The sequence below is a fragment of the Cicer arietinum genome, chromosome 6, assembly GCF_000331145.2.
Source record: "Cicer arietinum cultivar CDC Frontier isolate Library 1 chromosome 6, Cicar.CDCFrontier_v2.0, whole genome shotgun sequence".
In the NCBI taxonomy this organism is placed as follows: domain Eukaryota; kingdom Viridiplantae; phylum Streptophyta; class Magnoliopsida; order Fabales; family Fabaceae; genus Cicer; species Cicer arietinum.
The window spans coordinates 9,652,075-9,722,695 of record NC_021165.2 but is presented as its reverse complement, the minus strand read 5'-3'; the positions used below and the strand labels follow the sequence as shown (position 1 = coordinate 9,722,695).

Sequence of the window (70,621 nt, the reverse complement as noted above, 5' to 3'; positions counted from 1 at the left end):
TTTCTATAATTATTATATTTTACTTTATATTTTCTAAGGGATATTTCACTATGTATTAACGACTATAGTTATTAAATTTCACTATTGTGTATGCTCTAAGTAGTATACTAATTAGCTACTTTTTATATGGAGTAAGTTTGATCTCAAGTTGAAATTGAGGTATCGTGAGAAACCTGAATTTATCGTGAGAGATAGAGAGGTCAAAAGCTTTTGCAGCTCACTCAACAATAACAATATGTCATTGGCGATATATGTAAATTAAGTAAATAACAAAGAAAAGTAGCAAATAAAAGAAACTCAGACAGACGTATCTACTATCAGTAACAAGTAGAAAAAGGAGAAATGATTCTTTCTTTGAATAAAAAAACTGCAACTACCATTCTTTACCTAAAGATTCCATTCCAAGAGCATATTCTATCGATAAATAATAATTACAAATATTAAAAAGGTGGTTCAACCTAAAAGTAATAGCAAATCAACATCATACTACGCTACCATTTGATAAGTAACTTAAAATATAATAACATGTAAGTAGATTAAATTACAGCAAATATTATATAAATAAAAATAATGCTAATTCAACTTAAAAAATGTAGATATTGTTAAATTGAATAATATATTATGAATTCGAAGTCGGAAACCTTACAGTTATATGTAAATTTCTGATGATAACTCGATTTTTATGAGGAGACTAAATATACTTATAAAGTTAAGGTATTAAATTTAACCTATAAATAAAATCTTTACATTAAATTTTATTTATACAAAATGCATGTCATTGTCTGATTCTATTGTTCTGCGTTTGTGTAATCTCTTTTGTGATTTTAGTATGTTTTGAAAAGATAAATTAAACGAAACAAAACTATTTATAATAAAATTGCTTTCAAAAGACAATCTCAAATAATAATGACTAATCAATTAGTTAACAGTTAACTAATTATGGAGGAATAATGGTAAGAAAATAAAAAAAAATACACTCAAGGTTTTTTTAGGTTTAGTCTAATTTGTTTTGCGAAGTTATTTTGGTGGGTAATTTAGGCGACGTTGAATGAGTTTTAAACATAAAAGTTTTATAAATTAATGAGTACATTTGTTTTAAATTTTTTCATGATAAATAAAAAACTACCATGAAATCTTAAGAATATATATGCGCGTGCACATGAATAGGAAAAGTGACCATTGTTGTCCTCTTGTCTGATGCTTTCCAAGTCCCTTCCTTTCCCGCTCACGGGTTCACGTTGTCACAAGTTACTATTAAAATTCCAATTTCAACCCTACTCAATTCTCTCATTAATAAATGAAACAAAAATAACACAACACCTAGTATTTTTTACATTCATTTAATTTTTTACTTTATTCTATTTCTTATTTTATATCATATTGTCAATCTATTATATCAACATAATGTATGTATCTACAGTATTAATATTTGTAAATTAATTTTAATTTTTTTTATAAAATGTGAATATTTAATTAAGAAACATTGTATGCAGCTCCTTTTGCCCCACTTTCACTGTCTTTTTCTATTCTATCTGTATTATAGTATATTTTTTGTTTTAATTCTGCACTACATGCCATTAGTAATGACCAACACCTAACCCATTCCTCAATTTTTTATTTTATTTTAATTCAATAATCATACAATGGGCATACATTTTTTTCTATAAATTCAACCACTGAATCCCTTCAAAACCTCTTTCCTTCTCTTCTCATCACCTCCTCCTAAAAATTGGTCAAATCTCATACCTCTTTTTTCATTTGCATATTCTTTCTTATCATAAATCTTTTCTTGTCTAAAGATCAAATTAGTGTTTATCTCTCTGCCCATAGTCTTTGACACCCTTGTCCAACTTCTAGAACAACAATTTTCTTCTTCATATAATCATCTCATACACACAATCTCCTCAACCATCCATTACAATAAACCCATATAAACTTCCTTAATTAGAAACCCTCTAAACTCATTATTAAACTTTGATTTATTGCTCTTATAACCTTCACAGAGAAATCTTGTTTTCTTTGTTAATATAGTTATTATGAATGATTGAAAAACAACACAAATGTCTCCAGTAATCTGTGAGATCTCTGGTTTTATGATAAACTCCACTCTCAGACGCAGGACACATTTAGTTCAATCTTTCTCTGTTGTTTTCCTCTATTGGTTCTATATTTTCTCATGAACTAACCCTATTTTTTCCAATTTTCTTTCCAATACAAATCTAGTTTCATTCTATCTATCTAATCAATTTAACTATCTAATTAAATACTAATTACCACTATCTAAATCGCCACATCAAAGTTTTTGAGTCTTAAGCGAACAGTCGCATCTGCAATTGAGGCTGCATCAATCAAATCAAAGATCGCAACTCGCGACCGCGATTTAAAACCTAACTACCTATGGCTTCTCCTGGTGGAGCATATTCATCTGGAACAAGCTCTCTTCAAAACTCTGGATCTGGATCAGAGGGAGATATTCAACAACAACAGGTGCATGTTATGGATCAAAAGAAAAGGAAGAGAATGCAATCGAATAGGGAATCGGCACGAAGATCAAGAATGAAGAAACAACAACACATGGAAGATCTTAACAACCAAATTGAATATCTAAAAAAAGAGAACAATCAAATAAGCAGAAACGTAGGGGTAACTACTCAGATGTACCTGAACGTGGAAGGTGAGAATGCGATTCTTAGGGTTCAGATGGCTGAACTTAGCAACAGGTTGCAATCGCTGAATGATATCATAAATTACATTGAATCAAGCAATTCATTGTTTCAGGAGACTGATCAATTGTTTAATGATTGTGGATTCTTCGATACATGGAACTCTTTTCCTGTTAATCAACCAATCATGGCTTCTGCTGACATGTTGATGTACTGATTGATTGATTGATGAATTTTGGCTTGAATTTTAGGGAATGGCTTTTGGTTGCTTCTTGGTGTTAGTTGACTGTGTAACAACCCCTGTTTGGCTTGTGTCTAGTATTTCTTTATTTTCTTTTATTTTAATATGTTATATTATGAGTGAAAAAATATGTTATATTATAAGTTTATATCAGATGTATTAAGGGGTTGTCTAAGAAAAATATCAGATGTATTAAGTTCTGTGTCTATGTATGTTTTGGAAGGGGATTATTTTTTTTTTGGATGATTATGGCTTTATGCAATTGGAAAGTCTCTCACCATTACATTATTACCAATGTTGTAGCTTTTTAATATATTATTGGTTTCAGAATTAAAATAGAAACTAAATATCAATTTTTTTTTTAAAAGAAAATTGACTATTAACTTTGGTTTATCATTTAATGTGTATTGATTTTCTTTAATGTGAAATTCACACATATTAAATGTATAACAAAATGAGTATTCAAGGTTTAAATTGGCGTCTATACCATATATTGATTTTTTTTGACCGGAAACTCACACAACTGCCATAGAATTTAAAATATTTAATTTAATTTAATAATTTTAACATTCTTAATTAAGTTGAACTAAACCATAAAAAGTGATGATATATTGATTTTAATATGACATGACATCTTTACACTTAAATATTCTTTTAACAAAACTTAGGACTCGTAAAGAATATTTGATGGTTCATAAGAAGTTTTGTGGGGTTACGGTTTGCTTTTGGTAATTTTTTCGAGATACGTACTAACACTGCACGTAGGGTTTGCTTTTGGTTTTATGTAATGTCACAGACTCACAGTAGATCCCACTAATGGTTGAAATACAGTCACTATGATGATGATATTTATATCACTTTTATTTCAGTTTCTATTTGGTACTGGTTTTTGTTTTAATTTGGTATCTATTTATATCACTATGTACTGGTTCAATAGTATTATTGGGGAGTGGGGACCCAATTTGGTACTAGTTACTGCATCACTATTGTATGGTTTGATATTGCTATATCAATTTGGTACTTTTGATATATATTACTGGTTCTGAAAATAATGTTCAATTCGGTACTATTGATTTTTTATTTTATCTTATGACATGTTACAAGTTGTTCTGTTTATACTTGGTAGTTGGTTACAAGTAAAAACTTGTTCTGAAGATATGTGGGGGTTAATATTTGGTATTTATTTTCAATTTGGACCTGATTTACCGCGTTCTAGAAAAAACGTTTTTGTTGTTACTGGATCAATCAGATTTGTTTTATTCCAATCAGCAAAATTGCATTATAGAATATCGATATTAATCCACGGTTTATTGCCATTTGGTCCTGATCTTGAATTTGAAAAGGTTTCAGGTTTATACGGTACATGTTTATATGGCAAATGGATTAGTATTGCACCCGTTTTTGCTATTAGTATCTGTCACGTCACATGGTACTGGTGATTGAAACTAGTTTTTGTCGTGGATCAACACGTGAATATTATTGATCCGTTTAATTGTGATTTTTCTGAATTCTCAAACAGTACCTGTGAACATTGATGAATATATACATACATGCCTAATTTGTGTTCACATATAAACATGGTCCCCATGTGAATGTGACGTTTTCCATATTAACAAAATAATTAAAACCAATCATAACAAAGCCAATACCCAAGCATTTATACAATACTTTTAAGGGGGGAACTAATTAAATATTTGGCGGTTACTTCGATCTTTTCAGAAAAAAGACCATTATTACATATATTAATATAAAGATAGAGTATGGACCTTCCAAAACAAATAAATAAATAAAACTGTTTCCAAAATAAATTAATAAATAAAAGGCAAGTTATGCATGACAGCTTGAGAATATAATATTCGCATTATTGGTTACACCTGCCTTCATTGTTGGACATAAATTTAATAAGTGGAAAAAGATATAATATATCCTAATTAAGATAGAGTTAACTAGTTAGCTAATTAATATCCTTTAAAATCTATACAAAATAGGTCTAGAATTACGTTTTAAATGTTTACTGCATAAATATTTAATATATTAGGGTGCAAGTTCGAATATATGAAGATTATTTAAATAATTAAGAAAAATTATAACTTATAAGAAAAATGAACCAAAAATATATGATTTTCTTAAAAGTTAAAATATAAATTTTGAACTAACTAATTGAACTTAATTATTATTTAAAATTAAATCAATTGGAAGTGGTTAAGTTAAATTCTTAGTTTAAACAATTATTGAATATATTTTAATTATATTTCGTCGAACTTTAAATCATAGTAACTGCTTTTCTTTAAAAACTATAAGTTAAGAGAAAAAGTATAGAATTTGATTATTATGAAATGACAATATTGTAAATACAAAAAATACTATATCATATCTTTGTGATCGTGATATGATCAATAATTGACTCTCTCGTGGTGGTGAATGTGATTAAAATGCACGCTACCGTATCTTTACATCTCAAACCCTTGTTTGATGAAGCTATGCAACTTATTTCCTTTCCTAAATGGTATTGTTCTATCAATCATATTTAAAAGAGAAGTGAATCGTATTATTCATTGCCTTGTTAATATGGTTCATAATGATAGGTTTAAATGCTTAGAAGAAAAAAATTCTTGAATGTGCCCCCTCATCTCAAGCATATGTTCATAATGATAGGTTTAAATTCTTGTGCTTAAATTGTTTTATACTATATTGTTTTTAGTTTTTCCAAAAAAAAAAAAAGAATTTTGTAAATAGTCTCAAGTTATATTTAAATTTGAATAAATTATCATTTTAGTACTTAAAAGTGTATGAAGTTTTTACTTTAGTCTTTGAATCAGTTAAAATTTTAAATTAATTATTAAATTATCAAAAAGTCAACTAGTTTAATTATGACGTCATAATAGTCACATGCTATTTTTATAGTAAATGTATCTTATATGAACTTTTTTGATAGTATATAATAAATTGTATTTTTTAAAGATTATTTTGATCATTGGATGACTAATTTAAAATTATACTTGAATTAATGACAAAAATAAAAATGTCTATATTTTTAGGGACGAAAATGATGGTTTATCCATTTAATTGTTTATTCACAAAGTGGTTTGATTAATTTTATTTTGAGAATTCCTTACGTCCATATCAGACAATCTATCATATTTCAATGACATAAGCACTTTCAAATATGACCAAAGAAGTTAAAAAGAAAAACCACGTTTAAAATCCGAATAACTAATTACTAAAGTCTTAGCAAGTCACTGTAAATGGTTTTACAAGTAACTTCAACTATTAATTAATGAAATAATGATTGATATTTTTTAATTGTATATACATACTTTTTGTTTACTACAAATACTATGTATACATACTTAATCATCATAAAAAAAGATACATACTAATAAATAAATAAATAAATAAAATGTACCGTCGGATCTAATTCAAGTGATTAATAGTGCATAAAGTATGTGAATGCTGTAAACCTCATCGGACCATATTTGATTCCTAATTAATGATAAATAAAAGTAAATAATAACTAATTATGTTATGATTTTTTTTAGTCAATAAATATGTTATGACGTTTCTTTTTATTAAGGATTCGTTGTCGATTTGCTCTAAGAGTATTCGTCTTTTGGTTTTTATAAATGCATTATCGTAGTCTCTCTTTCTATATAAAAAAAAAATATCTTTGACGTTGAATTATATTTAAGTAATGAAAATGTTTTTCATTCATCATTAGTTACATTATTATAATTAATTTGATGCTATATTAAAAAATTATAAAATTTTATTTATTTTAAAAACTCTCGTGTTGAGTTCTCTAAAAATGAATCAAATGTGATTGTTTATACTTTAACCTGAATAAACACACACACATATATATATATATATATATATATATCTTATATTCATATTTATATTGAAGATTATATTTTTCTCTTAAAAAAATTATATCTTTTTATGAAAGAAACTTAATTATTTTTCATGTCAAATAAATATTTAATAATTATTTTTCAACTTTATATTTTGGTTTCAATAACTATAAACAACTTTTGTAGAAATGAGTGGATAGCTCAGTTATTTGAACTAAAAGGTTAACAAATTAAAGAATTTGACCATTAATAAAATACATTTTTGTTACCGGCATGAAAAATAATTAACTTTATCAGCCGTTAAATAAAATTTTCCCAAGAGAATAGGCAAATATACCTTTTGGGGAAAGGAAGGGATATAAGCATAGCTCCTTTTGGAAGGGGTGAAGGGAGTATATCGATCTCATCCATAGATAAGATAAATAAAAGATGAGTTTTTAATGCACTATAAATCTACGATAGTTTTGAGCTGAGAAGAATTTAAAGTGGACTATGAAAGATGACCAATTAATTTATGTATTCATTTTGGACCAAAATTTCTCACTTGTAAGGAATTTTTGTCATACAAAATACTAACCCAATTACAGCAAACAATTAAACAAATATCGTAATGTGCAGTGATGACTCGCCTTGAAGCGAAATTTGTGGAGTTATATATATATATATCCCTATTTTATTATTTTTTTCCTTAATGCCCTACTCTCAAATTAAATTATCGGAATGTCTTACTTTTTAGTTTCATAACTTAAATCTTTAAATAAATTCATATTTTTATCTCCAACAACATCAAATAAAGAATGACAAATATAAGTTTATTTGAATATTTGAGTTACGAATTTGATTAAATTTGTTTTATATTACAAAATATAATTAGTTTTATGAGTTTTGTTTGAAATTTTTTATGAAATTTTTAAATGTTTGCAAAAAATAAGGATAATATTGTTCACATTTTAAAACAAAAAATATCAAATTGTCACTTAAAATGAAAATAAAGAACCAAATCGGAAAAAATAAAATAAAATAAAAGACTAAAACGTTAACTAAAATTAAGTTAAGGGACCATATATGATATTTAGCCTAATTTGTAATATAGATAATTCAATTAATATGTCAAGTCATAATTTTTTATAATAAAAGTTAGTAGAGAGACCAATTCGATTTTATTTTTTTCAATTTCAAAAATATATTTGACAATTCTTTTAAATTCATGACTCACTTATGTTTTCTTTTTAAAAATATAAAGTAAAATTGTTCTCTATAAACTTTTGGACATAGTTTAAATCTTAGCCCGTGATTGACTCACTCAAGACATTGGGTCATTGAATTACGAGTTGTATCAACGAATCACTAATTGAACCGCATTAGAAAATCAATCATAGATTCAAGTTTCACGAAACTTGGTATTAAAAAATCAAATACCAATGATGTTTAGATGCTCATAAATTGGATTGAGAACAACTAAAAATGGAGGAGAAATAATTTTTCTTTTAGAGTAAACCACTAATTTGAAGCATGACACCATAAATGCCGAATAAATTAAGACTTTAAATTTACATGTGGTCAAAATATTATTTATGACGTGGTACCTCATCAATGTTATTTTGGATAAAAAAATTAAGATTCCATTTAATAAAATTAAGCTATAAATTAGCTGAAAAATTGAATGATAGATAAAAAGCTAGCTGATAGCTTGACAACTTATAGCTAAAAAATTAATTAATTGAAATTAAAGTATTTGTTAAATTTAGTTTTTAATAATATAAAATGACCTAATTATTTAATTTAAAATAACAAAAAATGTGACATTTTTATCCAATCTTCTGTCTATTGTTTTACTCGATCTATTTTTGTTTACTCGATCCATTTTTCTATGTCACTTTATTTCTTATGTTTTCTTCTTTTCTATATTCTCATCTCTACAATTGAAACATCATTCTTTATATTAAGAATTATATTTTATGAAGCACGAATACTGACACATATATCAGACACAACATTGATACGTCGATTCTGATAATAAGTTAAAAAAATAAATTAATTAAATGTAATTAAGATGTTGATACCGTGTCAATATCAGACACCGACATGTGTCGTACACTTACTAGTAAAATAACATACCTAAAACATCCGTGATGCATCTACTAGTAAAAATAACATACATAAAACACTCCATGATGCACCTACTCCATATTGAAAAAAACCATACATATACATAAGATATCATAATTCAAAAGCACAATATTTATAAAAGTTATAAATAATACATGTCCACTAAAAAGTCAATAAACTAAATATAATAAAAACAAGCAAATAAAGTAAATAACTATTTCTCTTTGACATGCATATATAACAAACAATATTTTCTAGAACCATCATTCTCAACTAGACACCAGGCATAGATAAATTTTGCCTCCTCTATACTCGCACTCGACTAATCAGAGAACATTCGTATTGCCCCCACTTTAATAGCAGATGTGAAATTTAAGCTCGCACACAACGGAGTTCGGGTGCGAAGTGGATATCACCACCCCAAAAATCCGTCTCTGCCCGTGAATTTTAATTTTGGAAGAAATCCGCACCCGCATTCAATCGAAACGGGTTTTCCCCGTCTAAATCTAGCGAGTTTTTGTAGGTATTCACAAATGCGGATTTTATTGTCATCCTTGTCCTCAATGTTAATAAAAATATCTCGTTTTACTTCATTTTCCATCAAATTAACTGCAAATCACCGTAACAATTAGTACCTTTTTTAAATTAGATTCAACAACCATCTTATTAATAAAAAAATGAATGTTTCTGTAATTTGAATTACCAGTATCATGCTTATGGATATTATCATCAAAATTTATTAACTAATTGGATAATATTCAAGAATTGAATTAAATAACTTATTACTATTTTATCTGATAACTTATGTCAAAATAAATTAACCTTAATCTTTCTATCCAAACACTAGTCCTTATCACGATCCCACTTTGAACCAATTTCTTCGAACTCTGAAAATCTCTAAATGTACTCATCTATATTAATTCTATCGTATTGAATTTTTTAAAAGCTTTGAACAATTATAATATTTATTTAGTTGATGTTATCGATTTCCACCTTCTCCTCCATTCTTCCTCTGAGATATGATTGCTTCTCTTAATCTTTACTATATTTTATTTATTTATGACTTTTGTGGTAGAAAATTCAAAAAAGATAACAAAATCTGAAATAAAAATACAATTTTTTAAAAGTTTAGCAAATCTTATGTGTATAAATAATAATCATAAAAAGTAAATTTAACAACAATTTATTTACAATTTGACATAAAAAGTAACTTTCACTTTATGAATCAAATGAAAGATTTTTTTAGTTACTTTGATTAGGAACTAAATAAATGAATCCAACTTTATTTATGTATGTCTTTATTTATTTTGTGTTACAGTCTATTCATGCATGTTTTTATCAATTTTGTATTATGTAATTTTTTGTTGTGAATTTTTTTGACAAAGATTAAAAGAATCAATATTATGTATATAAAAGTAATAGTACCACTTTGAAAAAAAAACATAAATAATAACACCAAGATGAATATAGAGATTAATAATAAATTAATGGAACATTTATATGTTTACATATAAAAATAAATTAATAAAATTATAAATAAACAAAAAAACTATAAACTCAAACATTATTTTAAATAAGGTCTCAAAATAAATTATAAAGTTACGTAAACAATTTATTTACCAATCACATCAAATTTTATCTAATCTCATTTTATGTAAACTATTCAAATAATTTATTGGCATTAGTCTAAAAGTAAATGGACAAATGAGAGACTTTTCAATATGAGATTGAGAGAATGCAAATCCCAACCTACTCGCCATCTAGAGTACGTTAGGTCGGCAGCATGCCCGGGGATCAACTTGTTGACTCAACCCCACAAATACAACTAGTCAACTACCACTGTATGACCCACATTAGTGTTTCTTCCCCACCATAACAGCATTCAATTTGAACTACCATTGAATCTTGCTTACAACTTTGAAGTTGTAAGGAAGTGAAGGAGAGAAAGAGATATGGCAAAGAAGAAGATAAGTGATTTGGGAGTCGACGATTTTGTAAAGGCCGGCTTATCAGCGGCTGAAGCCAACCTATTGAACCAACGGCTGCTCTCACTCTCACTCTCCTCTTCCTCCGATCCTTGTGACACGTGGCGTCACCTCGTGTCCCGCAGAGTCCTTAAACCCTCACATCCCTATCCTCTCCACCAGCTTCTGTATTATACCATTTATTCTTCTCACCATTCTTCTTCTCCTCCTCTTTATTGGTTCCCTTCTCTGTAAGCTTCTCTCTCTATTTATACTTATACATTCCTCATTCTATTCTTCATTTTTTTATTTACTGTTTACTTTATTGGTTTCCACATTTATTTAGAGAGCAGGCTACACGCACCAACCTCGGTCGTCTCATGGAAATTCACGGTTCTAAGCTTTTGGGAGCATCCTCCTACAAAGATCCTATTACTAGTTTTCCTCTTTTTCATAATTTCTCTGTTCAACACCCCGAGGTAACTGCAACTTACTTCCATTTTCTTTTTATTTCCCATTTCTATAATTTCAACCTCTATTCTATTTCTATGCATTGCATTGTTGAGAGTACAACCCAACCAAAAGATAAATAATTGAGACAAATATTTAATTATTTTGAATTGATTCAATGAAAAAAGTTGATTACAATGAATATGTCATACACTTTATACAAAGATCTGTTGTATCAAGAATACAATCTGCAACAAGAATTAACCAACAAAACATAATGCTAACAACTGCCAGAATTGGAACAGAGAATGTGCTTCGTTTGAACTGAAAACGAAGAATGTCCTTGACTGCAGAACCAGAATTGGAACGGAGAATATTCTTCGTTTGAACTGAAAATGAAGAATGTTCTTCACCAATACTGAAACGAAGAATGTTCTTCGTTTTTGCTTTAATGCAGTTTTGAAACCAGTTTGAAAATCAATGTAAAACGAAAATTAAATAAAGATAAGACAAGAATAATATCAAGATGTCGTGTTCAGCCTCAATTACTTGAGACCTACGTCGGACAAGAAAGCAAGACAATTCACTATTAGTATTTGAATTTATAAGATTAATGCCCCTTCAATTGTAATCTCCTAGTATCTGTCACTGTTGAGAATACAACAATAATAGCTTTCTCTTACAATCTCTTTTTCATCTATCTCCCTTAGTCTCTTTTTCTCATTTATGTGAATCCTTTTGATAATTGCATAGACCTCTTTTCATGCGTTTCATACAGCTTATCAGCAAAATACATTTATAGTAATTTATAGTATTTAAAGGCAAATTACCTTAACTAACTATAACTACTTTGTCATAACCATATTGGCCAGATTCAGTTATAAAAAACACTAAAGCATAACCAACTCTAGTTAAATGATTTGAGGCATATCTTCGCAGAATCATAGCCAAACGAATAAATCTTAACTAGTTTTCAGTACTAACTAACTGGGGACTAGCTTCAACTATATCTAAAATGCATTGCATTTGCAGGTGTACTGGTCTCTTCTTCTCAATGAACTTTCTATTTCCTTTGTTGAACCTCCAAATTGCATTTTAGATACTTCTTCTCACCCTTCAAAAAACGCTGGAACTTGGCTTCCTGGTTCTGTCCTTAATATTGCTGATTGCTGTTTGCAACCCAGCTCCCACCCTAACAAACAGGATGACAGTATAGCCATTGTTTGGAGGAGTGAAGGATTTGACCACACTGAGGTTAATCAAATCACTCTCAAACAACTTCGACACCAAGTCATGTATGTCACCTCTCATCACTCTCAAACTCTCTTATGAAGTTTGTTTTTTTGTTTTTTTTTAATGTTTTTGTGTTATTATATTATTTTAAGGTTGGTGGCGAATGCAATAGATGCCAATTTCTCAAAGGGTGATGCAATTGCAATTGACATGCAAATGACAGTCAATGCTGTCGTTATATATTTAGCCATTGTTTTAGCAGGATGTGTTGTGGTATCAATAGCTGATAGCTTTGCACCGAAAGAAATTGCAACTCGCCTCCGTGTCTCTAACGCAAAGGGTATTTTCACACAGGTATGTCTAAATTTAGTACTGTGTATATGACTTTAGTTCCAAAGCCACTGTTGATGGAAGTGAAAAAATATTCATTAGTTGGACTTGTCTTTGTTGTTTCTCAGTTACCAGTTTATGTGTATAATAGTAGTATTCAGTATGTGTGAAGGAGGGATGAAGAAGGTATGAAGTCTCTGTGAGTATTTAGAGTATGGGAGAGTAAAAGCAAGTACGGATGCCGAAATCTCAGGGTTAACTCCCAGTTTTCTTTGATATTAGTGGGTTTCTATCAATTTCAATTTTTTTAACAAATTAAAATTGTATTTTACCCAGCTTTTTGTGTTTAGGATTTCATATCAGGAGGCGGCAGGAAAATCCCCTTGTACAGGTAAAAATAATACTAGCATTGTTCTTGTGGCTAAAATTTTGGCAGTGCTTTGACTTCTGAGTACCGAAAACATATTTTACCTGGGCCTGGGGCACTGTTATGATGCCTGAGTCTGATTTATCTGTTTAAAGAATATATAGTTGGCATGTTCAGTGCAAATAAAGTCTATTTCTTATATTATCCTTAACTTTTCAAAATTTGTACAATGGCAATTTGTTACAGTTAGGTTATGTAATGATCATCTGTTGATGCATTCTTTTATCTAAGTTTCAATTCTTGATACTGATCTAGAAAATACTTATTTGAGTACCTTTGTCAGACTGCTTTATCGTTCTTAACTTGAGCTCGGTATTACTCATGTTTGAATGGTTATTAGATGGATTTACAGCTGTTCTTTAAGCATGCAGACTGCTAGAAACCTCATTCTGTGTATTTATCTTTGCAGTCGAGTTGTTGAGGCAGCTGCATGTAAAGCTATCGTGCTCCCTGTGACAGGTGATGATATAGCAGTGCAAATAAGGGAACAGGACTTATCATGGAAAGATTTTCTCTCTTCTGGAAGTCAGAGCTCCAGGTAGAGTGCTTAATGCAATGCATACATTAGACGATGCCTTAATTTAAATAAGTGGTCGCTTTTACATACTAAATACTCACTGCAAATCACCGACTCATTGCAGATCAGATCATTACTCTCCAATCCATCAATCTATCGACTCTGTCACCAATATACTATTCTCATCTGGAACCACAGGTAAAGATTATCCCTGATAACATATCAGGTAGAGACCACCATGTTAGAATATTAGAAAATATCTTTTATATTATATTAAAGTATCTTGAGTTATTTTCTATGATCAATTTAGAATCATAGAGATATCTTAGAATATCTTTCATTATTATTATGATTTGTTCCTGATGTAGGATTAAGTCTATGTTTCTCTATAAATAGAGATTAATATTGAGTCTTTTGTAATTAAGTTAGCATAAAACTATTATCAATAATATTCAAATCCTTATTATTTTCTCTAAAATCCCACAACTTCAACACACCATTATAATGATTTTCTGGTTACGTTTTGGATTTCATCAGGAGATCCCAAAGCTATTCCTTGGACTCAACTTGCCCCAATACGAAGTGCTGCTGATGGATGGGCAGCTATTGATGTTCAAGCTGGAGATGTCTACTGTTGGCCTACAAATTTAGGATGGGTGATAGGACCTACTGTATTATATCATTGCTTTCTAAATGGTGCAACTCTTGCTTTGTACCATGGATCTCCTCAAGGCCATGGTTTTGGTAAATTTGTTCAGGCAAGTCCTCCCAGTTAATATGTCATTACTTTATATATTTTTTTCTTTCTAAATATAAACAATTAATTTATTTAGGATTTTCTTCTATATAATGGTAATTATCAATTATTGTTTTGATCAACTAAAATGTTGGAACACCAAACAAAAATATAAACACTGATTAGTAATGAGAATCGTTACTGAAGTTCTCCTCTCCATTGCTAAAGTTTTGGCGTATATAGAGGATATTTGGACCCCTCCTAATATCACAAATTCATATTTATATTCCAAAATCTATAGTAATGGAGGAAACAAAGAGACTGAGAAATGGAGAGGATTCACTTGCTGAGTATAAAGACCATCTCACCAAGAACATTTATTCCATTCCTATAGCCAACCATTCTCAATGGTATAAGATTAATGCTCGTCATAAAACCCACTATTCATTCACTGTCATCAAACTCTTACTCAAAAAATTGTTTCAAGAACTAATGTTTGGGGATGTTACACAAATGAAACACATTTATGATAATCGCATTTATGATAATCTGACTGCCTTGCATTGTACTACGATTGTTCAGGATGCAGGTGTTACCATTTTGGGAACTGTTCCAAGCTTAGTGAAAACTTGGAAGAGTACTCAATGTATGGAGGGCTTGGATTGGACAAAGATAAAGTAATATCCATTGAATGTGTAAAGAATAAAATAGCTACTAAGAAAAATGAACTAAACTGCACTTGTATGCAGATTGTTTTGTTCGTCTGGGGAAACATCAAATGTTGATGATGATCTGTGGCTTTCTTCAAAATCTTATTACAATCCAATCATTGAATTATGTGGAGGAACTGAGCTTGCATCCAGCTACATTGCGGGAAGCCCCCTGCAACCTCAAGCTTTTGGAGCATTCAGCACAGCATCAATGACAACTGGCCTTGTCATTCTTGACGAAAATGGAGTTCCTTATGTAAGATTTTTTTCTTGAAAATTTATATTCTTTGATTATAATTTTATTTACTTGTGCTGCCACTTATCACCACATTACATTGTGCCAATACATCGGTATAATTTTATTGTTTGCTTCATCCTGAAATTACCTTCAATAAACTTTCATCATTTCCCCCACAATAGCAGACTACATTTGGGTTTAGACAATTTATTTATAGATTTTCTGATTTATTTTATCTCTTTGACCAATATGACAGCCAGAAAATGTTCCTTGTGTTGGTGAAGTGGGTTTATTCCCTCTCTCTCTTGGAGCATCTGATAGATTGCTGAATGCTGACCATGAGGAGGTTTACTATAAGGGAATGCCCATGTATAAAGGAAAGGTATCTAGTTCAATTATGCTTAGAATGATTTTCACATTTAGATACAACTACTTTGAAATATCAGTTCTTTCATTCATGAAGGTCAACATATTCTCACCGTGTCATAAAGGCTTTTAAGACCTGCTTAACAGGCACATGTTTTTACGTGCAATTACCACATCAAACATCCGAACTAGTTAGAGTGAAAAAATAGGAAACTCTTCTATTCTGAACTTTGGATGTTGGCGCTATTAAATGCTGTTAAATCCTATGCAAACTATCAATGTTCAAAAGTACTGTAGTATTAGTAAGATATACATTAAGGATTTTCAAGCAGTCCCTTTGTTGTAAATTATTTAAGACTAAATTTGTAATTTTGACTACTCTCGTTCTGCAATTATTGCTATAACTTTTGTCTTGTCTATCTTGATATGTTTATTATCAGGTTCTTAGGAGACACGGAGATATAATCAAGAGAATGGCCGGTGGCTACATCATTGTACAAGGGAGGGCTGATGACACCATGAATCTTGGTGGAATAAAGGTATCACTCTTTCAGGGAAAGTGCAGAACATAAAAACTATTAATAATTTCAATGAATCTAAGAGTAGTCAACCAGGGAGGTTGCACTTGAATATGAGTACAGAAAAAATGTAAAAGAAGAGGAGACTTTCTGTGTATTTCATCCTTTTAATTCATGATATCTGATCAGCTTTCCATTTTTAAATGGTACAAAAGAAATTACTAGAAAAAGAAAGAGAGAAATTATAGACTATTAGCAATTCTATTAACTTGACTCAAGTGCTATAATATTATCACTGAAAACTACGGTAAAAATATTTTTCTGTTAATTTTTTATTAAAAAAAATCTATTCAGTCATAGTAATTAGCCACCCTGTAATGATCACATTACCTACAATATATGTTTTGACTGGATGTTATTCATACTAGAATTTTCTGTTGCTGATTTTTGCAGACAAGTTCAGTAGAAATTGAGCGTGTCTGTGACAGGGCTGACGAATGCATTTTGGAGACAGCTGCAGTTGGTGTTGCAACTGTGAATAGGGGCCCCGAACAATTGGTTATATTTGTAGTTCTAAAGGAAGGATACAATTCAAATGCAGAAACTCTAAGGATGAAATTTTCTAAAGCTATTCAAAGCAACCTCAATCCTTTGTTTAAGGTCCGACCCTTAAGTTGAATTTGAACAATTATGATTTGATTGGAGCTTATTTACTTTTTGAAAAGTGAAAACTGACCTGACTTGGGATTAACAGATATTAACACTCACGACTCTTTTCATTACATTATTACTACAGGTAAGCCTTGTGAAAATAGTTCCCGAGTTTCCTCGAACGTCTTCCAACAAAATCTTGAGGAGGGTAATGAGGGATCAAATGAAGCACGAACTATCAGTTCAGAGCAGACTTTAGTGACCCCTAATAATCCTCTTCATGTGGATAAATAAGTTAGGGATGAACAAGACAATCAATCCTTTGATTTGGAAGCTTGAAGATTATAGTTTAACTGCAATATAGAATATAATATATTTTTGCCGGGTGATGTCTTAGACATGTATGCAAAGCTATGAAAATAAGCAACACTACTGAATATAATAGTTGTTTAAATAAATATCATGCAAAAACAAAAAACTTATTGTAGAACTACAAGTTACAGCAATTCATACAATGTTGTTATAAACAATGTTTTAGAAGGGTCACGTCCTGTTTGTTGCGCAGGCTAGCACATGAAGAACCTTGACGTGATGTTAGGAGGAACTAGGAAAAGTATTAACGGTATATTTACCAGTGGAAAAACGAACACAATTTGAAAAAAAAATTGAATTGTCTAGATAAATTTGTAAAAGAACTTTTGGAGTTTTCTTTAATTATAATGTATATGTAAATTTAAATTCAGAAAAATATTACATTTTAAGGCAAATTTGAAAAGAAAAATTTTTGATATAAATTGATAGATTTTTTTAGACAAAACCAAGATTGGTACTTACACACAGTTATATTTGGAACTAATTTTTAAAAATTGTTTAGTAATTACTAAATATGGAGTAACTACCAGAAAGAAAGGCCCAATGAAAGATTTTGTGCATACGAGTTAGCCCAAATCGACATCCATATACGAAACAAAAATAAAGTGGTGATAGAGGAAGCTGAGTAGCATGGTTCCCAGAAAGTAACGAGTGCGGAGGGAAAAGGCAAATAGTACGTTCACTCACAATCAACTACCGTCATTACAGCGTTTGAATAAAAAACCCGAATTAAATAAAGTAAGTGTTGGTTCATTTATTTTAATTTAATTGGTTCATTTTAGGGAGAATTTTTGTTCCCGCGTGTTTTGAGCACCAACTGTTTGTTAAAATAACCCAACTAGTTTTAGGCAAAATGTTAATTCTCCAAACCGCTATTGTGCATGGAAGCTTCTCACCTTTCCGTAAAACAAAAGTTTATTCAAGTCATGAATCTTTTTCTCATTCACAAAGTTTGTCTTATTCCACAATATCTACCCATCATATTGTAAAGCCTGTATCAATATCATGCTCTGTTTCAACAAACTCTAGTTCAAAACCCGAACCAGAATTTAATTCTAGCTCCAAACTGAGACAAAAAAATAAGGGAAAAAATCCCCAAACTGAAGATGTTGTATCCATTAATGATGGCGATATAAATTCTGAGGATGTTTTCCCAACAACGATTCCAAGGAAGCCAAGGCGCGGTCGTAAAAGTGAGGTAATGAAAGTGGAAGATTTTGTACGCGGCAGACTTGAGAACACGTTTGCTGCAATTCGACAACAAAATGCGAATGCTTTGGAGAATCATGAAGATATAATGAAGGATGGTGTTCATGATGATTCTAAATTGAAAAAAAGCGATGATGATAGTGATGAGGAGGAAGAGGAAGAAGATGGTGGTGGTGAAAAGATGGTGATTGAGGAAGAAAGTGAGAGCTGGCCGTTGGATACGGATGTTGGGTGGGGAGTTAGAGCTTCAGAGTATTTTGAGAAGCATCCGATTAAGAATGTTGTGGGAGACGATGGTGTTGAAATTGATTGGGAAGGGGAGACTGATGATAACTGGGTGCAGGAGATCAATTGTTTGGAGTGGGAGAGTTTTGCTTTTCATCCTAGCCCTTTGATTGTCCTTGTCTTTGAACGCTATAATAGGTAACACTAATTCCTATTCTTATATGGATTTGATGGATTTAAAGTTAATAATGATAGAATTTCCTGGCAATCCTTCATACATCAGATATTACTTATCTGCTCAATTTCCAAAGAAAACTTGCATTTGTTAGTTATTATACACTTGTAGTCTTGTGTTCAAGTCTTAAGTGCTTCAATGCAACTCGACTAGGATTAATCAGTTTATACTAAGTCTTAAGGTGATTCCATGAAATTGATTCTTTTGTATACAAAATTCATTTTTTCCAAAATATTGTGTTGAGAGTGATTTACTTACTTTTTGCTTTTAAGATGTCAGTTGTTCCCGAAAGATAATTTTTATTTATTTAAAGGCTATGGTAAAGAAATACTTGGTTGAATGTAGGAATGCATGACAAAATTTATGTATCAATTGTTTTAGTTGTTTATATATATTTTATTTTAAAAATTGAATTTATGAAAATGCCCACATTACTATAATAAACTGTTGATATGAATTTTAAATAATTCGTTGTTACTTAGGTTGGAATTCAAACGTGAATGATTAGTCTCATTAGTTAGAATTGGGTTAAATGAATGATATATAAAAGAGGTGATTGTATACTTAATACTTGAAATTTTGGGCAGAGATGTAGTGTTCTGGTTCTGATCCGGTTCGCTGAATATAAGGTGTTACCTCGTTGCTATTCTTGGTATTCTAGATTCCCCAACAACTTATTACTAAATGCAGCCTTTGGTGTTTGGTTTTGTTTTTCCACAGGGCAACTGATAACTGGAAAAATTTGAAAGAGCTTGAGAAAGCAATAAAAGTGTACTGGAGTGCTAAAGATCGGTTACCTCCCCGGGTATGGTCAATTTCTTTTCGTGTACTAAAGCTTCATTTTTCACCTATTAAATTCCTGAATTGAAAAGTTAATGTTTGCTTTTCATCACTACAAACCTTACCTTCTGATCACTCCTAGTTAGATTTATGTGCACGCAAATGTTACAAGCTGATAACCTCACCATTTTAGAACCTGGAGTCTCTTCTTTTTTTCCTTCTCACATGTTACTTTGAATTTTCTATTTGCAGGCGATTAAGATAGACATTAACATCGAGAGAGACTTGGCTTATGCCCTGAAAGTTCGAGAATGTCCTCAAATTTTATTTTTGCGTGGGAATAAGATCGTATACAGGGAGAAAGGTGAGATTTTTGTTCATTCTCTTCACTTTCAATGTGTACCAGAAACATGGTTTTTGTTTGGTTTTGGCACCAAGGCATGTGCACTCTCTTCATCTAGATTCTACTCTCATAATGATTCACTGTTACTTGTGCCTTTGCAGAACTCAGAACTGCAGATGAGCTGGTTCAGATGATTGCATTTTTCTATTACAAAGCAAAGAAGCCTGCGTGGATAGATGATAAGGCCTTGTATTTACGTTATTAATTGATTTTTCAAGAATGTCACACGACCCTTGTCATGCAGAAGTGTTAAACTATAATAATGATGAAATATAATAACTATGCACCAATATTTATATATTGTATTGTACCATGTATATATTTTTTGAGAATTGAGGTATTTTAGAAAAAAGATATATAAATTGATAAGTTACATAAAACCAATTTACATGTTAAGTGTATAGTCATTAAACTCTAAAAATATAGTTTATATAAATTATTCATTAATAAAATACATAAAACTATTCAAACCTATAAAAGTGTTGTTGAGTTTCCTTCCTATGGCTGACCATTTAAATGAGTGTGGGGTGATTTGCAAGTTGCAATGCCTGTCAGTGTGTTGGATCAAAATTTATATAATTGCAAGCTAGAAAATTAAATATAAAACGTTTTCTTCGAGACTTGTCTGGCTTTAAAATAACACAGCTTTCATTATCTTCAAGTAACCATCGTAACCTTATTAAAATAATTCTGTTTTTGTCTTATCGCTGTTTAAAAATCAAAATAATGCAAGCTAAGCCATTTTTCTTATTCAGACACAAACAAATGCTTGAAGGACACCAAAGTTTAATGTAATAATCGCCGTTCATTGGCGAATCCGAAGGGAGAGTTTGGTACTTTGAGAATTGGGATAGTGGGGCAGTGCTATGCTTCCACAAGATTTATATCCTCTGCTAAAACCAACCACTTCCACAAGTTGGCCCCTACCACACATGTTACTACACGTCCTCGTGTGCATTAAACTTGCCAAATCTTATTTTGTAAGTGCTCTAAAATGCCACTCCATGCCTTGCTTATTTTACTCTTGAAATTCATGCGTGATAGATACATACCCTTAATTTACAAATGATCATTATAAAAATTAAGTAGAGCAAGTAAAATTTTAAAGACATACGCATTGATTTTGTACTTGCTAATAGAGGTTAACAAATTAATTTATAATAGAGATTAACACATTTTGTTTGGAATCTTTCTTATTAAATAGAGTGTATTGTTGATCATTGTTCTTTTCTTATGAGATTTATTTATTCCTTATTTAGAAAGAGCGTTTATGAACTTCGTAAAATACTAAAAATTATATTAAAAGTTGTATTTTTTGGGGTCAATTAATAGCTATGTTGCTAACCTTTTAAAGTAAAATATGAGAAATGAGCACTTCCATGTATGTAGTAGTATGGTGCGTGGACCATACTCCATTATCAACAAGATGTGCCTTGCTTGCTTTTTACTCTTGTTATTACACTCTTTAATTTTGTTAAAGCTCCTTCCTTCCTAGATAGAAAGCAACCTAACCACGGTGGACCCTTATTTAAGGCCAGACTTCTTTCTTTGTCTTTGGTTAAATATGTTTTTTTACTCCATAAATTATAATTTTAGTTTTTTTTTTCCTTCTTTCTTTAGACTTTTGAAATGACCGTCGTATAATGATTATATGATATAAGATGCACTTTCAATGAAAATTAGCTTCAGTGTGGACCTTGTCCCCTCAAAATGTTATCATGCAACATACTAAAACAACTTACTTCGTTGAAAGTAGAAATCGAGTCATCAATGTCGCTTTTAACCTAACCATGCATGGATAAACCACAAATACAACGAGACATATAAATTAATCACAACAATGATACATGTTCATCATAAATTTTTATATACTCATTCAATACCTCATGTTACCTCTATCTATCTCTTTCTATCACATAATTCTCTTTATCTCTTTCTCTCTCAAGATGTACACACATTTATAGGTGTACACCAAATATTTTCAATTAATCATAATGAATCTAAAATATTCAAATTCAACATCATTTTCAATCTTCATATTCAATGGTTTTTATGTTGGAGTTTAATTGCATTTATGTTGCAAGTAATAATGAAGATGCATGCATCCATAAGACTTAGTTTAATTGATAAATAACAATATTATTAGGTTGAATATCATAAAGATTCGATCATTCATTTTATAATTTTTAATCATAGTGCTTAATAATCACCATTCTCTCTGACCTAGTATCTCAATTTGTTTACTAAATTAATCGATCAATAATTCAATATTATTACATTTCAACGACACTTCTTTATTTTAATACAATTTTCTTTGTGAGACCCACATAAAATGACGAGAGTGACCGTATAAGCAGTAGGGGTGAGAATGAGCCAGATCAGACCAGACTTTGAAAGACCTGAGTCTGGTCTGATGAATTTTTTAGGCCTAAGCCTGGTCTACAACCTATCATATACTTGTTTTTCGGCTACCTAGCATTTTTAAAAGTTTGGTCTGCCTGAAAGCATATTTAAAAGGCTTATTCATATTAAAATATATAAATATTTTACTCAAACTACATGATGCTCTCCACATACCAATATCAATGCACATATCTATGTATATTAAACAAAAAATAGTTTTTCTAACAAAATAATTTAAAAAAAATCTGAAACAAACATTCTTAAACCCTAAAACATAATATTTGGTTTCAAAGAACAGATTTTTTTCCTGAAACAAACGCATCAACTATTATCTCTCAAACAAATATATAATGACTACTGAGTGATTGACTAATTGAACGACTATCGAATATGGAACAACTACCAAATATGGAACAACTACCGAATATGGAATGATTACTGAGTGATTACCTAGTTAATAAAATTTAAAATAAGAAATATTATTATTAATATCATAATAAAAAAAATTACTAAATAATAAAATATATATAAATTTTTTAACAAGTTTGAGTGATGTTTATTAAGATAAACAACCTTAGACTTTACACTAATTGAATGCCTAATTTCCAATATATTTTTTAATGCTATTATTATTATTAATATAAAAAAGTTTACAAAAATATTTAATTATATATTAAAATGTAAATAGTTGAAAATTTGAGCAGATATTTTATAAAATAATATTATTCTTATAATGACATGAATCAAACTCGATTTCTCTAAAAATAGAAGTTAAGTTCAAATATTAATAAGATTTTTATAAAAATATTTGTATAAATATATCAAAAATAAAATATTTGTATAATGAGTAAAATCCAGAATATTAAATTATTCAATATTCAATTTAAAGAAGAAGGAATCTATATTCCATTGGTGGAAAAGCAGTTTCTTAAAATATGGAAAAGTTAAAGTTAAGGTAAAAAAACTCTACACAAAGAAAAATATAGATCACATTAATTGATTAACTTTGATTAATTTTTATTGTTTTCCTTGTTTGTTGGACAATAGAGATAGGGAGAGAGAGAGAGAAAGTAGAGAAAAAAGAGGGTTATGTTTTGTGTGTGCTAAAAAGCAAATCAAATCCAAACAACAACAAAGCTTATAAAAACTCTTCAGCTAGCTTCATTTTTCAGCTCTCTTAATTAAGTAAAGTGAAAAAACTCTTCTCTCGTTCTTCCTCGTTTTCTTCGCCAAACTCATTTCAATCTCACAACAACAATGGGAGACGAGAAGAAGCTCAAGCCCGTTGTCTCTGGTGTCTGGCCCACCGTTAAGCCTTTTGTCAATGGTGGTGCCTCCGGCATGCTTGCTACCTGTGTCATTCAACCCATCGATATGATCAAGGTAGTGTATCTTAAAGTCTTCACCGTTCTTCAATTTTCATAACGATTCGTCTAATTGGTGATTTGGGTCTCTCTTATTTTTCTCACTGCACTCAGATCTGTGTTTTTTTTTGTTTTTTTGTTTAGGTCAGGATTCAACTAGGTCAAGGATCTGCTGCATCAGTCACATCCACTATGCTCAAGAATGAGGGTGTTGCTGCCTTCTATAAGGTTTTCTTTTTCTAGATTTTGTTTTCAATTTTCTCCAATCATAGATCCTTGCTTGTTTGTTCTTCCTGGATAAGATTTATGTTGATAATTTCAATGTGGGATGATTGTGTTATTGATTGTAATACATTTTACTTGTTTTACTTACCTGCTTATAGATCTGTTAGTTGAAGGATATTTTGTATATTGTTGCTTTTGCTTATGAGATTTTAGGCTATGGTTTAGTCATTTATAATTTGTTGAGGTATAAGTTAAATCTAGTGGTTTCTAAATTGAATCACATCATGCAGGGTCTATCAGCTGGGTTACTCAGGCAGGCTACATACACCACTGCCCGACTTGGAACATTTCGGTGAGTTGTTATGATCACATTATTCATCACTATTGGATTTGGACCTACTTTTGTAGTAGGGGATTTTGATTTTTCCTTTTCATTAGAAATTGCATAATTGTTATAATTTTTTTGAACATATCCTACAATTTAATGGTTTTTTTATTTCAAATAAACACACACTTAGGAGCCTTTAATCAATTAAAATGGATATACTCTGTTGATTTTCTTTCTAGGCTTTGTCTCAGTCCTTTGCATTGCATATGCAAATGCATCTTGTATGGCTTTAACTGTTTTTTTTTTCCTTATTGTTTTAATGTTTTTCTAGAATCTTGACAAATAAAGCAATTGAGGCTAATGATGGCAAGCCCCTGCCACTTTACCAAAAAGCTCTGTGTGGGCTGACTGCCGGTGCTATTGGAGCAACTGTTGGTAGTCCAGCAGATTTGGCACTCATTCGTATGCAGGCTGATGCAACATTACCTCTTGCTCAGCGCCGGAATTATACAAACGCCTTCCAGGCACTTTACCGTATTGCTGCAGATGAAGGGGTTCTGTCACTTTGGAAAGGTGCTGGGCCTACTGTAGTGAGAGCCATGGCATTGAACATGGGGATGCTTGCATCTTATGATCAAAGTGTCGAGTTCTTCAAGGATACCGTTGGTCTAGGTGAAGCTACTACTGTGGTTGGTAAGTAACCATTTTGATATAATTGACTAATCTTACTTGAACTTATTGCCAAAATTATTGGTAAGTGTTGAGTGCTTGCAACTTATTGCTACTGTTGTTGACTACATTATATTCCATTGATGTTTCAAAAGTATACACTTTACTTCCATAGACCCCCTTTATAACAGAGTAATTTGGCAAACTTTTGTCGATGTGAAATCGACTCTACGAGTCGTACATTGGTAAGAGTTTACCTCGTTAAAATAATATACACGATATATATTTATATAATATGATACAACAAATGCATCAATAATTTAAAATTTCAACTCAATTATAAAGAAAAAACTAACATGAACAAAATCTAACAAAGAAGAAAAGAAACCAAATATGAAAACTGAGATGAAAAAAGATCGAAACCTCTGTTAAAAATTCCTTGCGAGTTTACCTGAGTTTAGTGAGTTCACTTCAAGCCCAGCTGAGTAAACATCATTTCATTTTCGAGTTTGCTAAAATTCTAATTTACAGTTGCATCAACTCAAAATTGATACCTAGACTTGTGGAATCGTAGTTCGATTCCGACTGAATTGTAGTACAATTCCACAAGTTAACTCATTATTTTATCAATCTTGCTATTACTTCAAGGTTCCCTTGGAAGACAAATATCAGTGCATTCTTGTTAAGTTTGTGTTATGTAGGCAAATAAAAAAGGGATTACTCTCAGCCAATGAAGCATTGACACAAACACAACACCAGGCATTAATTATAATGACACTGACACTTAGACACCTGTTATTATTTGAAAAAAATAGAATTGATTGAATGTTATTACATTGTTGGTGCCATGTTGGTGTCCGACACTAACACACGTCGGACACCAAATACATTCAATTTGAAGTGTTGGTGCTACATAGATTTTAGCACATCTTATTATCATTTAAGAACGTAGTTTATCCTTTTGAAACTAGCAAGACTATATACGGGGATTTCAGAGTTAATGCACTTTAGGTTGTCAATAGCAGCTCTTAAAGTATATAAATGAGAAAAACTTAGATGAAGTGAATACTAGATTTTAATCTCTGTTTCGCTAAAGGGATGGGTGAAAATATAGAATCATAAGAATTTGGAAGCTAATGTTGGATAACAAGGTTTACTGAATGGGTGAATTGAAATTAAATACTAAATATGTAGTTGACCTTTTTTATCTGATAAGAGAAACTATCATCTAGTTTCCAGTTATTATAGAAAGTTGAAACTCTTTGTCCCAAAATTCTTTTACAACACACAAGATGAAATCCCCTAATGTCCCCTTATTCCTTAAATCCCATGACCTTTCACTCTCTAGCTAACTTCCTGGCTAACTATTTCATTTACTAATTAATTGGTGGAATTACCTGACAGCTCTCCCCTTAATGTAGATGTGTTGGATTATGATATGTATTATGTAACTTCATTCTTGTTGTGTTTTATTTTTCCTTTGGATATAATCTTGATTGCAATAAGCTGAAACCTGAAATATTTCATCTTAGTTCAGCAACTTATAAAAACTTATACAGTATAACACTTGTATATCAAGATTTAGTCTAAGTTTCTGTGAGGGAATTCTCCTTTATTGATCACTAATTTTCTTCGCATTGAAAATGTGATATTCCACGTGGAATTTGTACATTAATTAAGCTACATGTGTGAAAGTCCCTTTTTGTTATACTGCAAAAGATTTATTCTCACCGTTTGCTACTGAATCTCTTCTTCAGGTGCAAGTACTGTATCTGGATTTTTTGCAGCAGCTTGTAGTTTGCCATTTGACTATGTGAAGACCCAGATTCAGAAGATGCAACCTGATGCTGAAGGAAAATATCCATACACTGGCTCTCTTGACTGTGCTGCCAAAACCCTTAAAGCAGGAGGACCCTTAAAATTTTACACTGGATTCCCTGTCTATTGTGTCAGGATTGCTCCTCATGTCATGGTATTACTCTCTTTACAATTATTGTTATTTTTTTGAACTTGGCAATTCTCTTCACAATTATTAGTTTGCCTTTGTTATGTTTTTCTAACTATTACTTGTAGGATGCTGTCAAGCACTAACGCTCTTGTTTGTCCAATTTTCTCAATTATAATTACAAAATTTTACACAATTATAAAGTAAAAACCAGCCATTTGATTTGGTAAAAGAAGATAAAGTTGTAAATAAAATAGTTTAAATGAAGAGTAAAATTGGAAGAAAAATAACTTCACAAAATGTTTGTATCCCGTTTATATATAATAAAGTATAGATATTTAAAAAATTTAGTTACTTGATTGGGTAAAGAATGATAAAATTGTAAAAAAAACATAGTTTAAATGAAAGGTAAAATTGAAAGAAATAAATATTAAGAAAACTTGGGATCCCCTTATATATAAGTATAGATTATTATTATTATTATTTGAAGGTTATCTCAAGTTTATATATTGCTTATGCCAGATGACATGGATCTTCCTCAACCAGCTTCAGAAATTGGAGAAAAAATACGGGTTGTAGGTGATGGCCAAGCATTTTCTGTTGAATTCAAGCTTTGAGCATTGAATAATTTGTTGGCTGTGTTGTGGCCCTTTTTGGAAATTGTTTATCGATGGATCTGATCATTTTTTTAAGATTTAAATAGTCATGCAACTCAAGCAGGAAATTTAACTTACATTACATTGTATCAGTAATATATAGGTTTGGATGCTGCTGGAGCATTGTAGTAGTAGTATAAATCCCATTTTTGAATGGAGATACTTCCGGATATTTCTTGAACCAGAATAATACTATATCTCAGGCATCTTTGATATCAACAACTTTTGTATTTTATTTTCCTTCATATCTGGAAGTGTTTCTTGCAGCTGAGGATTCAAGTACATCTTAAACGCTCTGTTTTTGATATTTTTCAACCAGTTTTGTTTTTTGTCCTGTTTTTTTGCTAAAGATGTGATTAGCATGTGTATCAATATCAAAATGTCGTGAATTTTACATTTGATAAATGATATTTTGCTTAAGATGCGCCTCAGTTAGGTGTGTGCATGGTTAACTGGCCATGTGGAGACCAATTTTCACCAAAACTGGTTTGGTACAGTGACCAGGTCCAAAACCAGTTCGGACCTGATTGAAAACTGGTTTTGATAATTGTGGAATTAAGGCCCTCAGCTCCTTGATATGCATGTGGTCAAATTGTGGAACTTGCTTCCTTGCTAGATGATATAAAGGGGAAATTATAATATGAAGAGATCAATTGCATGATGAGAAAGTCGTTAAGCTTATTCACGATGCAGGTTATCATAGTCTTACATGTTCTTGGTGAGTCAGATTACAGGTGGTAGTTTCTAAACTAATAGATACAACATAAAAATAAAGAAAAGAAAATGCATGAAAAAAAGCTTATACTTATACTTGTCTACCCTTCAAGTCTGCATATGATAATTGGAACCCATGAAATTTATTTCATTCTCATGCTGATTGCACCTCCACTCCACGTGTAGTTCATGATGAATGCTAGTTGTCATCTAATTCATTTGCATCTGCTGATACCCTTTGCCAAGTTAAGAGAGATTGGCGATCAGGTGGAAGGTGTTGAGGCACTTCACCTCCTTCAATCATATCTATCACTTCATTCATTGAGGGGCGATGATCTGGTTTCATTTGTATGCATTTTAAAGCAATCACAATCATTTCATTGCAATATTCTTTTCCTCCTCTGTTCCATTGTTTGTATCTATTGTTTCCTCAAATTGATGATAAACCCATTTAGAGAAGTAGTCTTGCCAATAATTCTCCATATAATTTTTGTTCTTTCTTCTACCTGCCATTTCCATTAGCATCATCCCAAAACTATAAACGTCGGGTTTGTGAGAGATGCTTCCAATGTTCTTGTACAACAACTCAGGAGCCATGTATCCCATTGTTCCTCTTGCTGCTGTTAAAGTTAAAACACTTTGATCTATCGGTACAACTTCGCCAAACCAAGTCTGATATCTTTGGGTTGAAATTCTCATAAAAAAAAATGTTATGAGGTTTTATGTCAAAATGTATGATTTGCATGTCACAACCTTGGTGTAGGTATTGAATTCCATGAGCAATTCCGAGAGAAATATCATAGATTTTCTCATAGCTTAATGATGAAGAGTTTCCTTGTGAAAATGTGTGTTTATCAAGAGAACCATTCGTGTATTTAAATTTGAAAAATGAAATAAAAAGAGTATCGTGTATTTTAGATTGATTCGGTAACTTACAAAGTGCTGCAGTTAAAAGATAGTCGATTGTTGGTTCGTAGAGCGTGCAGTGGAGTGACAACGATCGTTCCCTCTGACTGTCTTGCCGCCGCCGCTGCTGACACTATTGGCTCCAACCAGATTGTAAAAAATGTGAACAAAAAGGTGGGATTTGCCAGGCCAAAAGACACACATCTCAACATGAATTCGAATGCATAGGCATCAATAAAGGTAAATTATGATGTTATAATTTACATTCAATCGTGAAAAGTGTTATAATCTTGATAGAAGGCCTGGAAAAGAGAAAATGTTTACACTTAAAATAAATTCTATATGGATAGAATGATAAAAGATAAAAATGCATACATCATATCCTTTATACATAGAGTTAGTAAAGACTAAACAAATTAACCACCTACAAACTAGGAAACTAACTCTAACTAACTTTTACCTTTCACTCTAACTAACTTTTACATCTAATTACGAAGCTCATATCTTAATTTTTTTTTGTAGGTTCATCAAAATCGAAAGTGATTGCTGGTAAGCTGTCCAAAGCCTCATTTCATTTGGCATGAGAAATATAAGTTCCACAATTAGTATACTTAATTAGCCAACTTAATGATTGAAGTTATTCCCTATTCACAATTTAGTTCCTAAATTTAGTCACATGAGGTTTTGAACTTAGGTGCATCATGTTAATTCTTTTATCTATTTATTCATGTTAATCCTTTTTGAATATTATCACCCTAATTCTTATTAACATGATATGTTTTTGGTATATTTAGGGACAAACTCGTCTTATTCTAAATAAATTGCAGGACAAAACTGAAAATAAATGATAATTACAGGAAATTAAATTGCCTATTTACTTGTAATTGATTTGTTATGTGCAAGTGGAATCGTTAGAATTTGATACTTTTCTAATATATTTTTAAGTTGTATTATATTTTATGTTGTAGTTGTTATGGTTAAGTGAAAGTCTCATACCTTTTGGGGTGTTAAATGTGTGGTAAGTTAAGTGAACAAAAAACAATGTCTGTTACAATTCATGCAAATTTTTATTCTAGTCAAACAAAAAAGCATCTAGTAATTGTGTGGTAAGTTAACTGTGTTGTACTCTTTATTTAAGTAATGTAGTAAACACTCTTTTTTCTACATGTTTTATGTCGCTGTTTTTTTTTAGTTTTTCTCCGCATTTTACAGCAACTTGTGTTTTTCTTACAGGAATCCTAGGCCCATTTTCTTTGATATTTGTTGGAGTCACAATATATTGTATCTATGTAGCTTGCATTGAAAGGAAGAGTTACATAAGAATCAAAAAGTTTTTGGAGGATTATAAAGCTCTTAAGCCTGCCAGATACTCTTATGCAGATATAAAAAGAATTACAAATCAGTTTAAGGAAGAATTGGGGCAGGGAGCTTTTGGATCTGTATTCAAAGGAAAGCTATCAAATGAAATTCAGGTAGCTGTTAAGGTCCTAAACACTTCAACAAGAAATGGACAAGAGTTCATCAATGAAATGGAAGCAATGTGTCAAATTCACCACATCAACGTGGCTCCCTTGGTTGCCTTTTGTGTATGAGTTTTTACCGAAAGGCTCATTGCAGAAATTCATATCATCTGCGGACACTAAAGATGTCTTTTTAGGTTGGGAAAGACTACAAAACATTTCTCTTGGTATAGCCAAAGGAATTGAGTATCTTCATCAAGGTTGTGATAAAAGAATTCTTCACTTTGATATCAAACCTCATAATGTATTGCTAGATGACAATTTCACACGTAAAATTTCTGATTTTGGTTTGGCGAAACTTTGTTCTAAGGAAAAAAGTATTGTATCAATGACCACGGCTAGAGGAACTTTGGGCTACATTGCACCAGAGGTATTTTCTAGGAACTTCGGCAATGTATCATATAAGTCTGATGTTTATAGTTATGGGATGCAGCTGCTTGAAATGGTTGGAGGAAGGAAAATCACCGATGTCACGGCCGAAAATAGCAGCCATGTTCACTATCCAGAATGGATTTATAATCTTCTTGAGAACAATGAAGATATAAAAATCCATATAGAAGGAGAAGAAGATACCAGAATTGCAAAGAAGCTATCAATTGTGGGACTTTGGTGCATTCAGTGGCATCCGGCGAATCGTCCAACCATGAAGTCTGTGGTTCAAATGCTTGAAGGAAATGGTGAGAAGTTAGAGATGCCACCAAATCCTTTTGCCTCTGCATCTGCAACTAGAGCAAGTGTTAAACGTCTGAACTTAGAGCTAGATGTCATCTCAGAAATAGAGTGATGAAGTTTGGGATAACACTGATCCGAACTGATTTTCAGTTTGAAAAAACTGAATCGAACTGATTTTCAGTTCAAAAAACCAAACCGAAGTGGTTTATAAACCAGTGAACCAATTTATTTTTGAATCGAACCGAACTGGTTTGTAAACCAAATTTTACGTAATTACCCCTAACTATTTCTAAAAAAACAAATTCGGTTCTAATTTTTTCGAATTAAAAATCGGTTCAGTTCAGTTTTTTGAACTGACAACCAGTTCGGTTCGGTTTTTTCAACTGAAAACTGATTCGGTTCGGTTCTAGTTTTAAAAAATTATATCAAAAACAATTTGGTTCAGTTCAGTTCTGCAGTTTGATTCAATTTTTGATTTTTTTAACACCCCTAATCAATAGTACTTCCATGTTATTAGAAATTTAATTTCTCTAAACCAGTTATTTCATCATTCATGTGCACTTTTTATTTATCATTTCTCTTTACTTTCCTATTACTTGTTAGTTTCATGTATTGGTTCATCAAGTATTGCAGTTACGATTAAACCCAATCTTTTTTAATATTGGAATATAATCATCATTTTAATAGAGTTTGATTTAGGATCCGTTTCAATATGTAGATAAATAGTTTATTTAAACTCTTATAGCATAAATGTTTATTTATAAACTATTTTTATGATACAAGATAAAATAAAGTTAAATTGTTTATATATAAACTATCCGAGATAGCTTATGAAAAATAATTTGTTACATGACATAAGCTCTTTCAACAAACTCTTCAGAACTACTTCACAAATATTTAAATTAATAGATAAATTTAAATAAGTGAATCTAAACAGACGTTTAATTAGTCAACAGTGTATTCAACCTTCTTTTCTTTTTTCTATTTTAATATTTTTTTCTTGACAATATTTTCCCATGCATCTTCTCCGTTCCTAATACCTATGACTTAACTCATATTAAAAAAACCACAAGCCGTGTCATTTTGAAGTTGCAGGTTTGTCAAATTTATCTAACTATTTCAATTTGTAAGTTTTTTTAAATTTGATATTGGTACAAAGTATTCACTAGCTTTGTCCCGTAGGAATTTGGTGTGGGGTCTCCCCTCCTTATACTTCGTTAAGTTGCTTCCATGTTATTATTCTAATATTCCAATCACAATTATTAATGACGGAGTCGATACAAATAAAGTAATTTGGTATGCAATTTCCAAAAGTTCCAATCACATTTTTTTTTCAAACGTTCCACCCAATTTCTAAGCATGTGCTATGCAATTTCCAATTAGTCTATATTTCTAAGTTTTTGTTTACAAGTAAGCAAGTTAATTAAGAAAACATAAAGAAAATTCCGTGAGGACTACGCTTGAAATTAATAAATTTTATTTCTTAATCATGCTACATTTCTATTTTTTAATGCAAGGTGGTAACATGTCACAATATAAAAGGTCCATCGATCTCTATTTTCAAGTCTTAACACCTACAAGCAGGACATATTATTCTCGTGTCTTTCATCCTTACAAAACTAGAAGATCATCATTGCATTTTGGTTTGTCTTAACTTCCAAAAATGACGGTTAGAAATACTACATATAGTTTTCCTTGCCATTGCTCTTGAATTAATATGTACTTCTAAGTAGTACTACTATTATAAGATAGTACTTATTTTACTACGTATATCATGACAAAATAAAGTTCGAAGTTTGAATGGGTTTACATGAAAAAATATTACGTACAATATTGTTAGTGTATATTTGATTGAGGAGCAAAAAATGCAGCTTTTGTTATAATTGCAATGATGAAGCTGAAACTATAAAACACCAACTCCGACATAGATATCATATACAATATTAACTTACACATATCAATATCAATAAAAATTTAACTAGATAAAAATTTAACTAGTGTTTGTGTTCGTCACAAATACATGTTGGACACCGAATACGTCTTTAACTATAAGTGTCGATGCTAAAAGAGATCAAACCAGATCTACATCACACATGTTTGAATCATAAGTCATAACCTTTGTACAAGCTACTTATAGTCCAATCCTACCTAGAAGATTTATATATAACATACATATATATATGATCAGTTCCGGGTGTCATTATGATCTTGGTTTTTTTGTCTAAAGATTTTTTCTTTCTTTTGATTATTCCAGATAGTAGAGATGTGTGTGCACATGGACTGTGAAGGTTGCGAGACTAGGATAAGGAAATCTCTTCAAAAATTACGTGGTACATATACCTTAACTTTATTAATTTGTATATTTTGATAATTAAGGTTACATTGAATTACTTTTCACTAACATGTTTTGAAGCTGTGCTAAACACCATTGAATTATTAACACACTCTTTAACAAACTCTTTAATTGATTGAAATTCAAATGTGTCACACTAAATCATGGAGACCCGAGAATAGTGTCTTACTAGCGTGATTCAATCTACTAGTAGATATGTGATACAATTAAACACAATATATTGATTAATAAATATTACATTAAAACAAATTGTAAATGAGCAGGAGTTGATAATGTTGACATAAACATGGAGATGCAAAAGGTGAGTGTGATGGGTTGGGCTGATGAAAAGAAAGTGTTGAAAACAGTTAGGAAGACAGGTAGAAGGGCAGAGCTATGGCCATATCCGTACAACCCAGAGTACCATTACAGCAATAACTATGACAAGCCTTCCTCTTCCTACAATTACTACAAGCATGGATATAGTTATGTTGAAGACTTTGGCTATTACAAAAAGTCAATTGGTGCAACAATTATTAATGATAAGGTCATGTCTACGTTTAGTGATGACAACCCTCATGCTTGTTCTATTATGTGATTTCAACCTAGCTAGCTTACATTAATTATATATTGATATTGATTTAATAATTTGGGTTCTGTTTATATGTAGAACGTATCATATGTACTGCACATACAATTATTAACCCACAAATAAATACTATATAGTAGTAATACAGTACTTGTAAAGAATTGATGTACCACATGTTGGATTTTATATTTATTGTGTAATAGCATAGTCTTTTAACAACTTTTTTTTTACCCTCTCAAAAAATTAAAACTAATATTTTTTTTAATGAAAAATTATCCTTGACCACTTAAATTACACTCTCAAAAAGAAAAAGATAAATAGAATGAAATGATAGGATAGATATGATGTGAGAGAAAAAAAGATGTTACATAAGTGGTTAAAAAAAAATCAAAATATAACTTTTTATTTTATAACAAAAAACTCATTAAAACTAGTACAAACTCAAACTCATAATAACAAGCTTTACACTTAGAAGTAATTGATTCCAAACAACACATTGGATTCATACATCCATAAGAATAATTCCAATCTAGGTTCTTACTACTTCCATCCATAATTAGAAAGTAACTGTATATTATAGAAATTAAAGAAATTGATAGTAATATTAAATTTATTGATAAATAATATTGTTTTACAAATTTATCATTTAAATAATAATTAGCTTATGCATTTATGATGTTAACTATGTAGTTAAAAATAATAATTAATTCAATTGAAAATTTGAAATAGATGTTAGTACAAAAATTTAAAAAGATCTTGTATTTAAAGATGTTGATAGTCCCTTTCCAAGAAATCATCTTCCCTTGTGCAACAATATTTGTAAGTAAGATCCACACTTTAGGTAGATATGTACAATGGAATATTGATTAAATTGAAGTTAAATAAGTATGTATAATGAATTATTGATTTTACAACAAATACTTGTTCTATTTACACATATAATAATATTTCATTATTATGTCATTTTTTATAAAATAAAATATATCTACAAATCATATCAAATTTTAAAGATAGACAATTATTATTATTATTATCAACCGTTGAATTTGAATTCTCTCAAGAGAAAAATCTTTCAAAATTTTCTCATGTGAAATTTAAGCCATAAAACATAGAGAGAGAAAGAGAGTTAAAAATATATGAAAAAAGAAAGAGTTAAATTTAAAGGTTAAGATTGTTGAACATAAGAAAAATGAAGAGAATTTCAATGGAGATAATCTTTTCCTATCTACCTTCCAATGCTCAACTTTGGCTGCTTTATCAACATGGTAGAGAGTAACTATAGTTCAAAGGTTCAGAGCTTGTTCAAGTAGTGACACTTGAGCACAATAGAATAGTTTTCTATTAGAATTAAAAAAAAAACACTAAAATAAAATAAAATATACTATACAAATCATCAAATTCTATTTAAGAAAAAGTATAATAATTATATATACAGATGATATAAAATAACTTCATATCGTGTATAACATGAATATCTTGCTATATACATAAATTGTAAACTATTTTCTAAAAAAGTGTAAATATATTTTTTCTCTTTAAGAAAAAGAGTAAATATACAGGAAGGGCAGCCAGCCTAACAAACCAAAAAATATAGTTTTTTCAATAACAAAAACAAAAAAGAAAATGATATGTTTGGCGCGTGCTTACGTCACAGTTTGTTCTCCGTGTTGTGCTGTGTGTGTCGTGTATTGGAAACTGCTCTAGCATCAATGATATCGCAATCGCCTTGTTCCGATGAACGGTTATATCATCTTCTACTATGGAATGGGACTTCTGAAATTGCAGACTTCAATTGGAAGAATATAGATAACCAAGCAACACTTGTGGCGTTTTGCGCTGCCACTTTTCCTTGAAACCAGACATTTCAGGATTTGCTTCTATATCTATCTATCTATCTATATATAGATATATATTTATATATATCTATATATATACATCACATCATGGCAACGGCTCCGTTCGTTCACGCGCGCTTTGCTTACTCGCTACGAATTTCCAATATCAACAAGACTCCCTCGCATCAAACCCCTGTTCTACCTTCCTCTTCTCATGCTTCTCCCTCCTCTTCTTCACCTTCTTCTTCTTCCGCTTCCAATTCCGGTTTCACTTTTCCTTCCGGTATATTTCTCTTTATTAATTTTAAATTTTTTTATTTAATTTTTTGCGTTCTATTTACTGTTTTTGTTGCGCTTTAATTTCAGATAATTAAGAGCCTTTTTTGTTATACGTCAATTGAAATTCCAATGCTATTTTTTGTTTATTGCTTCCTTTTTTTATCTTATTATTCTATGGTTTATATGTTATTGTCCGTACATTAGGTAGCATTTCTTTGTTAGGCATGTGAATCCAAAAGGTTGGCATTTTGTAAATTGTATAAATCTAAACAAAAGGGAATTTTTCTGATTTTTGGTACTGGGCGGGTAGCTCATAAGTAATGTTGCTGCAATTAGCTGGTATTTATGTAAATAACGCTCTTATTATTGATTGAAATTGAAAGACTTAATTGAGAAATTTAAGTAGTGAAAGGATACACACAGTGTTACAAATTTCCCTAAAAACTAAAAAGAAGCAAGTATATGAAAGCCTTGGCGCAATAGCCTTGTATCGACAACTCAAATCCGTGATCCCAATCATATGGCAACTGTTATGCTATGGTAAAGTTAAACACAATGTACAACATGAAATTAGTTTATATGTCACGTAAATGCATTTATGCCTTACAAATTATGATAATGATCACATTATTGCTCAATTTATGTCTATGAAAAGTTTCTATCTATTGGTAGATATGTCTTGATGGTATCCATGGTAGTTGGGGATATGGTAAGATTGGAGTCACGAGTTACACGACAGGTTCTAGTAATTGAAATAGCCTATCCAATCAGAAGAGTAGGATGTTGTGCATATAGTACTCCACTGATCCTAGAGTGGTGGGAACATTGTGCATTTAGCAACACTTTTTTTTACTGTTATGGCCACTTCGTTGGCTTGCTTTCTCCATTCTCTATTATTAAGATTGGCAGATAAACTTTTGCAGGTACAAACAGCGGACAGAGACACCAGGGTCTTAGAGCTCGAGCTATGAGTACTACCACCGATGGAAAGTCTATTTCTAGCATGGGAACTTCGAAGAATGACCCTGATCATCTCCTTGTTCTTGTTCATGGTATCTTGGCTAGGTATATTTATATTGAGAATATAATAAGTTGCTCAAATTGTTTTGTTGAAATGTGGGTGAAAATTGATAGATGAAATTAGGATGCCTAACACTTTTACAGGTAGGTAGTTAGGTACTATATTCAATATATTGAAGTTTAACTGGAAAGAATTATGATTTTCAATTTTCATCCTGTTTATGAATAGTTGGTACCCTTTCCAGTTTACTTGTCAATCATAAATCTGATTCATTTTATTAAAGTAATTTATAAGCTCGCAATTTAGCAAATGAATGCGAGAAAAGACAAAATTTGGGGAACTGAATTGTTAAAGAGGGAATCATTAATCCCTATTGTTTCTATTATTTGGGCTGAACATCAGAAAAAGAATCAGCACATTATTTGTATATGTTAATTTAGATAGGAAAAATTAGGGATAAGAGTTAGTGTGTGATTACTGGCTGTAAATGTGCTTGTAATATATTTAGAGAATGTGACAATCAGAGCAAGGCAGCAAGCCAAAGTTTCTTGAAATGGATTTGTATCATGCATCCACTTCTTTCTGTTGGTCATTTGGTATTTTGGTTGTTGTTCACTTGTTCTGTAGTTTAATTTTGTGCAAAGCTGTACTGATGTTTTTACTGATACAGCACAGGGGACTGGACTTATGCAGAAGCAGAGATGAAAAGGCGCCTTGGAAAGAACTTTCTAATTTATGGTCGGTACATTTTTTACTTGTGGTCCTCTATGTTATTTTGGATAAGATTCCTCTAAAGTGAGATGTCTTTTTTGTAAAGCGCATAAATAAGGGTATATACCAACAGAAATTTGAGATTGAGACTGAAAAAACTTGTGCATCTCTAACACTTAATGACATAATTAAACATGAATTTTGTTTCTCTGTCTTTTATTTCCATCGCTATTTCACTTTTTACTAGTAGTTATGATTTGGCTTGCAAAATTAAGCTCTCACTCTTGTGCTAAACCTTCTTCCGTTGTTTTTTGAGTTAATGCATTCGAAAGTCTATTTGCATTATTTGGGAAGTAGTGAGCTTAAGCTGTTTAAAATAACAATATTTGACTTAATGTTGTGAAAGTTTTTCTTCTGTATCACTTGAGTGCCTCTTCCACGAACTAAAGTTATTTGTCTCTCTGAAGTCCTTAAGAATTATTTTGATCTCTGCAGTAAGTTCATCAAATACTTACACTAAGACGTTCACTGGGATTGATGGAGCTGGAAAACGATTAGCTGACGAAGTGAGTCACGAGATATGCAGATTTGTGTGTCCAAATGTTTGGGCACTCCATTTCAGTTCTGAATATTCTGATTGTTTTGAGTTTCTTCTGAATTATTTCATGTTGTATGTTTATATCTTTTCATCAAACAGGTCTTGCAAGTTGTCAAAAAGACAAAGAGTCTGAAAAGAATCTCCTTTCTGGCACACTCTTTAGGAGGCTTGTTTGCTAGATATGCAATTGCTGTCCTTTATTCACGTGATACCTATAATAGGGACCAACATGGTGATCTTGCACACAGCACGGCAGAATGCTCTCAAAGTACAAGCTTTTCGAAAGGAGGGATACTTGCGGGGTTGGAGCCAATCAATTTTATTACGTTAGCAACTCCACATCTTGGTGTTAGGGGGAAAAGGCAGGTCTGTTCTGGACCATCTAAATTGCTGTGCCTATGTTTTTTGTTATATATAAATTTTTAAAGCATATAAGTCATGGTTGTTTGTGTTGGCTACCAGTCTTACATATTTTACTAATTTAAAGCTCTCTTGGTTCTCTGTATTATGATTCATGACTTGGAGCTTACGTAATACTATGTTTTATTTATACTAAATTACAGCTTCTGTATTGCCAACTTGGTCTTGGCTCACCCTACTGGAGATGGTACTTTTTAGCTTGCTAGCACCTTGGGTAGTGTAGTATAGTAACAAGCAACTGGTGCTTGGATGAGGTCTATTCCATCCAAAATACACATGATATTCTAATTTTTGTATCATTGAATCTTCTATATTATAGCATGTTCGTTGACGCTAGAATCAAGTTAAGGCACCGTTTTTGTTACTGTATCTTTTACTTCTCGGTTAAGTACTGTGAGGATTTGCAAATGGCTGAAAAGTTATCCAAATATAGTTCTATGTGAGGATTTTCAACTTATTGAACCCTATAATCTTCTTATTTATGAGCATATTATAAACATTATTCTAGTATCTGTTTCTTCTTTTGCAGTTTTACTCTATGTACCCTACATACCCTATATCTTATTACCTTATTCTTTATTATTTTCTCTCCTTTGTAATATTACTTTAGCTTATAATTTGGTTTTAATCAAATTCAAGCATTGATATTCCATACAACCACTCTGAATGATATATATATATATATATATTAATTTCTGATATGGGTCACTCCTTTTTCATATATATATATATATATTAATTTCTTCATTTTGTTTTCCATTTATTGTTACTTTACGTTTTGATTTTTTTTATACAAGCATAATTTCTTCAAAGTCTTTTGTAAAATAGAAAAGGAAGTGTGAAAAGAGGAGAGAATACTAATAATTCTTCTTTAATAGCAGTTACATCCAAAAAAAGGACAACCTGGCTGGTGCTATAAAGTATAGCAGAGTTCAGGGAAGTGTTGGACCAATTGTAGGTCTATTGTAAGCAAGCTTACTTTGCATTTGCTGGAGGTTGATTTCATGACCTGAACTCATGATCTTCTAGTCACATGGAAGCAACTTCAACTGTTGTGCTAAGGCTTCCCTTCAAAACCAGTTCCAATAATGAGAGAAAGTTCAATTAGGACTTACATCATCCACAAACCGACCCAAATGAAATTTAAATTTTACTGGATAAGTCTTATATTACAGTCTTGAGAATCGTAAATAGAATATAATGTTGATGACAATTTGAGTCAAATAAAACTATGAATGAATTAAATATTCGAACCACCCTTCTGTTTCCCCTCTATTTAGATGTCTTGTTTATACTCTTCTGTTTTTCAAACTCAATTTACACAGAAAATTTACCGGCAATAAGAGATTTGACTGTTTTCTGTGCATATTTTCCAGCTTCCATTTCTGTTGGGTGTCCCGATACTAGAAAAGCTTGCTGCACCTATGGCTCCTCTTTTTGTTGGTCGGACTGGTAGTCAGTTGTTCCTTACTGATGGTAAACCCAACAAACCACCTCTTCTGTTGAGAATGGCTTCTGATTGTGAAGATGGAAAGTTTCTGTAAGTAAAGGAACCTATTTGTGCTTATTCAGTATTCCTCTTTTTCAATTAAGCAGTCTGTTACTTACGAGATTTAGTGTTTATGTAGATCTGCACTTGGAGCATTTAAATGCCGCATTGTTTATGCTAATGTTTCGTATGATCGTATCCTCTCAGTATGTTTTCTTTGTTCTACAACCTGCTAGGTATATCAATGATAACTTTTGGCCCTCTCTTCCTCAATTTTGGTAATTTCTTTAACTTAATATAGATATGGTTGGGTGGCGCACATCCTCAATAAGGAGGGAAATGGAGCTCAATAAGGTGAATGTGACGATTTCTCCATTTGGGTTGTCTTGTCCACTTGTTATTGACTTCCAACATTTAACATATGTTATATGCTTAGAATTATGTACTTATCATCCTGATACTGTTAATGTCTTGCGCTTTTAATCTAATTACTTGTCTTAAATGTATTACTAACATTCTAAGTTGTTTTTAGGTTAAATGAAAAGCCTAAAAAAGAGGAGAGGGATTTCAGTGGAAAATAAGAGGAAAACTGAATCTTGTTTATTGATTTAAAAAAAAAAAAGAATTTTGTTTATTGAATTGTAAAAGTACAAGCACTAATGTTATTTAGGCTAAGCCTAATAAATGATAATCAACTAAAAAGGGAATAAACCTGTCGTGGTAATTACAGATACAACAAAATTGTTAAAAAAACAAAACAGGTACAATGAAAATATGCATACATGATATACTATCCTAAATTAGTGCCAGTTGCATATTTACAACACTCCTCTCAAGCCATTGAATAGATGTCAATCATTCATAGCTTGCACGTAAGACCTTGGAAATGCTTTGTGGTTAGTCCTTGGTGTCTTCCAATTGAAGTCCACAAGGAATGTAGGTTATAATTATATAACCACTATCTAATTTCTCGTTGATGAAGTGTCAGTCTATCTCTTATATGCTTGGTTCAATAATGTTGTACTGGCTTGTGTGCAATGTTACTGACAATTATTATCACAGAATAGCCTCAACAGATCCTCATAATTTATTTTTAGGTCATCAAGTTTGATCAACAATTCTTCATCCATAACACTTCAACCACTGTGCCATATCTTGAAATTCTGCCTTTGCACTTGACCTTCCAACTGCACAGTTTGCATTTGTGCACATCTCCATGGATAACTTTCCTTCTCTCTAACAATCATCTGTGTACCCTAAGTCTTCTGTTAACTATCAAGAAGGGTTTATAAATGACACCATGTTAACTGAGCTCATTAGTATCCTAATCTCTAGTGTCCCTTCATAATTACATATTGAAATTTCAATTCCTATCTCTGCAGTGTCACAGACTGTCGGTATAAAATGAAAGCCTGTGTCCAAGAACGAATGTGGTAGAGATTGTAAGTTGTATTATATTAGTCGATACTTGATACTTGCATTGCTGGTGTTATTGAATGTCTACTGCAATCCTTTCAAAATAAATAAATGATGGATCAAAGCAATTAATACTGCCAGTATAATACTGTTAGTGGTGTTAATTCTGGCATCCTAGTTGGTCAGTGCTGTGTTGCAAACTTGAAAGGGAAATTATAACATGTTGGAAAGGAGATAATGATGACAATTGTGTTGTTCAGGGAAGATTCGTTATGAAACTAGGGGGATAAATAATTTAATATAAAAAAGGAAAATGTTTGAAATGGAAAATTGAAAATGCTTATATGTTTCTTTAGGGTACTAAGTACTAGCATTTTCTGTTGTATTGACAGCCTCCTCGCCAATCTTTAGATGGATACAAGCACGTGGTTGATGTTGAATATTGCCCTCCAGTCCCTTCTGATGGCCCTCAGTTTCCTCCAGAAGCAGTGAAAGCAAAGGAAGCAGCACAAAATGCGCCTGATACTCAGAAAACTGTGGAATATCATGAAATCATTGAAGGTGACATTATTGCCTAAAGTAGTTGAAGAATTTAGAATTATCTGTCAGAATCATCAACTATCTGTTCAGTACTGTTGTTCCATTAACGCCACTATGTATCTTCTTAACAGAGGAGATCATACAGGGATTACAACAGCTGGGATGGAGAAAAGTTGACGTCAGCTTTCACTCATCATTTTGGCCTTTCTTTGCTCATAACAACATTCATGTATTGTATCCACCTGATCTCTCAGATGATGATGGTACCATTGATAGAGTTTTTGACATATGAACTTCTCAATTTCAGGTGAAAAATGAATGGCTTCACAATGCTGGTGTAGGAGTAATTGCTCATGTAGCCGACAGCTTAAGACAACAAGAAGCATCGTCAATATTGGCTGCTAGCTTGTAACTAGTGTATGTAATTTGAAATTTCACTATGCCTGGGGCATGATTAATTGCACAATACAGGATTAAAAATTTAGTTTTTTACTTTAGGTGTCACCGATATATCTACAACATTTTGTTATGATCATATATTCGTGAAAGCGTATAGTAGTTTGTAGTTTTTACTTAATTGTGATTATTATGCAATCAGTATCACACCAATGAAATAATTGTGTATAAAGATGACTGGTATAGAACGAATTTTTAATTCTTATTGGAATTTGGAAGTACACATTTGAGCTTTTCATTCTTGGAGATGATCTGCAAGAATTGTTTTGTCCTTATGTTACAACTGTCATCAACATAATTTACTTAGACTGGCTTTCAAGTTTTGAGCTACATGTCAAGCACTTGCTTGGGATGTATTGTTATTTAATTGTCTTTAATTTCAACTTTGAACTAAAACTTCTACTTTTTATTTAAGGAAAATGAAAAAAAAATTCAAATTTCTCTCTTGTTCTAATTTTGAATCTAATCCAGGACATGCAATTTGCTTGTTTTTTATTCACATCTACCACACTTTCAGGTATACTGTCTGATTTCACATGTTGGATGTGGTGTTTGTGACTTAAACCAACCTAAAAAAGCTAGATTATGGGATAGAGTATGTTCTTATTTACAAGTGTACTGTTTGAAGTTAATGTTCGGTTTGGTGTTGGTCTCAACTTTCAGAACCAATCTGTTTGTAGCAAACGGGAGGTAAATGTGAAGGCTATTTTATTTGATCCTATAAGTAAATAGCAAGCTTTGGTCTATATTTTGGTGCTTGCTTGGGATATGGTGGATTACATTCAGTTATAGTGCCGTTTCCATGTGAAAAGTGATAAAATCAATCAGAATACTTAAAATTAGCCCGTTTCATTTTTTACTAAAATAATTTACTTTCAGCTTCCAAACATGTATGTTGCATGGCATGTTGGTGCTAGTTCAAAGTTCAAACATTATCTGGGCAGCAGCATGACAATGTTACCCAAGAAATCCTCATCGTCGTCCCTAAAATTATGTGTTGTTGATCATTGGAAAAGGAAGTTCGGGTCTTTGTTAACTGGGGCGATTAAAGGCTAATAAAATACCCACTTCACCGTCTAAGTTTTTCAATTTACACCTAAATACATATATCTGATATTATCAAATAATTTAAAAAATGTCATATTTTCCACGTACTACAAAGTGTGTTATATTTTTTCAAAATACAGTGGCAAAATGACATATATAAAGTGTGGAGAAAGAAGAATGGTGTTTGGTATGTAATATAATTATTTAGTTCACTCCACGAGAATCAACAGTTTATTTTATGAATTATAAAATAAATGATTTTGATATTTAATAATTTAGAAATTATTTATTAGAAATTTCAAAAAAAAAAAAAAAAAAAGTTTCTGTTTTGTGATTGTGTGAAATAAAAATCAATTTCTTTTAAACAATCAGTTTATAAAAAATATTTTTTTGTGAGAATAGCTCGAAACAATTTTTTAAAAAAGTTATTAGATTATTTTTTTATTCTGATTTTCTTTTAAAATTGTAATAAATAGATATAACTTTTTAAAGTTGTTATTTTTTAAATAAATAATTATTCTTAAAAAAAAATGTAGTAAAGGGTCTTTGGAGAGGATCTTGACCCGTCCCAAAACTGGATATATGTTCAATCGAAAAAGAAAAAAAAACGTTTTTTTTTACAAAAAATTCTTGTTATAGAAAAAAAGTGATTTTGAAATTTCAATGCTTACCAAACGCCATCAATTTACTTTGACTCTAACCTCACTAACAAAACACTTCCGTGAACTTCACTTCCCAGTCCCTTATTACCAAAAGGCAAAAAACGTGAAAGCCACTCTCTGAATAGCGCGTGAGACTAGATCCTCCCCCAGGACCAATCTATTTCGTCGTGCGTAGCTTGTCCCATTGTCCCTCCCAATTAAACCTTTGAAATTTTCGAATTGCAAATTTGCAAAAGAGAGAGAGAGAGTGAAAGGAGAGATTATTTAAAAATTTAAAAAAAAAAAAAAAAAAGAAGTTCTGTTTTGTGATTGTGTGAAATAAAAATCAATTTCTTTTAAACAATCAGTTTATAAAAAATATTTTTTTGTGAGAATAGCTCGAAACAATTTTTTAAAAAAGTTATTAGATTATTTTTTTATTCTGATTTTCTTTTAAAATTGTAATAAATAGATATAACTTTTTAAAGTTGTTATTTTTTAAATAAATAATTATTCTTAAAAAAAAATGTAGTAAAGGGTCTTTGGAGAGGATCTTGACCCGTCCCAAAACTGGATATATGTTCAATCGAAAAAGAAAAAAAAACGTTTTTTTTTACAAAAAATTCTTGTTATAGAAAAAAAGTGATTTTGAAATTTCAATGCTTACCAAACGCCATCAATTTACTTTGACTCTAACCTCACTAACAAAACACTTCCGTGAACTTCACTTCCCAGTCCCTTATTACCAAAAGGCAAAAAACGTGAAAGCCACTCTCTGAATAGCGCGTGAGACTAGATCCTCCCCCAGGACCAATCTATTTCGTCGTGCGTAGCTTGTCCCATTGTCCCTCCCAATTAAACCTTTGAAATTTTCGAATTGCAAATTTGCAAAAGAGAGAGAGAGAGTGAAAGGAGAGAGAAAGCTTGCAGATTGTCCATGGCATCCATCAAGGAACGTGAAAACTTCGTCTACATCGCCAAGCTCGCTGAACAAGCCGAGCGCTATGAAGGTTCACTCAATTTCTCTCTTCCATTTTTTTCTATAAAGTTCACTTTTTTATGCTGATTCCGTTTACAATCTATTTGAATTTTCATTGATTTTTGTAATTGAGTGTGAAATTGGATTTGGGTTTTCGATTTTTCTCAATTATGTTGAAAAAGTTGTAAACTTTTACTGTTTTGGTGTGTTAGAAATGGTGGAAGCAATGAAGAATGTGGCGAAGCTAAATGTTGAGTTAACGGTGGAGGAGAGAAACCTTCTATCAATCGGATACAAGAACGTAGTGGGTGCTCATAGGGCTTCTTGGAGGATTCTATCCTCGATTGAGCAAAAGGAAGAAGCTAAAGGGAATGATGTGAATGTGAAACGGATAAAGGTGTATAGACAGAAAGTTGAATCTGAGTTGTCCAATATATGCAGTGATATCATGACTATTATTGATGACCACCTTATTCCTTCATCCTCTTCTGCTGGTGAATCTAGTGTCTTTTTCTATAAGATGAAAGGGGATTATTATCGGTATATGGCGGAATTCAAGACTGGTGATGAGAGAAAAGAGGTTGCTGATCATTCCATGGAAGCATATCAGGTCTGTTTGTATTCACAATTCTTGTGTCTTTGTGGTTTAAAAAGGTCTTGATGTTTGTTACTTATGTTTTGGATATACTGTTGCTTTTGCTTGGCATGTCACTCTTCACTGAGGCTAGAGAAGTTTTTTTTTTTTTTTTTAAAGTTTCCCTTTACATTTTTTTATTCACAAGTTTTATTGGTCTTCTTTTTTTCTCTGTTTTTTTTTTGCTGAATTGATATTGGCCTATAGTGTTCTTTTTTTTTTTAATAGAGTTAAAAATCTATTAATGTAATATTAATTGTTTGATTGGAATAACTTCAACTATAATATCAATATGTTTATTGAGTTGATGTTATTATCTTTACTTGTAGATGACTACTTGTCATTGGTGATATAACCTTGAGGATTTGTTAGGGAAGAAAAAATGAAGTGAGGATTTTTGTAGTTCAAATAGGCTTGTTTTGTGGAAAATGAATGGATTTCTTCAAATAGGATTTGTTAGAGCTTTTCACTCACTTTCATGTGGAGAAGAAAAGATAAAGTGGGGAGACAAGAGAGGATAGTGCATACTCTTCATATATGACATTCATTATACCTTAATATTTGTCTCATGACTACCTTTGATCACTCATAAGATTTATTTATGTTTTTTTATTGACAAAATGTCAGTATATTAATAAATTAGCAAGTTATATTAGTTTCTAGGGTTTGATCCCTGGATTTTCTGATTAGTACTCTTTTGGTGTTCCTCAACTCATCAGCGAGCGGTTTGCTTGCAACTTCATTTATTCATGTTAATCTGACAACTCATAAACATTGCAGATAGCTTCAACTGCCGCAGAAGCTGAGTTACCTCCCACGCATCCCATTCGATTGGGTTTAGCTTTGAACTTCTCTGTGTATTATTATGAAATTTTGAACTCTCCGGAAAGGTATGTCTATTATTGTTATTTTTTTTCTGGTGGTACTACTATTTAGCATCCCATCTCTTCTTTGTTAGAAATCTAAGTGTCTTAGCCAAAGTCTGTTTAACAGATTTAATATGTCACTCCTCATATTTCAGGGCATGTCACCTTGCTAAGCAGGCATTTGATGAAGCAATCTCTGAGTTGGATACTCTGAGTGAGGAGTCTTACAAAGACAGCACACTGATTATGCAGCTTCTAAGGGACAACCTCACATTGTGGACTTCTGACATCCCTGAAGATGGAGGTGATTAATGGAAATTAGTTTTCTTTTTCAGTATGTTAGTTGGACTTGGTCTGATGTAAATGAAATGAATGCATTATTTTATAGAATTTAAGCTTCGGTTAAATTGGTCCTTGAATTTTGTGAATTGGCAAATACATCCCTCAAAATGTAAAGTTTCAGTGAAGCTAATCCATCTGTAAACTTTTTCCATTAGAGATTATGATGTGGCACGCTAATTGAATGTGTGACTTCTCCACATAGATCCCACGTCAATGTCATCTCACCGTAGACTAATTTGTCTATGAAATTTGGGCATCTATGAGACTAATTTGTTAGTAGTTGTAATTGTGCATTTACTACTTACTAGCAAATTAATTCATGAAGGACCTAAATTTTATAGACAAGTTAGTCCATGTTGTGATGTCATTGATGTGAGATCAACGTAGAGGGGTTACGTATTCAATTAGCATGTCATATCATATCTCTAATGGTAACGGTTTATAGAGATACTAATTTTACTTATACTTTACAATTTTAAAGATATATTACCAATTCGCAAATTTCAAGGACTAATTTAACCGGCTCTTACAATTTGGAGGACCAATTTGGCTATTCAATCACATTTAAGATGCAGTCAACAACATTATCATGATTTATGGTTGATATAGCCGTTTGTCCATAGCTATTGTGATTTCTCTTTTTTTTATGTTTGGTTTATTTGGAGAGGTGTAGCTCTCCTGTTTTGAAAGATCAAAGTCTGTGAAAAAGCTAGGACTATATTTTAGTCAACATTAAAAGTTATCTGTTTGGTAGAGTTATACATTTTCATCATTGTTTCCTGTCAACTTCACTGATATTTTTCTGTTATTTCAAATCTTGGCTATTTTCTTATTATAATTTTCAAGCTATAGTTAGTTTTGCTACTTTCTGTAGTCCTGGCAACCCAACTTCAGTATATCTGATTCCCACGCTTAATAATGTACCTCGTTTTTTAACAGCTGAGGATGAAAAGGTGGAGTCTTCGCGAGCTGGTGAAGGTGAAGATGCATAGGTAGGTTATGTATGTATTCACTCACTTAACAGATGATATTTGGATTTTACTTTTACCTTAACAAAATTTACACTTTGCAGTGAAGAGTAGCATACATAAGCTTGGAATTTGTGGTATGTCTGTGTGCATACTAGAAGGTTACTACTCTCTTGACACCTTTCATAGTTTACCATTTGGATCATGTTGTACTAGATTATGAAGTTTGTCTCAAGAAGTTGAGATTGCATGTTGTTTGATTGTAATTTAATGTTTGCTTTGTTTTGCCGTACATATTTGCAAAAGAGATGCTGTCTTCAAATCATTCATCAATTTACAAATAGTATCTGATTTAAATCGGATCAGTATACTTTATATGTCAGCTTCAACAAGCTGCTAGGATTAGCATCACATTGATAATAAATGAATGGTTATGATTAGTATATTTTTAATATTGAGAGTATTATAATATTTATTAGATTTGACAAATTTATCAAAGTTTTCTAAAATCTTTCTCTAATACAATTTTTGAATTTCCTCAAATTAGGAGATTATGTATCACAAAGAAAAATAAATCCTAAAACACTTCGCTTCCAAAACTCTTCATCTTTTTCACTTTATCCTTTCTTTTTTAAAATTCTCTCATCTCCTAAACTCTTAACACACTTAAAGATCGTTTCTCTTCTTGTTTCCTTTCAAGTATTTCAAGAACTTGGACTTCTTCAAGATGGCTCCCTCGCATAAACCACAACATCATTAATTTATTAACAAAAAAAAGTTAAGTGTAGTTTTTTAAATTGAATTGCTTTGATGGTTAAAACATTAAACTGAATTGAATTGTTAAATTGAACCATACCAAAAAGAATTAAATTGTGACGGATAGTTTACGAACTAAATTAGTTCAATTCAGTTTGTGGATAGAACTTCATAATTTGATTTTACTTGTATTTTTTTACAATTCGATTTAGTTTGGTTTTTGATTTTTCTTAACACCCTACTTTAACAATTCAATAATATATTGTGGATTAGGGATGTATTAATCTTCTTAATTAAGCATTTGTATGATCATCATATATGGTGAGAATAGTATATATGCACGAGGAAGTTTCCCCTAGCTTGGATTCTCTAAAATTAATGGATCCTAATTGGCTGGTACTACTCCTCTTGTTGGATGGAAATAATATATTCCAATGAAATGAAATATAAGCAAAATTTAGAACTCAAAAGTAGATATATTCAGTTAAAAATTAAGATTAAATCTATCAATTTTTCAATTATTTGTGTTTCTTATATTCCATCTCAGAGTAGTATTGTTTAAAAATAATTCAAAAATAGTTATTCTCCTTAAAAAAACACTAATTATTCTAAATTAAAAGAAACATTTCTACCTACATTTCATTACTAAAATCTTGAGAAGTTAGTAAAGTGAGTAAATCAATAGTTAAGATTGTAACTATTTATGCTTGATTATGCATGTACATATAATATTAATAATTGATTTTTTTTTTAATTAATAGTTGATATAATTCAATTTATCCTCTAAAAAAAAGTTGTTCATCTTAGAGGAGTCCAAAAAAGAAGTTGTTCCTCTAAAAAGAGCTATTTTTTATTTTAGTTTTTAGTTTTTTTTTAATGGTTAGAGTAAATTTCAACTTCCCGCCGAGGATATTAAAAGAGTTTAATTGCAATTTTAGACTTATTATTTTTACTGATTCACAAAATTGATCTCCTATTTTAAAAGTCGATAGTTTTGGTCATTTCCTATGATTTTTAACTAAAAAATGACGACGTGGGATGCTTTAAATAACGTGACATATGATAAGATGATGTAGAATGATTAATACCTATGAAATTAGAATAAAACATCGTAAAATCTTAGATTTCAACTTCAGAATTTTTTATATTTTTAATCTAATTAATGATATATGAAGTATTAATGCATCTAGATGGTTCTATATTATAAAATTGTATGTCATGTCATTAAAAATATGTCAAATCATTGTTTTTTTAGTTAAAAAATATAAGAGAGAGACTAAAATTGTCGACTTTTAAGATAGAGGGACCAATTTCGTTAATTGGTAATAATAAAGGAATCAAATAATTATTCTCTATCTTTTTAAGCAAAAATAGGCTAAATTACATCCGTTATCCCTTAACTTAATTTCACGTAACGTTTTAGTTCTTTATCTTTTTTTTTTCCAACTTGGTCCTTTATTTTAATTTTAAGTGACAATTTGATATTTTATGTTTTAAAATTTCAACAATATTATCCTTTTTTATACAAAAATTCAAAAAAAGTTTCAAACAAAACTCATAAAATTAATTATATTCTTCAATATAATACAAATTTTATCAAATTTGTAACGTAGATCTTCAAATAAACTCATATTTTCATACTTTATTTGATATTGTTAGGAATAAAAGACTAAATCGGGAAGAAAAAAAAAAGATAAAGGAATAAAACGTTAACTGAAATTAAATTAAGGGATCAAAGGTGATATTTAGCCGCAAAAATAAATAGTACTTCTTAATATTTGAATTGGAAGTAAGAAATATATTTTAGACATAAATGAATATAGATATTAATTAGCTTATTATAAAAATATTTTAATCATAAATTAAACATTTTTGCAAAAATATATTAAAATCTATATACTGATAAATGCTTACATTAAATAGGAATGAAGAGTTTAAACATAAACTAATTTATATTTAACCCACAAAAGTAATAATAAACAAAAAATGATTAAAAATAATAATAATACAAGTAATAAATGATATTTCCTAAAGACACAATAATAAGAGTTTAATTTTCATACATTCATATTATAAAAAAATTTACACTATAAACTCTCATTACTATCACCCATTTTTGTGACTTCTAATGTAGTTATATTAAAGTTAAATATTTTTAATAATCTAAAAATTATGATCCATTGACAATATAAAAAAAATTTATATTAATTATATATATATATATATGAATTAAATTCTAATAATAAGTGAGATAAAATAATATTTTAATTTCGTAACCCACATTTTCTAACAATATAGGAACATATATTAATATTTTAATTTGTATGAAACAAATTAGTATGATAAAAAAAAATTACATGTTTTTTTATAAAATAGTGTTGATATATCAATTTTAAGATATTTATGTGGTCATCATATCATTTTGTTGATATGTTTGTATATATATTTGACAAATATATATAAGAGAATTTTTTGGTTATATATATATAAGAAAAAGTCGCGAGTTTTAAAGTACATTTATTGATTAAATTATTTTTATATTTTTATTTAAAATATTTATCTTTTTAATATTAACAGTGGGTATTTAAAGTCTTACTGTCTTTAATAATTAAAGAATAAATAATAATGATTATTAATGCTAAATTATGAAGTTGAGTTTTTGAGAAGTCTGTCGCGTGAAATTAAAGAATTAAAAAGTATATGTATTCCATTACAAAGTCACAATGTATTAAAAAATTAAGATAAAATATGAATAAAATATATAAATATATACAGATCATATATATTAACAATTGAAGTAGGTAAAGCTAAAATAAAATAAAAATATTGCACAAATATATGTTAATATATTTTTAGATTGATAGAGATAAGAATTGAGTAGACATAACATAATCAAGGATGTTTAATTTTTACGGTGATGTTTTCAGCCTTCTAGTATTATCATAGATATATTAGAAAAATTTGAAACTTTTATTGTGGAGTTGAAGTCTAAAGAAAAGACATTAAAAAAAAAATAGTTAATGAAATGAATATGTGCTTTTGTCTAGAGGCTGGAGCAAAAAAAAATGTATGTTAAATATCCATCATAATTTCTTTTTACCTAAGTTTCATAGTTTGTAAAAAAAGAAAAAAATCTATAGCAAAAGACATTAGCACAATGACCTTGATCATTGGTTCATATTGTTATTAGATTCAAGGTAATTTCAAATTTACTTCTCTAGTTTAATTTGAACAGATGAAAGTATAATAGAAATTGGTGAAATTTTTATCATAGAATTACATATTAATTTAAAAATTTACAAAAGATAAATGAATGTAAAGTCTAAAATTATCATAATCTTAATGTGATTACACTATCTACATATATAAGAAAAAAATTAAATTAAATTAAATTAAATTGAAAAATAAAAAAAAAATAAAAAAAAAAGAATGATTTCCTAACTTCATGATATAATAGACAATAATAATATAACAAATCGGTATAAAATATCGTATTATATCTTCTGAAGTTTAATATATATGTATTTACTTTAAAAATAATCCATAGAAATGAGTATAGTAAAATATTTAAAACAAAAATATCAATAATTTAGTATAAAAATAATGATATTGGATGTGAGTGTTAGTGAGTCCTAAGATATTTTTTTCTTTAGATTAGGTTACCAATTTATCACACATTCATCCTAAATTTTTATGAATCAAAATATAAAAAACTAAAAAATAGAAAAAATTTATTACCTAATTTGAACATCTATAAGAGCCTCAATGCGATAATCAGCGGCGAACATCCAAAATTTGATATATGAACCGAATATAAAAATAAGAAAGTTAATTAAATAAATCAAAATATAGAGTGAAGATAGTACATAGAAAAAAGAAAATGATTACTAAGAAAATATATATATATATATATATATATATATATATATATATAAATAAAAGAAAGAAACTTGTATAAAACAATATGATAATTATTTGTAACATGCAGGTTTTTTTTATCACATTTTGTAAAAAAAATAATTTTTTTATCACATAATTTATGTGTGTTAAATGTGCTTATATATATGATTAATGATTTTATTTGTGTGCATTTAGTCGCATAACAAAAAAAATCTATTTTATTTATGTGTTTTAATGCACATTTATAACATTCATTGTCTAGAGCATACAGTTTCTTTAATAAAAAAAAAATTCAAATTTTATGAGTTTATTTGAAAAGAAAGTAAAATATATTTGAAAGATGTTATTTTTATTTGTTGCATTTGAAAATAAATATTTTTGATAGAAGATTAATATTACAATAAATTATTAATTTGCTTAGTAAATGTCATGTCTATTTTAAAATGTTTTGAGAACTTTTATCACTAATATAGATACATTAAATAGTAATAAACATAACTTTATTACTAATATATCGAATACTGTTTTGAGAACCTTTAACAACAATAAAGGTATAATTAAATGTGTTTTGAGAACCTTTACTACTAATATATTTTATTTTATTAATTTGGTACACATAGATTGTATTTTTTTTATTAGTAAAATAATGAATTGATTTTCATATTCAACCTAAGTCACCATAAACATTATTATACTCATAATTAAGCAACAAAAAATTTAATAAATTGAATTATAATTATTTTTATTATTAAATGTTCGATTCTCTTTTATCCTTTTATATTTAAGTAAAATCTTATATGAAAAATGAATGAAATTTTTTAACAAGAGGTTCATTTGACCGATATTTTTTTTTAGTAAAAAAATTATTTTCGTATTTTGTTCAATTTTTAAATAATTTAAGTTACTAATTTTTCTTATAATAATCAATTCTTTTACATTACTTCATCATTGTCATTTAATATATGTATGTACATTTTGTTCGATTCTATCCATACACGTACTAATAAAATAATCATTTAATATTTCACCAAAAAATACAATGTATTTTAATAATTACATTCTTTTAAAAATAAATATTAAGAAACATTAATTACCCCCTCCATTTACATTAGGGAATGAGATTTGTCTTCTATAACTAAAGAGTCTTACAAATTAACTCTAATAGTTTTGGTCTAGTATTTAAAAAAATATATATTAAATTTGATAGGTTGAATGTTTAATCTCTTCTCTAATAAATCATCTCTTAAAAGAATATGACAAACTCAGAGTAAATGAACTAACATGTGTGTAAAAACATTCTAACATCATTTTTCATTTTCCAATTGAGAAATTTCATGTAACTTTATTTGTGATGATCATGAAGATGATGAAAGATATCAATGATAAAAAGGATAACTGTGACAAGGCAACCCAGCATGAAGAAACAGCAAATTGCTTTCCTGAAATAAAATCAATAAAATATATATATGAATTGTGATATAAAAATAATTCAAAGTAGCAAACATTAGAAAGAATAATATTTACCAACTTCCTTTTGGACACAAACACAATGGTGCTAATTCAGTATCCCTACGCGATGGAAGACGAGAAAAAACAGGACTCTTTGATGCAATTTCAGGATCTTCAACTTTCACATCAATTACCTCTTCAGATTCAGCTTTTGTACCCCCCTCCATCCCTTTCATAGCACCAAATTTTGATGGATTCATTACATCTTTTATATGCGAATTAAAAAATAACCGAATTAACTTCTTTTTTTTTTAAAAAAAAAAAGTGGAAAAGGGGGAATTATTATTAACCAAAGTCACACTGATAAAGGTTAAACATAAGAGGAATTCATACCTACAAGTTCACAATCCTTCATGTGAAATAACATTTCCAACTAAAAAAATAATAATTTATTTTTTACTTTCAATCGTATCAATAAACAATAAAAAAATCCTACAAGGAATTGATTTGTGACTATAATGTATAAAAATAGTACCATATATATATATATACCTTTCTTATTGGGCTCAAACAAAGGCTTATGGGTATGATACATTTTTCCTGCCTCAGGTATAACTCTGTTGTTGATTTGTAAGATGCAACCTGCTTATGAACTAACAATATTTATAAGCTATTACGATTCTTCTTTTTGCTCTCTCTCTCTCTCTTTTTTTTTATGATGTGAAAGTGTTAAATAGAATAATTTTTATGAATTTATATAAATAAAATAAAATAGAGTAAAATAATATTTTTTTTATATCTAACACCCTCACAATATGGGAGAAAGGGAGAGAGCAAAAAGGAAATGATCCTATAATTTAAATTTATAAATACACATGGTGAAAACAATTAAGAGACGTGTAATATTTTTTTATAATGAAAAAGACTAAAAAAATCTCTTGTTACAAAGTGGCCCACAAAAGGACATGCTTTTATTGATTTATTTTTTATCAGAAAAGGACAAGCTTTTAGATTCAATTTAGAGCCAAATACATTTTTGAGAATTTCTTTGGGAAGTCTATGAATTTTGATGCTTTACTAAGGGAAATTTTTTTTGCTAATAAGAGCACGTTAACATATTTTTCTGTATTAATTGTAGTTCATGTGATTTTCATCACCTTTTTTATTTATTTATTAATGATTTCCATCACTTAAGAATGCCTATCAAATTAAAAAATATCTTACTATACCATAACACTTAATGCACTAAATATCTTACTAAGCTGAATAATATATATATATATATATATATATATATATATATATATATAATTGTTAATTAACTGAATACACCTCACTTTAAATGATTGGTTGCTAGCTAGCACTTTCTCTTCGTGATGCAATGATTTAAACGAACTTATTATTATTATTATTTTTATATAAGCAATTAATAGAAGGAGAAAAAAAAGAAAAAAATTGGGGACATAACCTAACTAATTACTATATATTTTAAGGTAAAAAAATATTATATATTTTATTAAATATTTTTAATTTAAAAAAAGTAAAATCTCAATTTTTGTTAAGTTCGTTTGATGTAAATATTTTTATATATTTTCAATTATGACCAATGTTTTGTACGATCAGTATTTAATATTTTGTGGTTAAAATATATTTTTGATTTTGACAAATATATTATTTTTTATTTTAATCTCTGTAAATTTATTTTTTGGATTTAGTCCCCCATAAAATAAAAGAAAATCAATTTTGGTCTATGTAAAAGAGTTAAGGACCAAAGTCAATCATCTCTAATTTTATAAAAATTAAATTCAAATAAAAAAATTTACAGGAACTAAAAAAAATAAAAATAGTATATTTGTAAAGATCAAATAAATATTTAAATCATATTTTATTCATTTTGGCACCATCTTAGTAGTGGTTTTTATAAACTAATTAAAAATATATACTTATATTAAGGAAAAAAGAATAAAATTATAAAACACATGGGTAGACAAAAGTCGAACCCATTATAATTAGCGTAGTTGATTTGACCAATGGAAGAATTATACGAGGAATACAAACAATATTTATACATCATATTATAATTTTTTTAAAGAAATCATTAATAGATAATAAAATACATATCAGCATATGAATTATTTGATGGGATCTTTTGCCCTATTATTTTCTTTTGCTAGATCTTTTTTCATATAATTAAATAGAACTCATTATTTTTATTTTTTTAAACTCATATTGTTGATAGTTAATAAAAATGCTACAAGAAGAAGATAAGATTAAAATTTAATACGTCGTAAATTTTCAAAAGCGATTAAACCAATTTATTAAGCGACAGATGAAAGTGTGTCAAAAAAAATTACGGATGAAAAGAAAGGAAACATATGTTGTTCAGTTGTTATGCCTTTTATCTTGTGTTAATTAGACTTTTCAAATAAACAAAGGTGTAAATGCATTTTTTTGTCTTACCCCTATTAACCAAAGTCAAATACCTTGGTTTGTATTTGTTTTCATCTGTCAAATCACACAAGCGTCAATGAATTTTTTTTCTCTATTTTTATAAATAATCTAGTGACGTCTTAAGTATGAAAAATTAAAAATATTATATTCAAACTCAAATTTCTCTACATATAGATATTTTTACGACTACTAATTAAATTATAAATACCGAACAGCGTTTTCTTTCATTAAATATAACCCCGTCCATATTGTTGAAACAACCTTTAGACACACAAACATCTATATAATTTCATATTTATTAAATGAGTTAAATAATTTTTAATCTCCATAAAACCTTATTATTTGATTTTTATTTTTTATAAAAAATTCATCAATTTTATTCCCTTAAAATTATTATTTTTTCTTCATTTTTTGTCCATAATTTTAAATCAACTATTGTGTATCTTTATAAATTTTTTAATGATTTTTTCAATAATGTTTATGACATATTTAACGAGTTATGTCTATTTTTTTTTAACAAATGATGAAATAAATATAAATTTTTAAAATTTTTGTGCTTAAAATTCATATTTAATTTATTGCTTGATAAAAAATTCAGATACTCCTCATACTTTCAACGTTTGTTGTTACCTGAAAAACATCACCCTCAACATAGTGAGCATAAAACTCAGTAACATAGATTAATAAAAAACAATTATTGATGTTTTCAAGCCATGTCGGTGTGCTAATCATGGAAAATCTTCTCGACAAACTATACTTCAAACTAATATAATATTATTTCTTCGTAAGCTATATTCAAATACCTCTTGTACCTCTAACCTCAAATCTTTCAAACATATTAAGCCACTAGATATGAGTTATCTAATGACTTAAACTCAATATAACAAGTAAATCATAAAGATTACACTGGTTTCACCCAATATCCTCTACTTGAATAACCTCTTTTGATAAGATTGGACATAATTAAGTCTGGTGCCTCACTTACCCTCGCTCCTGTCGTAAATAGACGAAGATCTCATCAAGCTAGAATGAACACTATATATATATATATATTATATGAGTAATATTCATTCACGTCATGGAACATGCACTTAACATATCAAACTTCAAGAAAATAGTGTTATATTTAAGCTTTCAAATGCAATTGGCTCCACTCAAAAACGAGTTTCCTAACTTAAGATATAGATATTTCAAGATAACTAATGTAGAAAAACTCATAATACAAAACAATCTACTTCATAAAATCACGAAAATTTGTAAATGTAATATAAACTTATAAAAATTTACAACAACAAATTAATAGGAATAAGCTTTCCATTCCAAATGATTTCACTAAAAATGGATTCCTATTACTTCTACTATACCCATTTTAATTTAGTTACGTCATAACCTTTTTATTCAGAAAACACTATAACTTTGGTAATTTAATTAAAATATCAAGCGATTTACGATTTGAATAAAAGATAACATTTTGGAAAATATTAGATGTCTAGTTTATAAATATAATTTTTATTCTGCATAATAGACATTCAATTAATACAATTTAATAAAGTAAGATATACATATACAAAAACGGAATAACATATTATTTTCCAACTTGTAAATCAATTTTCTCTATCAACTTGCAATGAAAATTAGTGAAACCAATGCTTATTTCGTAGGTAATTAAGTATATTTTCTAATGAGATAGAAATCAGCTCAAAACACTATCTATGGAGAAAGTTATGAACGAAATACCAAAGATATACCTACACGTGTTCAAAGACAACATTATACTATTTTCACTTCAAACTTTATATTTTCAAGTTCATATGATCAAGTAAGTAAAATACATTCAAAATTCAGCATAAAATCAAGTAATTAACGATACTAAACAATCATCATCTCATTACAAACTCAACCATAACATTCAACAACAATAATAAAACAACTATTCATAGTAATTAATAGAAACACCTAACATGCATTATTAATAATCAATGATACTAAATCAATTAAGATTATCTCAATATCTAAATATACAAATCATGAATAAATATTAGGAACATGCAACCAATATCTCTAAGCACACCTAAGAGAGGTTTTAAGAGGATTTTCTATGTTACCTTAAGAAGAGATTTGAGACTCTAAAATTTTATTCTAATTCTTTCTTCTACAAGTGAAACTTTAACTCCTCTTCACATTTCCATCTTCCTTCTCAACATAGAAGAACTCTAAACTTCTTCTCCTATATTAAAATCCTAGCTTTTCTTTTCTTCTTTCTCATAATTTCTCATTTCACTCTCCCTCTTGGTCCTATTTTACTCTAATATAGGTGTGAGATGTTTCTATGATAAGATGATGAAAGGATTGAGAAAGACATGCAATGGAGTTAGTGTGTTCTCTTTGATTTTTTTTCTTCTCTCTTATTATTTCCTCTTTTCTCTCTTCTTTCCTCACTATTTCTATTTTTTTTTTTTAATTTGTTTATTGGAAGATTGATAGGTGCACCACTCCTAAGTGGGTTGCACCCTCTATGAAACCCCTAACAATATTTTAGTTGTTACTCACTCAAATTTCTACTTATGCAAATTAATTATACTTTATCCTATAAAACTAATTATTCTTATTATTATAATTATTCTACTAACTATAAAAGTGATTCTAAATTGCATTAAAAAATACTAAAGTTTAAACATTTACCATTGGAATTTTCAATTGGTTATGTTATCACTAGATTAACATCATATGCGATTTTATAAAGAATTAGTGTATTTATTCATTTTAATAACAATAATAGAAATAATAATAAGGATGTTTGATAATAGTTTAGACAAAAGAGAATTGGGGTGTTACAAAATCTCACTTAATAAATTGTATTAAAATAAATTTGTGTTGTTGAAATATAATGATATAGAATTATTAGAGGGATTTTATTTTATTTTATTTTATTTTATTTTATTTTATTTTATTTTATTTTATCTTATAAGATATGATAAATTCTACCATAATTATCTCACATACGTGAATCTAACAATATCAACATTTGTTGTTAAGGCTTACAGACTTAAAAGGATTCGTTTAGAAATATTTTATGAAGGGTCGAGTTGAAGAGATGCGGTAGTTATTAAATACTTATATTAAAAAATTATAAATAAATGATGTATAGACCCACTTAATTACTCAAATGACAATACTCCATTGTGTATAGTCTAAATAAAGATGGAGAGGGAGTATATGCTTTAAGAGTTAAATCGTAATCTTATATTTCATATATTGTATATTTAATGTGTAATGTTACAAACACTAAAAAGCCATTTTTTCTCTGTAAAAAACCATTTTTAATATTAAATAAATTAGAATTATGTGTACTGGTCTAAAAATATTATACCATAACAAAAAAACATTTAAAAATTGTGCTTTAATCATTTAATAACCAATTCAAAATTTATCTTTTTGTTATACTACATTTTCAAGAATTAATAAGTTGAAAAAGTTTTATTATTAAATATGATGAAAACATATGTAGACTATAATTATGTGTTGGAAATGAGTTAAAGTTGTGTTGAAAGTTAGAGGTGTGTGAATTGTAAAAATGTAAAAAAATTCGCATAGAAAAAATATCACATACTAATAATATTTATGTGAAATATGATCATTGGAGTGTGCTCTAATGTATATCCAATTTCAAAGAATTCTATTATATATGGCTCATGAGTCACTTGAACAGCCGATTGTCTAGTCACAGTCAGTGACCAAGACTTGTTTACTGTGTATGAATATTGACTAGGGAATGTTTATTGACTGTCAGTGACTTAGGAAGGTCATTGAGTCACCTGAACAGTCGGTCGGCTTCTCTAAATACATTAGCTCAACATGATTTATCCACCTTATAAAGATTCAAAGCAAAAACAGCTATTGAAGACATAAATCATATTATCGTATGAGATTAAGGAAACTAATAGCTGCTGCACTATTAATAACAAATAAACAAAGATTTATTCACACATGCATGCATACATACATACATACAACAAAGCCTCATGTATGAAAGTTAAAAGAATTTTAAAAAAGAAAAGAAAAAAAAGATATCATGTATCACTCCACGTATCGTCGTCGTCTTCGCCATCATCACTTGCGACAACCTGCAAGTTTCTCGATTCCGGATGCAAAGTTAGATATAAAATGAAAACACCAAAATTAGTACTGAGAAAGAGGAGCCATGAGTACCTGACGGATTGCATTTGCTTTCTCCAAAATTGCGGTTACTTTGACGTTTGCGGTGGGACCCGTGGTAGCATTCGACTTTCCTGTTACTGTAGGCCTCAGGTTGAAGGACTGAACAAATCAATGATAAAACAATGCAGGAAGTTAGTTACAATAATTTTAATTACTTGATTTTGTAATTTTGCAACATCATGCAATCATTGAGATATCAAATTTGGAAGACAAACTTAATGTCAGTTGAGATATCAAATTGAAGTAAAAACTTCTAAAAAAACTTATAAACAAAATTGGTGAAGGGAGAAATTATAATTAATTAAAGTGACACTAACAACCATGTTAGTGTTTTACAACTATCGCACAAGGGATTTGAACTTTGTCCATTGAGGATATAAAGTCAAAGTTCTTGCCACTGAATAAACACTTCATGGACAAACTTCAAAAATTTGATGATTTGGAGGACCAAAATAAATATTTATCAGTAAATCATTGTGATTATCCAAAGAGTACTTACTTTGGTTCTGATTTGATAAAGGAAATCTTCTTTTTCATCTATCTCTTTTCCCATTCTCAACTGGTTTGCATTCTTCTGACCATTCAACTTCTGTGGACCCAGCTGAGTAAAGGCAGAACAAGATGAATACTTTGTTAGATTCCATTATCCATCATGGTTAAACAAATGTAATGTCTGAGAAAAAAGGGGTAAGATCAAATGAGTACCTTTTCCTTCAATTGATGTATAATAGTGTCATAAGACTCGTGACCGTCGTGATTAAGTTGTATTTGCTCGACCTCGCCAAGCCTAGGTTCCTGGAAGATAGTAGATTCTGGAAGACTTCGATCACTGATAAGTTCGGCATCTTCCGATATATAATATTGAGTCTCATTTGAATTATCCAACTGAGGTTTTGTGACCCTCCACTGCGTTGGAGGAGCTGGAGGAGGTGGTGGTGGTCGAGTAGGCTCCACATAACTATGTGACATAACATTATTGCATTCATGATGTCTATTACTTTCTATCTCAAGTACAGGATTCACACTTTCGAAACTTGGAAAATCAAGTAATGGTCCAGATAAGGAAGGTTCGCCATTCATATGTTCATTTGTTATGTCAGTGTCGTTATTGGACACTCTGCCATGTTCTTTGGGGCTTAAGATAGATGCACTTGATGAACTTCTGTGAGGAGAATCATGCACATCGTGGTCACTGCTTTCAGGAATTTCATCCCACTGATCAGAATCATCGTCCGAGCGAGGAGTATGGCAATCATCTGATGCACAAGGAGATGATCTACAGAACGTGTCATCACCGTCAGAATAAAAGCCTGAATCGTCAAGAGGAATGGAAGACTCGGGGACCAATTGGAACGAAGGAAACATATCCCTTATACTTTCATGATGATTACCACCATCAGGAAACTGCAGTTTTAGCTTGGAGGTCTCAAGTCCACTGAGAGGTTGGAAGGATATTTTCATATGTTCAAGCGGCGGCGAAGGAGGGAGTGAATCTATAGGATAACCGAAACTAACTTTCTCTTTGAAGGTTCTCTCAGGATGTGACTGCTTTATAATGCTATTTTGTTCACTCTGCTCCAATATAACAGATTTCAAAGAATTATAATGTCCAGATTTTTCATCGAAAGAAACCTTGCGATGCAAGCTTTTTATTAATAACCTATGACCAAGTCCAAACAGTTGCAACGAGTTTTCATCGTTTTCCTGGTTGGTTTCAGCACAATTCTTTGTGTCGGCAGCAGCTGGGGGAACAACTCCAGGTGCAGTTACGTTGACTTCGCCCAAACTGTTCCTCTTAGTGTGACCATTACTCTGCTGAGAACTGTGTGACGTATTTTCAGATGTACAAGCCTGATCATCATATCTAGAACTTGATTCCTTAAGAATTTGTTGAGTAATCTTTTCTGATAATTGTGGTCCATCTTTGTAAGTGGAACCATTGCTCTTTTGCATTGAATTGGCAAGTGAACCACCATTCATCTCATTTTTCATGCTCAGAGACTCTTGATTTAAGGAACTTGGCATGGTAAAATCAGGAGGTTTTGATGGCTCAAGTCCTAATAATCCACCGTTAGTCCAGAACCTAACCGAGTTATCGCTCAAAGACTCTTTACGCGTGTCTTCATATTTGCAGTTATTATTGACCTTCCCTGCTCTTTCATCTGGTAGTTCAGAGCCAGAAAATGATTTATCGGTTCTAATGGATGCTGACGTTGTATCATTATCGGTAGGAGAGCCAATGGATGTATGAGTCCCTACTGAGTGATCCAAAACCGAATTCTCATGTGTGTGAGGATCCCTTCCAGAAATTAGACTCTCAGAGGAATGAGAATCAGCTACATCCGTGGTTATTTCTTTGCTAGAAGAAACATTTGACGGACTCGCATATCCCAAATCAGATTCATCTGGCTCTAATGTGAGAGGAGGAATTTCTGGTAATGTGAGAGGAGGAATTTCTTGTAGGGAGTCAGGAAAGTCCCCAAACGTTTCTTTGTGGTATGGAATGTCTAATGGACTCGCAGGTTCAAAATCAGATGCATGTGGTTCGAATGTGAGAGGAGGAATTTCTTGCAGTGAGTCAGGCAAATCTTGGATTGCTTCTTCGTTTGAGTAAACAGTGTCTCTGGTCACTTTTTCAATATCAGGGATATATGACTCTGGCGTGAGAGGAGAATTTTCTTGAAGCAAGTCAGGAATATCCTTGCCTGTTTCTTTGTTTATGTGAACAGTATATCCGGTTTGAGAAACAACATCAGATAAATTGTTGTCAGATAAATTAGAAGGAGCTTCAGTATCTCCATTTTCAATCATTTCAAGAGTGACATTTGATGCGAATTGCTGCACCTCTCGTTTGGTTTCGTAGTCAAGATCAACTTCAGATTCTGATTCGATGGAGTTAAGAGCATCCATGAAATTATCATTATCAGGTTCACTATCTATATCATCATCTGCTTGAATCTCTCCAAAGACTGGTTTTAGGTTTCTTTCTTCATTAAATAGAATATCACTGTAATCAATATTAGCTATGCCATTGCTAATGCTAACAGGCTCGTTCACATGCATATCCGAGTCGTGTTTTTCCACAAGCCTCTCTGGTGTTTTATCCGTCTCACAGGTTTGACTATTGGATTCCACTATCTCTTCCTTTTCATCCCAAGTAACACCGGACGAATGAGAGGGGATTTGCTTTTCCAATGAATCGTGTGAAATATCATCATCTATAGAAGGAGATACTGATGGAAGAGTATCAGTTTTCTGTGCCAACCTTGGAGAGGATGGTTCCTCGCAATCCTGTTCTTTTGGTTGCAAAGAATTATTACTTGGATGGAAAATACATTCAATGTAGCCAGCCCCAGACTTTGAATCGAAAGAATTTGAACGATCTTCTACATCTGATTTCATTGTCATGTCTATTGTGGAGTTTGTGTGCGAGGAAGCTCGTCCGTTGATTGAGGAAGAATTAAATTGCATTCTGTGTAGTAAATACACTATGTAAGTGTTGATTTTGAATATATAATATGTATGCGATAAATACTTGTACAGTAGACACAGAAACTATACCTGCCACTATTGCCATGCATCTGTTCACCCCTCAAAAGTTCCCCGTTCCTTCGTGATGTTGACCTTCTCTTCTGTCCAACATTTTTTATATAAGCAAAAATAAATAAATAAATTCCAAAGAAATTAAATGGTTAAAAACAATCTTCCCACCGATGTCTTTGGATCATTATTGTACAATTTGTACCTTATTTTTACGGGATTTCCTAGCCTTTTCGGTCTTCTCAGAGTATCGTTCTTCTGAATCTGCAGATACTCTCTTGAAGAAGGTTGGATCTGAATATCTCCTTAAACAAGATCCTGGGCCACCGGTATCGAATCTGATTGACAAAAAGTATTTCATTAATCAGTACAGAACACTATTTGAACAAGACTAGTAACTTTATCTTCAAAAGGTTGGAAATTAGTTAACTGCTTAAGCTTTGGGACCTAACTAATCTTGCTATTCTCAAACAGAAAAACAACATAGGAGGAGGAAGGGAATAGAAAGAAATTCAACATACTTATCAAGCAAGTGAACTCGTGGAGGATCACGGCATTCTTCATATGAATCCATAATAAAATGAGGCAAGTCATTGTATATGAAATGATTTCGAGCAGTTCTTATGCGTGGATGCCATTCACAACCTGAAACGAAACTGGTTTTCATTAAGAACTTCTACACCGTCTGAACATCAAAATCACGGCCATTTAATAAATGTAATATTCTGTAATCGAAAAGCCATACCAGCTGTGTAGGCTAAATGTATGTGACTTGTTTGTGCCAATACGGCCTTCTCCAAGGGAGGTAGGGAAGCTTCGATGTTTTGAACGCGAGTCATCAATCTATGACTCCTAGCAGCCGTTATCATCACTTGCTCCTGCAGACCATGAAAAACCTCTGCTGCGAAACTACATATTCAAAAAAGTTTCAACGGTAAAACTCAACACGAACACAAATATAAGAAAGAAATCTAACCTACTTAGATTAAATATCATTCATAACATTGACAATGTCTTGAGAAGCTCAGAGAAAATGTCACAATTACCAGGAACTATTTAACTATATTTACACTAGATAATGGCACACAAGTCAAACATGTACACAAACAGTGGAATTTGAATCCAACACGAGAAATCATTATTTATTTTAAGATTTTAAATGTTTAAAGACTTTAAGAAACACATAATAGGGCTATCTGGGAATTTTTCAGCTATGAAGCACCAATAATTGCATTTTATTTACAATTTGCATATTGTATTTGATACATATCCTATACTACGACTTTTGACATTCCATATTTGTGAAGTACCCAAATCAACTTTTAAAAATAAGAAAATAGAAAATCTGTCTAATTTTGATATGGTAGAGGCACTTTAGGATACAGCCTAAGAGGTTCCATACAACCTGGACCTTTTATTTGAAAAAGGACTCCTCAATTTCTCTGGTACGGTATGCAAACATCAATTTCACATTTTCTAATTTCCGAGTTCGTACACTTCAATGCAAAATTCTATTCTATGCTTATAACCATTTCAAAGCGCACAACTTTTTTTATCTTCGGGTTGTAGCATATTTGTGGCTTCAAAAGTTTACTACAAAATATTCTTCTTTCACAATTATATTTGCTTCATAATTATCAATTCCTTTTGTTAGATTTTTATTCCAAAATTTAAACACAAAGCATCCAATTGAAACCACATATAGTTACATAATACTATGTTTAAGAATTTTATTCATAGTTGAACTTTTAGCATTGCAAAATATATGTTTAATAGTTTACTATGTTTTAGAATATGTTTTGGGCATCTACATACATATTCTTGATGTATTATTGTGTCATGTATTTTTCAAGAATAATCATATTCTGATATCAAATATGTTCCATATCTATGCATCATTGTTTTTAAGACAAAAAACACAGACCCTAATCCAGGATTTATATCAAGCAAAATCAACAATAATCACTAGCTATCAGTGTGCAATTTCATTGAAACCCAAAACAAACTAGATGTATTACAATTTATTATACTTTTAAAGATAGCTTGAGACTGAGAGAATCCTTTTAGTATCATGGTGAGAAAAGTGCTGTTCTGTACAATGAAAAAAATAGCTGAATCTATAATGGATCAAAATAAGTAGTGTATATAAGAGAGCAGGAAGGAGGTCTTCAAACTAGTAAAATTTCAGAATGACATTCAGATTAGTCATAGTGCTTCTACTATAGACTATATCTATAGCTGTTTTTCTTGAGTACAAAATGGAATTATTTTGGTTAAAAATGAGAAACCTCTAGAAGAAATTGAAGAAAGAAAGAATCAATCAAGAGTCAGTTTAAAATATATTAGACCAAGAAAGAAAGCCTTTTTAGACAACTTCATTCCTCATAACCATTGTTGCACCTTATTGGGAAAAACCTAAGTGCCACATAATCTGGTAACCAACCATAGTGTTGAAAAGCCAAAAGAACTAGAGTGATTATCCAAAATGTAACCAAGGTATAGCTGAACACAACTTATAATAACTATCTACAACTACAAAGCTCAAGTCCATCCAATAGGAAAACTCAACAACAACAAAAAGTCAAAGAGAACTTTATTAGGCCCGAAAACCTAAAAAAAAGGACCTCAACCTGAACAGACACATTCAGTCACTACCAAAATCAACTTTTTCAGCAATCCACAATCTCCAACCCATTAAAGTCTCAAAACAACAGAAATTAACCAACCCATTTTCGAAAAAATGCAAGTATTTGAGAATGAATAAAAACAGAAAGAATCAAAATTTAAAATTGAAAAAAGAAAAGAAAAGACATACTCAGCAAGATCACCAAGTTGTCTCAAGATCCCAACAAGTCCAGCAACAGCAACTCCATCAAGAACTGCTTTAGGGTCTTCTCTATTAGTCTCTCTATAAAGCTCAGGTTGCCCCAAACCGAACTCATTTCTCACCTGCAACCTCACAAGAGGCATCTTTTTTTCTCTTTGTAAACCCAAAAGAGGACCCTTTTATTTTCTCAACTCCTTCTTAAACCAATGAATGTGTGGAGTGAATTGAATGAATGCAAAGGGAAGCAATAAATGAAGGAATGAAGAGAGAGAGAAGAAAAAAAGATGGGATTTTTATGAAGTAATTAGAGAGAGAAAGTTGGTGGTGGGTGTATAGATTGGAGCAGCTTAACTGCCAAAGAGAAGGAACAAATAGAGAGAGGAGGTTAAGTGTACGGATCCATGGTTGTGGTAAGGTGAGGGAGAAGAAGGACATTGCCAACTATGCAAGCCATTCTTGAACGGAAATCATTGTCTCAGACAACAACATAGGGAGGGGACCAACAAAACTACGATTTTACCCTCTTTGTTTGGAGTCAATCTCTTCTGTGTCCGGAAAGTGTTATGTTTTGAAATGACTGTTTTGACCCTTGTCAACTAAATTTGACTGTGGTTTTTGAACTTCCATTGTGAAATCAAACCACAAATTTTTAACTAATTTTATATTAATTTAATTTCATATACGAAAAGCGAAAGTGTAAAATATTTTACATTCTTATCGTATTAAAAACACTTATCTTTATTTTTAAATATATTTATCATATAAGTTTAATATTTTTAAATATTGAATTGTTGTAATTTATTTACAGTATAGAAACTTTTTATATTGATACTATATTATATATAAATTAAATTTATTTCACATGCAACAATATTAAATGGTTAATATAGTTTAATTGTATGTTTAGTTGCAATGTTAAGGAGTTAAAATGTGATTTTGGAGATACAAAATTCATTTTAAAATATTTAATGTTATAGAATATAATTGATTTTGTTTTTAAATTTTTTTATTTGTAGACGGAAAGTTAAGCATTACTTAAGCACGCATACAACTGTTAGATCTCGAATTCAAACTCAAAATATGATGTTAAATCTAATAATATTATTATTTGTCATTTGAGTTATTTGAAGTTAGAATTGTAACGTTTGACTTCAAACATGATTATTAAAATGAAATTTATGATTCAACTAATTTTTATGTAAAAATATTCACACATAAATCATTTTACATTTAATTAAATTTTAACTCAAATTAATTTTTTTAAATCATTATATTCAAAATCAATTTTGATCACCACACAATCAAACCCATACATGTTGTTAATAAATATAATAAAATGTCGCAATTTATTAATAATCTATTTAACATAATTAACCATGATTTTAAATACATTATTAACCATAACTTTTAGATGTTTAATTAAATATATATGATTTTCATATGTTTATATATATATATATAATAATTATTGTGTTATGAAAGTTGTAGTTAATAACATTAAAAATTATGTTAATTTTGTTTATTATTAGATAATTAATTATGTAGTAAATTTAAATATTTTTTTATATTTATTAATCATCTATTGAACATAGTTAATTACATATCTGTTGTCGAATTTTGATGTCAAATTTGCATATCAAAATCATTTACTTCTCCATTATTTTTTTAGTAAATAAAATGGTAAAAAAAATTTGTACATAACATGCAAAGTTTTGGATTCAAATCTAGCATAAAAATATCGATATTTTTCCGTTTCAAATCTAAAATAACTGTATCAACATTTGTTTGTTAAATTAAGTGTTACAAAGTATTCATTCATTTTTACTTTTTTTTTTAAACAATATATTCATTTTTTATTTTTTTTTGTAGTTTTAAAATTCAATACAATAATAACTATTATTTTATCAATAATGTATTTAATAAATTATTGTAAAAAATGAAATGATAATTCTATAAAAATAATAAAAATTTATTAGTTTTTTTATATTCAAAAATAATCTTAAACATAAAAAAGAATAGATAGATGGAGAGTATCATTCCTTTTTCCCTATTGGGTTAGTCAAAATAGAAGTAAATCGAAAATGCATCATATGCATAAAACATGAATTGAAAATGAAGGAATTGCTTGGGTCAACTTCTTCTATAATTTCCAATAATTTCCAACTGAAAAACTCATCTTTTTTATCATTGCTTATGTCAAACAGATAACGCTATAGGCGAGACAGTGATGTTTATGAACCCGAAAATAAGATACAATTGATCACTTCGGGTGACAATTACATACAAAATGGGTTTTTTATATTTCAATTTAATGGAGTAATTGTATGGTGATCTACAAATTTTGTTTTTACATGAGGGAATATGTATAACTGTAGCATTAATTAGTCGAAAACTATAGAATACTAATAATATGAAATCTCTATAGCTCACTCCTTTTGTCATTTTAGTTTGAATTATACCCAAAAAAAAGTAGTTATAAACTACTAGTATGTTTAACGTCTTCATGTTATGCATAAATGTTTTACTAAAATACTTTTGTGTTTAGATGTGCCAAATTCAATTTTATTTTTTTTTTTAAGATAAATCAACAGTACTGAAAAGAAAATATCTAGCAATCTAAAATAAAACTTTATATTTAAAAAGACACTTTTGGTAAAGAGAACTTTATATTTAGAGGCAAAATTAGT

The 70,621-nt window shown here is 30.2% G+C and overlaps 9 protein-coding genes and 2 pseudogenes across 15 annotated transcripts; 8 read left to right on the top strand and 3 right to left on the bottom strand.

Moving 5' to 3' along the window:
* Window positions 1-1,686: 1,686 nt before the first annotated feature.
* Window positions 1,687-3,166, top strand: LOC101502371 (bZIP transcription factor 44-like). The gene has a single exon (XM_004504252.4). It carries the CDS (start codon window positions 2,398-2,400, stop codon window positions 2,878-2,880), a length of 483 nt encoding a protein of 160 aa, XP_004504309.2. The 5' UTR covers window positions 1,687-2,397; the 3' UTR covers window positions 2,881-3,166.
* A 7,410-nt stretch (window positions 3,167-10,576) lies between these two features.
* LOC101501829 (probable CoA ligase CCL12) lies at window positions 10,577-17,550 on the top strand. Its single transcript, XM_012716869.3, has 14 exons — window positions 10,577-11,079; window positions 11,175-11,307; window positions 12,311-12,573; window positions 12,664-12,865; window positions 13,192-13,232; window positions 13,678-13,806; window positions 13,910-13,983; window positions 14,323-14,543; window positions 15,104-15,198; window positions 15,271-15,487; window positions 15,726-15,851; window positions 16,276-16,374; window positions 16,807-17,013; window positions 17,150-17,550. Exons 1-14 carry the CDS (start codon window positions 10,817-10,819, stop codon window positions 17,261-17,263), a joined length of 2,184 nt encoding a protein of 727 aa, XP_012572323.1. The 5' UTR covers window positions 10,577-10,816; the 3' UTR covers window positions 17,264-17,550.
* A 376-nt stretch (window positions 17,551-17,926) lies between these two features.
* LOC101501297 (thioredoxin-like fold domain-containing protein MRL7 homolog, chloroplastic) lies at window positions 17,927-20,526 on the top strand. Its single transcript, XM_004504249.4, has 4 exons — window positions 17,927-19,008; window positions 19,766-19,850; window positions 20,078-20,189; window positions 20,330-20,526. The coding sequence occupies exons 1-4, from the start codon at window positions 18,230-18,232 to the stop codon at window positions 20,431-20,433; spliced, it is 1,080 nt and encodes a 359-aa protein (XP_004504306.1). The 5' UTR covers window positions 17,927-18,229; the 3' UTR covers window positions 20,434-20,526.
* A 3,135-nt stretch (window positions 20,527-23,661) lies between these two features.
* LOC101500984 (mitochondrial dicarboxylate/tricarboxylate transporter DTC) lies at window positions 23,662-28,084 on the top strand. Its single transcript, XM_004504247.4, has 6 exons — window positions 23,662-24,014; window positions 24,140-24,223; window positions 24,511-24,572; window positions 24,880-25,241; window positions 26,975-27,189; window positions 27,685-28,084. Exons 1-6 carry the CDS (start codon window positions 23,889-23,891, stop codon window positions 27,739-27,741), a joined length of 906 nt encoding a protein of 301 aa, XP_004504304.1. The 5' UTR covers window positions 23,662-23,888; the 3' UTR covers window positions 27,742-28,084.
* Window positions 28,085-28,600: 516 nt separating this feature from the next.
* LOC105852262 (rust resistance kinase Lr10-like) lies at window positions 28,601-29,831 on the bottom strand (annotated as a pseudogene).
* Window positions 29,832-30,476: 645 nt separating this feature from the next.
* Window positions 30,477-31,775, top strand: LOC101512329 (rust resistance kinase Lr10-like; annotated as a pseudogene).
* A 1,373-nt stretch (window positions 31,776-33,148) lies between these two features.
* On the top strand, window positions 33,149-34,740 carry LOC101500669 (heavy metal-associated isoprenylated plant protein 28-like). 2 transcript variants are annotated; one of them, XM_004504246.3, is made up of 3 exons: window positions 33,149-33,299; window positions 33,885-33,960; window positions 34,247-34,740. In XM_004504246.3, the coding sequence occupies exons 1-3, from the start codon at window positions 33,294-33,296 to the stop codon at window positions 34,558-34,560; spliced, it is 396 nt and encodes a 131-aa protein (XP_004504303.1). In that variant the 5' UTR covers window positions 33,149-33,293; the 3' UTR covers window positions 34,561-34,740. The 2 variants fall into 2 exon arrangements, with proteins under 2 accessions (XP_004504303.1, XP_073226529.1); XM_073370428.1 differs by having other exon boundaries at window positions 33,199-33,273.
* Window positions 34,741-36,128: 1,388 nt separating this feature from the next.
* On the top strand, window positions 36,129-43,539 carry LOC101499907 (uncharacterized). The gene is made up of 11 exons (XM_004504244.4): window positions 36,129-36,669; window positions 37,589-37,730; window positions 38,357-38,424; window positions 38,893-38,963; window positions 39,095-39,361; window positions 40,792-40,955; window positions 41,044-41,099; window positions 41,206-41,258; window positions 42,713-42,881; window positions 42,992-43,089; window positions 43,168-43,539. Exons 1-11 carry the CDS (start codon window positions 36,495-36,497, stop codon window positions 43,270-43,272), a joined length of 1,368 nt encoding a protein of 455 aa, XP_004504301.1. The 5' UTR covers window positions 36,129-36,494; the 3' UTR covers window positions 43,273-43,539.
* A 2,400-nt stretch (window positions 43,540-45,939) lies between these two features.
* On the top strand, window positions 45,940-48,817 carry LOC101500358 (14-3-3-like protein C; the record flags this gene model as incomplete). The annotated part of the gene is given in 5 exon segments (NM_001309710.1): window positions 45,940-46,014; window positions 46,196-46,593; window positions 47,398-47,507; window positions 47,639-47,787; window positions 48,765-48,817. Coding segments are annotated over 5 exon segments (783 nt in total), but the record flags the coding sequence as incomplete, so codon positions are not given.
* A 5,586-nt stretch (window positions 48,818-54,403) lies between these two features.
* On the bottom strand, window positions 54,404-55,599 carry LOC105852265 (uncharacterized). 5 transcript variants are annotated; one of them, XR_003473453.2, is made up of 4 exons: window positions 55,451-55,599; window positions 55,296-55,331; window positions 54,974-55,163; window positions 54,404-54,888 (listed from the first exon to the last, which is right to left on the bottom strand). XR_003473453.2 is itself a non-coding variant. In XM_012716848.3 (3 exons), the coding sequence occupies exons 1-3, from the start codon at window positions 55,491-55,493 to the stop codon at window positions 54,792-54,794; spliced, it is 330 nt and encodes a 109-aa protein (XP_012572302.1). In that variant the 5' UTR covers window positions 55,494-55,599; the 3' UTR covers window positions 54,406-54,791. The 5 variants fall into 5 exon arrangements, 1 of the variants encoding a protein (XP_012572302.1); XR_003473451.2 differs by having other exon boundaries at window positions 54,406-54,888; window positions 55,292-55,331; XR_003473452.2 differs by having other exon boundaries at window positions 54,409-54,888; window positions 54,974-55,127; window positions 55,292-55,331.
* Window positions 55,600-61,277: 5,678 nt separating this feature from the next.
* LOC101499086 (protein SCAR3-like) lies at window positions 61,278-68,424 on the bottom strand. 2 transcript variants are annotated; one of them, XM_004504243.4, is made up of 9 exons: window positions 67,923-68,424; window positions 65,853-66,016; window positions 65,629-65,752; window positions 65,313-65,445; window positions 65,129-65,196; window positions 62,273-65,039; window positions 62,067-62,168; window positions 61,559-61,666; window positions 61,278-61,473 (listed from the first exon to the last, which is right to left on the bottom strand). In XM_004504243.4, the coding sequence occupies exons 1-9, from the start codon at window positions 68,075-68,077 to the stop codon at window positions 61,420-61,422; spliced, it is 3,675 nt and encodes a 1,224-aa protein (XP_004504300.1). In that variant the 5' UTR covers window positions 68,078-68,424; the 3' UTR covers window positions 61,278-61,419. The 2 variants fall into 2 exon arrangements, with proteins under 2 accessions (XP_004504300.1, XP_004504299.1); XM_004504242.4 differs by having other exon boundaries at window positions 65,129-65,199; window positions 67,923-68,423.
* Window positions 68,425-70,621: the final 2,197 nt, after the last annotated feature.

Excerpts from the sequence above, each read along its gene's own strand:
- LOC101501297 (XM_004504249.4), top strand. The coding sequence starts at position 18,230 with ATGTTAATTCTCCAAACCGCTATTGTGCATGGAAGCTTCTCACCTTTC. Across the intron at positions 19,851-20,077 it reads AAGATCGGTTACCTCCCCGG|GCGATTAAGATAGACATTAA; the intron begins GTATGGTCAATT and ends TTCTATTTGCAG. Across the intron at positions 20,190-20,329 it reads GATCGTATACAGGGAGAAAG|AACTCAGAACTGCAGATGAG; the intron begins GTGAGATTTTTG and ends GTGCCTTTGCAG.
- LOC101499086 (XM_004504242.4), bottom strand. The coding sequence starts at position 68,077 with ATGCCTCTTGTGAGGTTGCAGGTGAGAAATGAGTTCGGTTTGGGGCAA. Across the intron at positions 66,017-67,922 it reads CAACTTGGTGATCTTGCTGA|TTTCGCAGCAGAGGTTTTTC; the intron begins GTATGTCTTTTC and ends TTGAATATGTAG. Across the intron at positions 65,040-65,128 it reads ATGCATGGCAATAGTGGCAG|AATGCAATTTAATTCTTCCT; the intron begins GTATAGTTTCTG and ends TTTACTACACAG.
- LOC101500669 (XM_004504246.3), top strand. Across the intron at positions 33,961-34,246 it reads ATCTCTTCAAAAATTACGTG|GAGTTGATAATGTTGACATA; the intron begins GTACATATACCT and ends GTAAATGAGCAG.
- LOC101499907 (XM_004504244.4), top strand. The coding sequence starts at position 36,495 with ATGGCAACGGCTCCGTTCGTTCACGCGCGCTTTGCTTACTCGCTACGA. Across the intron at positions 36,670-37,588 it reads CGGTTTCACTTTTCCTTCCG|GTACAAACAGCGGACAGAGA; the intron begins GTATATTTCTCT and ends AAACTTTTGCAG. Across the intron at positions 40,956-41,043 it reads TGTGAAGATGGAAAGTTTCT|ATCTGCACTTGGAGCATTTA; the intron begins GTAAGTAAAGGA and ends GTGTTTATGTAG.
- LOC101500984 (XM_004504247.4), top strand. The coding sequence starts at position 23,889 with ATGGGAGACGAGAAGAAGCTCAAGCCCGTTGTCTCTGGTGTCTGGCCC. Across the intron at positions 24,224-24,510 it reads GTGTTGCTGCCTTCTATAAG|GGTCTATCAGCTGGGTTACT; the intron begins GTTTTCTTTTTC and ends CACATCATGCAG. Across the intron at positions 24,573-24,879 it reads GCCCGACTTGGAACATTTCG|AATCTTGACAAATAAAGCAA; the intron begins GTGAGTTGTTAT and ends ATGTTTTTCTAG.
- LOC101501829 (XM_012716869.3), top strand. The coding sequence starts at position 10,817 with ATGGCAAAGAAGAAGATAAGTGATTTGGGAGTCGACGATTTTGTAAAG. Across the intron at positions 13,984-14,322 it reads ATTCTCATCTGGAACCACAG|GAGATCCCAAAGCTATTCCT; the intron begins GTAAAGATTATC and ends GGATTTCATCAG. Across the intron at positions 14,544-15,103 it reads GTTTTGGTAAATTTGTTCAG|GATGCAGGTGTTACCATTTT; the intron begins GCAAGTCCTCCC and ends ACGATTGTTCAG.
- LOC105852265 (XM_012716848.3), bottom strand. The coding sequence starts at position 55,493 with ATGTATCATACCCATAAGCCTTTGTTTGAGCCCAATAAGAAAG. Across the intron at positions 55,164-55,450 it reads GTTTGAGCCCAATAAGAAAG|ATGTAATGAATCCATCAAAA; the intron begins GTATATATATAT and ends CGCATATAAAAG. Across the intron at positions 54,889-54,973 it reads TTGTGTCCAAAAGGAAGTTG|GAAAGCAATTTGCTGTTTCT; the intron begins GTAAATATTATT and ends ATTTTATTTCAG.
- LOC101502371 (XM_004504252.4), top strand. The coding sequence starts at position 2,398 with ATGGCTTCTCCTGGTGGAGCATATTCATCTGGAACAAGCTCTCTTCAA.